Raw genomic sequence first — 72089 nt, 5'->3', positions numbered from 1 at the left:
ACCAACTGGCAAGTGACTATTTACAAAGGGTCATTATCGAAGCATTAAGTACAATGTCTTATAAACAAATGACTATTTTATGTAGCCCTGTTGTGACAACTTGATTACTTGATTTTTAAAAATAACCAAAATTCTTGTGAGGACGACCTTTACACATTACTACTTTAATTATAGATAAATATTAAAAAAAATAGTCCATATGGTTTCCAGAAAAATCAAGTTCGGTTTTGAATCTTTTTTTTGTGTGTGTTCAAGGATGATCCGTGTGGTTTTAATTTCTATCTTTGAACACAAAATAATAATAATAATAATAATAATTGAACTCGATTTTTTTGGAAATCAGGGTAACCGTTTTTGAAGATTTTCCTTTATTAGTATAAAATAACGTGGGACCAAATGAAAATTTATATCATGGATTGATGGAAATATGCAGTATGGAAGCTTTATCATTGTCGACGACATGGATATATTTTGCATGTAAAATATCTATCGTTTTTTGTTGAATTAGTGTTTATATCACGATAATTATTTAAATATTAATATGAAAATAGGCGGATCCCAAATAAAATCTTCTCTCATGAAAGTAAGAAGTATGATTCGTTATTGATGTTGTCGACGACTTAGATGGTTTCCACATGTAAAATATATATTGTGTTCTTTAATTTGTTTTTAAAACATGAAACTTAAGTTGTGCACTGCGGACGACGTATATTACCTTTAGAGAAATCAAGAATTTTCATCTATTAACCATGCAACCTATATATATTTCCTTATCTTCCACTCACAGCTCACAAATTCTATCTTCCAATCGAGTTTCTCATTTTTGATATTCAATCGAAGTTTTACAGTGCATTACATTGATCCTGACATCAAATGGCTTCACCTCATGATGTACTTGAATCTGAACAGAACAATGAGACACGATCTGACCCCGGTATTATTGTAAACATAATTAAAACGGTTACCAACACTCTAACCGGAAAAACTCATGAAGCCAATGAGAAGGCGTCAATGGTCTCTGACGATGTTGCAGATAGTGAAAAACAAAACATAGAAGAAACAACACCAAAGGTGGAGGAATACAAGGATCTCCTCGCTAAAAAAGAAAAAGAAGAGAGTGATGCTGACTTGGCGGAGGAGTGCAAGGATTCCGTCGCTCAGAAAGTGAAAGTAGAAGCTGACATAGTTAACCAGAAAGCCATAAAAGTCGCTGAATTAGTTAACCAGAAAGCAAAAGAAGCCGCTGTGTTGGCGGAGGAGCACAAAGATTCTGTCACTCAGAAAAATAAAGATGTTATTGACTTGGCGGGGGAGCACAAGGATTGCGTTGCTCAAAAAGGGAAAGAAGCTACTGATTTGGCGGAGGAGTACAAGGATTCCGTCGCTCATAAAGTGAACGTAGCAGCCAACTTGGCTAACCAGAAAGCAAAAGAAGTCGTTGACTTGGTTAAACAGAAAGCAAAAGAAGCCATCAATTTGTCGGAGGAGCACAAAGATTCCGTCGCTCAGAAAGCAAAAGAGGCCACTAACTTGGCGGAGGAGTACAAGGATTCCGTCGCCCAAAAAGCGAAAGAAGCAGCTGACATGGCTAACCAGAAAGCGAAAGAAGTTGTTGACTTGGTTAACCAGAAAGTAAAAGAATTTGGCGACTTGGCAGAGGAGCACAACAATTTCGTCGCTCGGAAAGCGAAAGAATCCATTGACTTGGCGGAGGAGTATAAGGACTCTGTTGCTCATAAAGCCAAAGAAGCGACTGACTTGGCTAACCAGAAAGCAAAAGAAGTCGCTGATTTGGTTAACCAGAAAGCAAAAGAAGCTGCAGACTTGGCACAGGAGGAGAAGAAGTCCGTCGCTCAGAGAGCGAAAGAAGCCATTGACTTGGCTGACCAAAAAGTGAAAGAAGCTAAGGAAACCGTTGATGCAACTGCACAAAATGTCATAGACACTAGTACAAAATTGACCTATGATGATGGTTTTTGAAAACAAGGTTTTCACGGTTTTGGTTAATTGCGTCATTAATCGAGTTCTAGTAATGTTTTAGTTATATATTAGCTAAAAATCATCATCATTACAAACTATGTTCACACATTTTCGTCATTTCCTTATATAACAAGTGTGACAATTATATATAATAGTCACAACCAATTTTTTAAAAACCGGTTCGAACCGGTCTATTGAACCGGTCGAACCGAGAACCGGAGGTGATGACGGTTCAATTTGGACCTGTTTTATAATGATTTCTTGACCGGAATGAACCATTCGGTTTTGGTAAAAAATCAATTCAACCGACTGAATTGAATTGGAATTGACCGGATTGAACCGGATAGTCTTGGATTTTTGTGTTTGTTTTGGGCTTATTTGTTTGATTTTGGATTCTATAATGATTGTTTTTGTATGTTGTGTTCTATTTACGTTTATAATACTAACAAGATGAGAAGTTTTGTAATCAATGTATGTAGGATAATTTAAAACATATAAAAATATAGAACCGATGAACCGAAAAACATCACCTGACCGGTTCAATTAAAAAACTAGTTTTTACAACATTAGTCACAATAGATGTTGAGACAAAATGTCATCGATTGTCCCATTTAATTAGTTATATGTCTAAATGTAAGAAATGCATGTTACAAATGCCGATTGCCAGCCCGACCTTTGAGGGGGCAGCCTGGGCGAGTACCCATGGCCCAAATGTAGTATATATAAGAAATATTTGTTTTAAAAGTAACCGGTACTATAGTTTTGTTGCTAATGGTTTGCCTGCGTATGTCTGATTCAGTCACCAAAGTTATAGGTCACTTTGTAGTATATATAAGAAATATTTCTGTGCAATAGGTCACTAAACTTGTTGATAACCTGTTAATTACACCATTTTACCTGATTTTATAGGTTGCCAAGTTTGATTTGCCATTTTACTCGGATCTACATCACCTCAAAGTCATTATCTCATTCTTTCCTTTCCTCTCTACACATCTAATTGCACTCTTCGTTCTTTTCTCTAATCACACACATTTGGGTTTGACTCTCATTTGAATTTGGAATTAACAATTAAAAATTAGGGATGATTTTATCATAAATGGTTTGACGATTCAGAGAAGCTTCAATGGTGGTGGTGAATTTATACAGAATAATTGCAATAATTCCAACAAACAAACCTCCCAGCAACGCCTGAAGAGGTAATGAAAGAGCATTTACCTCAACCGGCGTCATTACTTTCAAACTCTCAAGTGCCTCCTCCTTCAACGTCTATTTAGTTTCTCTTCTCTTAGACCTAAATTTCTAGTCCATAGACAAAATTCTCAACTCAATCATTTCTAATACTCGTATATAACGGCAATAGGTTCCGTTGCGAATCATAATTACGGTTTATACAAATCAAACCCATGTGATATATATATATATATATATATATATATATATATATATATATATATAGAAAGAGAGAGAGAGAGAGAGAGAGAGAGCATGAACCAGTTCTTTGGGACGCTTTGCACGACGACGAAGGGAGCGAAAGAGGAAGATGGAGACGGTGTCGGTGAGGAGAACGCTGGTGGTGACTTGGAGAGTGGTAGGGTCATCGTCGGTGGAGATAAATGAAGGTATAGAGAAACGGAGTTTGACGGTCCATCTTCAGGCAAGGCCGAATCGGGAGTTTAGCTAGCAACGGGGCAAAAGGACGGTTTCAGAAACCTTCCCGAAGTCAAAATTGAATTGTAATCGATTCTCGGTTTCACCTTCTCCGACAAAAGTTACATCGGATTTCTTCGCACTTACGATTAATCTTCTAGGTTTTTTGAGTGAAGCGAGACTGATGTGAGGTATAGTGGCAAGGAGAGAAATGAGTTAAAGGTGAGATCTGGAAATGTGTGTTGACTCTCTATCTTTGGCTCTTTTGTGTGGGATTTGGGGGTGTGATTGAATGCATTCCGTGTGTGAAAACCGCCATTAGAGGCATAAGGTGGTTTAAGGTGATGATGTTTGAATGTTCTATAAACAATATGTAATAGTACTTGGTTTCAAAATGAACATGACCAATGAAAGTTTCAAGAATAAAATAATAATAATAAACCAGGTGGGGTGTTTACATGGCAGTCAAATCCTTCCTGGCTTGTATATTACCGTTGAATCCGGTTGCAGGTAACAAAAGGGTATTTTAAAACATGGAAATGAGAGTTTATTACTTTAATGTGCAAGAAAAAAAAGTTTAGTAACATTGTAAAACAACCAAAAAAAGTTTGATGAGCTAATATGATATTTGCCCTTAAATTTATGTTGAAAGGTTCTTTATATATATATACTAGGTGTGAGACCCATGTATTACATGGGTTTAATTAAAAAAACAAATTAATAATTTGAAAAGTTTGAATTTTTAAGAAAAATGAGAAAAATTTGAATTATTAAAATTAATAAGACTTTAATATATTGAATACATTACATATATAAACTCTTTCTAATAAATATTTTACATATATATTACCTTACAAATTAAACGTGAAATTTTAATTTAATAAAATGAAAAATACAATAAAATGACAAGTGAAAAATAGAAAATTTAAAAAATCTAGAAAATATCATGTGTCAAAATGAATGAGAAGAGGGCATGTGGCAAAAAAACCTTCATTTATTATAGTATATATATATATATATATATATATATATATATATATATATATATATATATATATATATATATATATATTCTCCTTTTCAATCTAATATAGGTGATAACCCAATTGATTTGCACACTTTGTTTAGTTTTCGATGGATCCGTGTTTGACCCGGGTAGCTTGTGAAGTAGATCATTTAATTCATGAACTCTCAATAAATCTCATTTAAAATTGTATATTCTTTTTAAATATATAAAACAAATCTAGTAATAAATTAACAATTGTTATGAAATATTAGTTTGTGAATGACCATTGGATTCTCCATTTCTCCCATAACTCTCCATCATTATTTAGCATTAGTAACAACCATTTCAATGTGTTTTATGAATGTAATAATACACCATCATAATGTGCATTCATATTATAGTTCATCTTTCTTTTTATTTGGATAGTATAAATGGTGAGCCATATGTATTAGAAACAAGATGAATTCATCACAAGTATTGGAATAAAAGTTCTTTCTACTCTCATATCTTTCTTTACTCTATAATTTATATTGTTATTTGATCATATTTTATAACACGTTATCAGCACGAGGCTCTACCATAGAGTTCTAACTTCTTGCCGTTCTTGTCGTTGTCAGGTATATATATATATATAATTTTTGTTTTCAAAGTTCATATGTATAATGCTCACAAGTTATATAATGCTCACAAATAATCTTATGATACTTCTTAACTAACAATCCTCTAATATACAACTCTTTGTTTTGATTAGTACTTTCACTATGGCAAACATTAGCAAACTTGAGTTTATGGCTCTTGACATTAGTGGAAAAAATTATTTATCATGGATCCTTGATGCTGAAATCCACCTTGATGCTATGGGTCTTGGAAACACCATAAAGGATGTAAATCCTTTAAATGAAGCATCAAGCCAAGAAAAGGCTAAGGCGATGATTTTCCTTCGCCACCATCTCGATGAAGGATTAAAAGCTGAATACCTCACTGTCAAAGATCCAGCTGATCTTTGGAATAATCTGAAAGAGAGGTATGATCATCAAAAAACGGTGATACTTCCTAGAGCTCGTTTTGATTGGTTACACCTTCGGCTACAAGATTTTAAATCTGTGAGTGAGTATAATTCGGCCATGTTCAAAATTACTTCCCAACTAAAACTATGTGGTGAGACTATAACTGATGAAGACATGCTAGAGAAAACCTTCTCTACTTTTCATGCCACTAACATGCTCCTACAGCAGCAATATCGTGAGAAAGGTTTTAAAAAATATTGTGAATTAATCTCATGTCTTCTTGTGGCTGAACAAAATAATGAGCTCTTAATGAAAAATCACCAATCACGTCCGACCGGTTCTAGTCCATTCCCTGAAGTGAATGCGACATCATCTAATTATAACGGTCGTGGGTCTAACCGTGGTCGTAGCCGTGGTCGTGGTCGAGGTCGTGGACGTGGTGGAGGCCGTCATAATAATCGTCCCAACAATAATAATAATAATATAAGTAACCACCAGAAGTGGGAAAATAACAAAAACCCACATCCTAATGATAAAAGTGGTCAAGGCAAGAAGAAAGTTGAAAATGTTTGTCACCGATGTGGAATGACCGGTCATTGGTCACGTACATGTCGCACTCCAAAGCATTTTGTTGATCTTTATCAAGCTTCTCTAAAATATAAAGAAGGAAAAAAATGCGGAAACAAACTTTGTTCAAAATTATTTTTCCGAAGATCAACTAGAAATGAGACATTTGGATGTCGCCGATTATCTTGCCAACACGGAAGGGACAAACGGTGTTGTGAATGGTGATGGAAGTACCCAATTTTTCCCATAAAATGAGATGGATATGGCATATCATGAAATTGTTGGTTTTCTAGTATCATTTTATTTTTGCATTATGTTTGTTTAAAGTCATTGTCATGGTCAAGAATAATATGTAGTTTTGTTTAATGTCGTTTATGATTTTTATGTTATAGTCGTTTCATCAGAAGAGATCTTGATGATTCTTCTCAAAATAATAATATATGACTTTATTTATCTAAGTTGACTATTTCTTATTTCTTATTATTTTATTATATATTTTTATTTTGAAGAGAAATATGGATATTCGCAAAAGAAATGAGGAAGATATATATGTCTTGCAGATAGTGCAACAACACATAGCATTTTTAATAATAAAAAATATTTTGCTTACTTATCAATTGGAGAAGCAAATGTTAATACAATAACGGGTAGTGCAAAAATGATTGAAGGCTCCGGAAGAGTGAATATCATATTACCACAAGGGACAATAATTATAATTGGAGATGCATTATTTTCATCAAAATCACCAAGAAATTTATTAAGTTTTAAGGATATTCGGTCCAACGGATATCATGTTGAAACAACCAATGATGGTGATGAAGAGTATCTCAATATTACGAAAATGATATCGGGTAAGAAAAGTCTTTTGGAAAAATTACCCGTATTGTCCTCCGGATTGTATTATACAAATATTAGAATGATTGAATCTCATGCTATTGAAAATAAAAGGTATGATAACATCTACAAAGTTTGGCATGACCGGTTGGGCCATCCCGGATCAGTTATGATGCGCAAAATAATTGAAAGTTCAAGTGGACATTCCTTGAAAAACCAGAAGATTTTTCAAGCTAATGAATTGTCTTGTGTTGCATGTTCTCAAGGAAAATTAATTTCCCGTCCATCATTGAATAAAGTTGGGTATGAAAGTCCTAGTTTTTTAGAAAGAATTCAAGGGGATATATGTGGACCAATTCATCCACCATGTGGACCATTTAGATATTTTATGGTCTTAATTGACGCGTCAACTAGATGGTCACATGTATGCTTATTATCTAGCCGTAATCTCGCTTTCGCAAGATTACTAGCACAAATAATCCGCCTAAGGGCACATTTTCCCGATTACCCAATTAAGAAAATTCGACTTGACAATGCTGGGGAATTTACATCACAAGCTTTTAATGACTATTGCATGTCGATTGGGATAACTATTGAACATCCTGTTGCATATGTTCATACACAAAATGGTTTAGCTGAGTCGTTAATCAAACGCCTTCAATTAATTGCAAGATCATTACTAATGCATTCTAAACTTCCTACATCGACATGGGGACATGCAATTTTACATGCGGCATCACTTATACGCATCAGGCCAACTAGTTATCATAAGTTCTCCCCTATTCAACTGGTTTGCGGCCATGTACCAAATATTTCCCATCTAAGGACGTTCGGATGTGCAATTTATGTACCCATTTCTCCACCTCACCGCACGAAAATGGGTCCTCAAAGAAGAATGGGAATTTATGTTGGATACGAATCTCCATCTATAGTAAAATATTTAGAACCATCAACTGGAGATTTATTTACAGCTAGATTTGACGATTGTCATTTTGATGAATCAGTTTTTCCAACATTAGGGGGAGAAATAAAGAAGATGGAGAATAAAATCTCTTGGAATGAATTATCACTTTCAGTGTTAGATCCTCGTTCAAGTCAATGTGAACTTGAAGTGAAAAAGATAATTCATTTACAAAATATAGCAAATCAATTGCCAGATGCATTTACTGACCCTAAGAGAGTAACAAAGTCTCATTTACCAGCTGTAAATGCTCCAGTTAGAGTTGATATCCCAGAAGGAAAAAATACAACTACAAATGAATCAAAGGCATGCCTGAAGCGTGGAAGACCAACCGGTTCCAAAGATAAAAATCCTCGAAAACGAAAGGGAGCAAATATAATTGATGGTCCAAAAGAGAAAACATACTCTTTTGAAAAGAGTAATGAAGCTCCAGAAGAGCCCAATGACATAACAAAAGAAACTGAGGTACCTAAAAATTATGAAAATGAAGAGATCTCAATAAATTATGTCATGACAGGAATAAGATGGAACCGAAATAAGATAGACGTCGATGATAATTTTTCATATCATGTTGCGTGCGAGATTATGGAAGAAAATGAGGATGTTGAACCAAAATCTATAGATGAATGTAGAAATAGAAAAGATTGGCCAAAATGGAAAGATGCAATAAACAAAGAGCTTAATTCTCTTACTCAACGAAAAATTTTTGGACCTGTAGTTCGTACACCAAATGGAGTAAGACCAGTGGGATACAAATGGGTATTTGTGCGCAAAAGAAATGAGAAGAATGAAGTTGTGAGATATAAAGCAAGACTTGTTGCACAAGGTTTTACCCAAAGGCCCGAAATTGATTATGAAGAAACATACTCTCCTGTGGTTGATGCGATTACATTCCGTTATCTAATAAGCCTGGCAACACATGAAAAATTGGAGATGCGTCTGATGGATGTAGTTACCACCTATTTATATGGTTCACTTGAGAATGATATTTATATGAAAATCCCAGAAGGGTTTAAGGTGCCAGAAGCACAAACTCCTAATTCTCGTGAAGTATATTCGGTAAAATTAAATAAATCTTTGTATGGATTGAAACAATCTGGCCGGATGTGGTTCAATTGTTTAAGTACATTTCTTTTAAAAGAGGACTATAAAAATGATCCATTAAGCCCATGTGTATTCATAAAAAGATCCGGATCAGAATTTGTGATAATTGCTGTTTACGTAGATGATTTGAACATAATTGGAACTTCTGGAGAATTGGAAAATGCCACTTCTTGTTTGAAAGAAAAATTTGAAATGAAAGATCTTGGTAAAACGAAATTTTGTTTGGGTCTTCAAATTGAGCACACCAAAAATGGAGTTTTTGTAAATCAATCTAGTTATCTAGAAAAGGTGCTTAAAAAATTTTATATGGATAACTCACATCCATTGAGTACCCCGATGGTAGTAAGGCATTTAGATGCCAAAAAGGATCAGTTTCGGCCTTGTGAAAAACATGAAAAACTTCTTGGTCCCGAAGTACCATATCTTAGTGCTATTGGTGCACTGATGTATCTTGCTAATAATACGAGACCTGATATATCTTTTGCTGTAAATTTATTAGCAAGATATAGTTCTTGCCCAACAAGAAGACATTGGAATGGAGTCAAACATATTCTTCGATATCTTCGAGGTAGAATGGATATGGGCTTATATTATTCAAATTCATCAAATGCGGAGTTAATTGGTTATGCAGATGCTGGATATTTGTCTGATCCACACAAAGCTCGATCCTAAACAGGTTATTTATTCACTTGTGGAGGTACCGCAATCTCTTGGCGTTCTGTTAAACAAACTTTAGTTGCTTCTTCTTCTAACCATGCAGAGATTATAGCAATTCATGAGGCAAGCCGTGAATGTATTTGGTTAAGAAATTTAACTCATCACATTCGTGAGAGTTGTGGTATAACTTCTAACAGGGAAGCTCCAACCATACTATATGAAGATAATGCGGCTTGTATAGCCCAATTCAAGGAAGGTTTTATCAAAGGAGACAGAACCAAACATATTTCACCAAAGTTTTTTTTTACTCATGATCTTCAAAAAGAGCGTGGCATCAACATCCAGAAAATTCAATCAAGTAACAACTTGGCAGATTTGTTCACTAAAGCGCTCCCTACATCCAAATTTGAAAACATGGTACGAAATATTGGAATGCAACACTTTAAGGAAATCAAGTGATGTGATGATCAGGGGGAGTTGGAAACATATTGTACTCTTTTCCTTAGCTATGTTTTTCCCACTGGGTTTTCTTAGCAAGGTTTTTAACGAGGCAATTGTTCCAAATATCTATTATTAATCATGTACTCTTTTTCCTTAATAAATGGTTTTTCCCATGAGGTTTTACCTATTAAGGTTTTAACGAGGCATGATACAATCGTCATTCAAGGGGGAGTGTTATGAAATATTAGTTTGTGAATGACCATTGGATTCTCCATTTCTCCCATAACTCTCCATCATTATTTAGCATTAGTAACAACCATTTCAATGTGTTTTATGAATGTAATAATACACCATCATAATGTGCATTCATATTATAGTTCATCTTTCTTTTTATTTGGATAGTATAAATGGTGAACCATATGTATTAGAAACAAGATGAATTCATCACAAGTATTGGAATAAAAGTTCTTTCTACTCTCATATCTTTCTTTACTCTATAATTTATATTGTTATTTGATCATATTTTATAACAACAATGATATTAATATTATTTAAAAATTCGCAATATTCTATTCAAATCTAATTTTTTTATTTTAGTCCGGCCAAAAATATGTTTGAAGCGTCCCTGCCAAATACAATCGTGAACATTGACAAAATTAAGGATGTATTTATTTTGTTTTGTATATTCATGTTTTGTTTTATTTTATTTTATTTTATTGTTTTATGGTTTTATTTTGTTTTATACATCGAGGACACCATAAAACTTGAAGTTTTGGATGTTTGGTATATATTTTTGAGTTTTATGTAGAAAAATCTCATTACATTGAGAAATTTTATGAAAAAGTCTACAATTTTTTTTTGAAAGTTTTTTTGCCCAATTTAAAGAAAACTTTTTATTTTTAACAGAAAATGAGAGATTATATGTTTTTTCCAAAAATATATTTAGGAGTTTATCAAAAAAATTTCCAAAATAATAAGATTTTTTTTTTGATATAAAACCTTATATTTTAATGAGAAAAATCCAACAAACCAAATGTTGAAACATGTTTTGTTATAATCGGATCGAACAAGAAAAATCCATTTTCTCTTATTTTTTGAACATATAAAAGCTTCATCCACTACGAAACTAAAACGTGAAATAATCTTTTTATATCCATTTAACTTTTATCAGAAAATGGAAATATTCTAAAAAAAGAAGTGATAAAAATCTAAACGTGTTAGTATGTTTAGTGCTTTTACAAAATTTTCATGCTTAGATGGCCTTTCTTCCCTATTGAGATTTTAGATTTTTCTAGAAACATTATGTTTGCATAAAATTGTAGCATAAAACATGTAAAACATAAACATTGCTCACCGATTAGTATTACATGGTTAGATATAGAAACAACATTAGGATGTTTTAAAAGAATAAGAAAGTGGATCTTAATAGACCGACACATTTTATATAGTTTACCATCACCTTTATACAACTTGTTTTAATTATAGTGATAATGTCCTAATGTTTTAATTGAATAAGAAAGTAGATCTTAATAGACCGACACATTTTATATAGTATACCATCACCTTTATACAACTTGTTTTAATTATAGTGATAATGATTTAACAGAGTAACATTTATTTTTTTTTTTTTTTTTTTTTTTTTTTTTTTTTTTGTCCATATTTAACCATTCAACTTTTTTTATCCACATTTAGTTATTATAACCGGTTATTTCAAGTTAAACCGATAAAATGATTTAGTACAGTAATATAAATTTCCAATTTGTATATATGTATTCCTTGATGTTTTTGTATATATTTAGTCCGTTTGAGTGATTTATTCAGATTTTGATCACAACATTCTACGTGAGACAATTATTAATGATATGTTCTTATACGTGACTTGTTCATCACTTGTATTAGTAACCTTATTTATGAATCGGCCAAATAATATTGGTGCCTTATTTTTTTCTCCATGGAAAAGATGTTTTAAACTTCGGTTTCATCAATCTTCATAGTACAAACGAGATTGTTGGTCTCAAAACTATTATACATGATATGTTTTAATAGAAGGATAATTAAACACTTACTTTTACAAGGAAATGTTGTTATGGTATTTTACTTTCAAAGTACTAGTAATTTTTTCCCTTACTGTAGGTTCCTTGAACTAGATAACACTATTGTAGCATTGTAGTTTTTCAAAGTATAATGCTATATTTAGAAAGAAATGGAATAAAATGTATAACTTTTTCTTATTTGTATGTTTCTTAAATCGTGTAACACGGTTATGGCATTGTACTATCAAAATAATATGTGTTTGAAATAGTAACAATATTGTTGTTAGGCAAGTTTAATCTTAATCTTAATTAGTTATATTGTGTTTTTCCATTTCGTATCTTAATTGTCTTTTTAATTCCATTTAAATTAAAAAATGGACTTAAATTTTTAATATTATTTTTTGCGGGTAAAAAATGCCATTAAAATGAGGAAAATGTTATTTGTTTTAACCAGTATTGTAAAAATCTCGACTAGATACCAATTAGTGTTTGATTAGTCCATAGATGCTACCCGATCGACTAAAAGGTGCCTAGTGATTAATCTTTGCATACACAATGAGCAAAGAAGTAGCAAACAATAAAATTTGAATACCTTGAAGTTCTATCTCAATAGACACTATTTGATAAATGATTAGTGTTGTATTAATCATATTAACCTATTTTGTTATGATATTAGTGGTAATTACAAACTTATTTACGTTATTAGTCATAACTAATTTTTTAAAATTCAAATAATTAGCAATTTAGGGTGCCCGGTTAATTCCCGTATGATCGATTAATCCTATAACCCCAGTCGACTGACTAGCTAATGTCGATCATTTTTTACAATCTTGGTTTTAACAACTATATAGTGGCATAAAAAATGCCAATAAAATACTTAACGTCACAACTTTTATTACTTTATCATGAAAAATACTAATTATCAACCACATAGTTATAGTGTAACATCCCAAGTTCAGGTATATCTTGTAAACCTTGATTTTTTGAGCTCTTGTTTGTTTTGGCCCTTATTAGAGAAAAGGTGATAAACGAGTACGTGAGGCGTACTAGAGTGTATGCTAAGCGTACTCGAATGTGTGCATGTGACGCGGAGGCCACCTAGTACGTTGGGCGTACCAGTGGGTACGCTGGGCGTACTAGGCCCATAATGAAACCGTAATTATCATTGAGCTCCCTATTTAAAGGACATGATGGCCTCATTCCTGGCCACCATTTCTAGACACCAAACCCTCCTAACCCTAAATCTTCATCCTTATAGCTGGAGAGTGCATTTGGGAGCTTGTGAGTGTGATTTTGTGTTATTGAAGAAGAGAAGGAGCTTGGAGAAGAAGGATTGAGAGCCCCAAAAGTTTGGATCTGAGCTTAGATGTGTGGAAAGCTTCACAAAAAGGTATAAAGATTCAAGCTTTCTCATTCTATGGTTTGGTTCATTCTTATGGATTGTTTTAGGGTTTTGGTCCCAAAAAATGGAGACTTTATGAGATAATGAACTCCAGAGACCTTGATCTACCGCTTTTCAGTGTATTTGGTGTAGTAGTGTCATAAAAATCCAATCTTGGACGTTAGGAGTGAGCCATGCATGAGCTTTGAGCTTCTTGAGGAAAGGGGATGGGTGTTTTGAGTGTTTCTGACCTAATCAGTCATGCAAAGGCTTAAAGTCACCGACTTTATGGATTAAGAGACATTTGGGAGCCCAGATCTAAACTATGAGCCAATGTCTTAACTGTTTAAGAGAAAAAATGTGAGGAGGGTGAAAATGGGACGTACGCTGGGAGTAATCCCAATACACACAGTGTAGGAGTCGAGTATCCCCGATGCCTGCATGGCAGCCGAGTACGCCCAACGTAAGGAGTTGGTACGTGCAACGTACTCCCTGCCGTTGACTTTCAGTTGACTTTTAGGGTTTGGTCAACATGTGGTCTATTAAGCCCATGGAGGGGTAAAATGGTCTTTTACCATCCTGTGGGTGTATGGAAGGATTAGTCTAGCCTTGTGAGAGCCGTTAGTAATTAGGGATGATTATTGTGTGTGTATTAGGTGGAGGCTAGACCAATGATTTGAGTTCGAGAATATCCGAGTTCTTACTAGATGAGTCTTCTCACTATACTTTACCATGAGTGGGATTTTGTGTAATAGAGATGTCTTATGTGCTTATCTGTGTGTTGTGATATTCTACATTATTTCTTTGTGATTTATATTGTGTGTTACTCAAAGTTTATAGAGTTAGGACGAGAAGGTCCATCAGAGTTGTGGGACTGGACGGTCCCACTGAGACACATTGACCAGTGGGTCTTACAGAGCTATAGCCTCGAATGGCTAATTATATGTGTGTGGTATTTTGGGGAACTCACTAAGTTTCGTGCTTACTGTGTTTTGTGTTTTAGGTAACTCCGATGATCGCGGGAAGGCACCGACTTGATTGTACACACACCCACCTGAGCTGGAATTATGTTTTATTTTGGATCCTGGATTTGTAGAAAAAACTAATTTGAAATATGTTTGATATTGAGACTTAATGTTTTTGGAAAATATGATGTGTGATTTACCATGTTTTAAAAATGAAAAATTGATTGAAAAAATTTACGTCGTTACAAGTTGGTATTAGAGCCTTGGTTTGAGGGATTCGGATGCACCTTCGGGTATGTCTGGACTCAAACTGAGGATTTGAGAAATTTTTTCAAAAGAAACGATTCTTCTAAAAACGAGTAAGAGTTTCTAAAAGAAAACGAGAAGAGTGGTGTGTACAATCAGCTAGAGCCCGAACAATGATTTTCCCAAAATACCCTTACTTTCTGTGTTATGAGATATTTATGAGATATTATACGATATGTTATGCATGCTAGAGAGTAGGCTAGGTATTTCATAATTTAGGACTACAGTGGCCTGATTTGTGATGCCTTAGCCTAGGAGTTAATGCTACTAGTGAGTTGCTTGAGTGCGAGTATGCAACAAAAATGAGCTTCTGAGAGATCTTCTAAGAGAGTAGTCCATATTAGATGAGATATAGAGTACTTGTGGAGAAGGATCCTAGGAGGGAGACTTGGGATGAACACAAATGCAGTGTGGAAGGTAGTATTGGGCCCGTACTACTGGAAACACCAGATCGGGGAGCAGTCCAAGTAAGAATCCTTAGGATGTTAAGAAGCAAGTAGGGGTGGTGATCGAGTGTGAGTATTCTCGATCGCGTCTGATTATTTTGTGTTATGTTTCAAAGACATCATGGTGGGTACATGCCACACCCCAGGGACCAGTGGAGTTAGCGATGATGAGATTCGTCGGATGATTCATGACAAAGTGGTCGCAGCTATCCGAGAGGCCATCCTGGAGATGTTTGGGTCTATTAAGACCACTTTGATTGAGGCATTTGATGAGCGATATGTTGCTGTTATCGAGGCAGCTGCTGCTACAGCCACCGCAGCTGTCGCTGCTGCCAGGCCACAGGGAAGGGGTGACTCGTTGCTATACCGAGAGTTTAGCAACACGAAGCCACCAAAGTTTGATGGGACGCAGGATCCGATTGCTGTGATGGAGATGGATTTTGGATATTGAGGGGTGTTTCTACACTTTTTCATGTCCAGATCACTTGAGGGTACAATTCACGCTGAACCAGATTTGCCCCTGAGCGAAGATTGGTGGAAGTTTGTGACAGCTCATTTACTCCTGCAGAGTACACTGCCGTGACTTGGGAGATGTTAACTGCGATATTTTGAGAGAAGTATGTTCCTTCGGTGGAGTGGGAATGGTTGGCATAGGAGTTGCAATCCCTCAAGCAGAGGACACAGTCTATTACAGTGATTATGAGGACGTTTCATGAAAGGGCGATGTTCTGCCCAGAGCACGTTTCTACCTAACAGGCACATATGAGTCAATATTTGAGCATTATGAGGAGGGATATACATGAATTTGAGGCGAACTCTTCTTATCGGTCATTTTCTGAGCTTCAGGAAAATGCACGAAAGAGGGAGATTGAGCTGGAGACTCAGGACAGGGAGGAGGCGGAGTCTCAAGAGAGAGATCGGCAGCCGACACAATCTCAACCGACCGCCAAGCGGGCTAAGACCACAGATTTGAGATCAGGAGAAAAAAAGGGCCGTAGTTGTGGGAAGTGTGGCAAGGGTCATGAGGGGATATGTCCAGCGGGGTCTTGCTACATGTGTGGCAAGGAGGGGCACATGGCGCAGGATTTCCCCAAGGGGTTTGCAATATGCTTTCACTACAACCAGACCAACCGTTGAAAGGCAGAGTGCCCTTAGCTGATTCAGGGATCTGCACCTGCCATTGTACGAGATACCGAGAGTTAGCTCATAAAAGCCGAGGCACCGAAGGTTCATGGGAGAGCCTTACAGGCGACAACAGAGGAGGTCCGCACAACACCTGATGTTGTGGCCAGTATGTATTCCTTTGTTTATTCTATTCAGAGTTATTTATGCTTATATTGTGTTATAGGTAAGTACTTTTCTTGTGAATTTTGTATCTGTGCTGGTGTTATTTGACTCGGGTGCGAGTCGATCCTTCGTATCATTAGCATTTAGTCGTCACATCAGTATCCGATGAGAGGTGTTCAGTCAACCTATGAGAGTCTCCATAGCCGATGAGCATGTTGTATTCGCGACTGATGTGCTCAGGGGATGTGTGCTTGAGATTTTTGGAGTCGAGTTTCCGATAGATTTGGTACCGACCGCGGTGGGGGATGTCTGTGTCATCGTGGGCATGGACTGGTTGAGTCGATTTCGAGCTATGATCGGCTGTGAGTGTTAGTTGATGACTATATGAGACCCTAGTGGGGGAGTGCTTACAATATATGGCGAGGGTACCCGATCTGGGTCAACATTTTGCTCGACTGCTAGAGCAAGACACAGTCTCCAGCAGGGTTGCAGGGATTTTGTAGCGAATGTTACGGATACACAATTTTCTACGGAGAGACCAAGTTCTATCGCTGAGGTTCTGATAGTGACTGAGTTTCCGGATGATTTTCCTGAGGAGTTACCGGGTGTGCCTCTCGAGAGGTAGGTGGAGTTCCGAATTTATTTGGTTCCAGGGGCAGAACCTATTGCAAAGGCACCTTATCGCCTTGCATCTCCGGAGATGTAGGAGTTATCCTCACAGCTCCAGGAGCTGTTAGGGAAAGGCTTTATCCTACCGAGTAGCTCGCCGTGGGGAACGCCGATTCTTTTTGTCAAGAAAAAGGATGGTTCACACTGGATGTGCATCGATTACCGAGAGTTGAACAAGCTGATGATCACGAACCGTTGTCCGCTACCAACGATCGACGATCTGTTCGATCACTTACAGAGCGCGTCTTGGTTTTCCAAGATCGACTTGAGGTCTGGATATCATCAGATGAGGGTACGCAAGGTGGATATCCAGAAGAAAGCCTTTAGAACTCATTATGGGCATTACGAGTTTGTGGTGATTCCTTTTGGGCTCACCAATTCACCAGCAGCATTCATGGATCTAATGAATCGGGTGTGTAGGCCCATGTTGGATCGATCAGTTATCATGTTCATCGACAATATTTTGGTGTACTCGAGATCCATAGAGCAGCATGATGAGCACCTGATAGAGATTCTTGGGGTATTGAGATCGGAGAGGCTTTATGCCAAATTCTCCAAGTGTGATTTCTGGTTATGAGAGGTCTAGTTCTTAGGACACCAAATTAATCAGAATGGGATCCTGGTCAATCCGACAAAGATTGAGGCAGTGATGAGGTGGGAGGTGCCAAGATTGATGGGCTTTGAGCACTACATCAGTCCTATGGTTTACATGCAAACCCTAATGTTTTGGATCTAGTTTTTCTAATGAACATGCAATTGAACCATCCAAATACATAAACCCTAGATCTATCATACTTTGAACTAAATTAAGGGTTTAGAAATTACCTTTGATTATTATGTAGTAATAAAAATCTATTCCTCCTTGTAAGTGGCTTCAGAAAGCTTAGTGCCTCAAGTGTTGCACCTCTAACAAAGTCACAAACACCAAGAGCAATAAGGATGAAGAGGGAGAAGAGGAGAGGCATTAAAAAATGTCTAGTAACCCTAAGGAAACTCTTAGCCACGTTTTTGGGGATTAAGGGGTCCTTATATATAGTTAGGCTATTAGGGTTTACAACTGGGAAACCCTAATCTGACTGCTTAAACCCTAAGCAGCCCATGAACTCCCTCTTTAGAAGCCTTGGTCGAATTCTTATGGGCTTCCCCATACAATTCGTCCACTCCAACTTTTATGTAGTCCGTTAGCGTATTTATGTAATTATCTTATAATTACACAACCAATCCCCTATATTGAATTAATCTCTTTTAGCCACAAAATTAATTCTAAATTAATTCTTGACTAATATTAATTAAACAATATGATTTCTGCTTTAATAGATTATTCTCATAATATGTTAATAAATCATAATTAATCCTCCCTCTCTCTCTCTCTCCCTCTCTCTCTATAATTCATCCTACAAGTTGCTATGGTGAAGGAAACCCAAAAGGACCATGCTCATAATCGGGTCAAGTAGATCCCAAAATAGTTATGGACTTAGACACTAATCCAATAGTCTCCCACTTGGATAAGTCTAATAACTATTTTGCATGACTTTAAAACCTGATCAACAATCGTAGCTTTCAAAAGCCGCTGTCAACTCTGATCTTATCAGATAGCGTGTCCATTAGATAAGGGATCATATATTCCTCCATCCTGGATATCGTATAGACTGAGACATGCATTTAAATCATTCTCTCTGTCTATATATTGTTTCCCAACTTCCGATTTATGACGACTGACAACATACTACAATTGAACACATCAACTTTGTACCGACTTGGCCAAGCGCTTAGGGTATCATCATTAAATCATCGAGGGGCCCACAGATATCGCTTTTATCCCACTTTGGGTATAAGGAACAGATAAACTTCTACTCAATGCTCGCTTGTACTCACTTATCGAATGACACACAATAATACGTTTTATAACACCAAGTTACTGGTGCGTTTACATATTATCAATGTGTAACCGACTTGTAAGATACAACTCACACACCTCGGTTTGAAGAATATAACATATTATCGTCTCACCAATCACTCATGATAAAATCCATAAAGCGATCCAAGTAAACGTGGGTTTAATCCAATACTCTAATCTTATAGGAGCACTCATGAACCCTGCAACAAACTTTTGCTATGTCTAAAATGCTTTAGACAATCTACAATCAGACTCATGTCAGTCTTCTTTCATACCTACTTCCAAAGTATGAACGATTGTGGAGGGTTCGAATAATCTTATTATTCGGAAAGTCAAAACACGCAAAGTGAAATTCAAGAATAATACTAATCCCATATGGCCCCAAAATTTGGGTATAAATTCAACATTTTATTTAATCACCATATTGATTACTCATTATTTGTTGTTTCGGGTAATCAACTTCTTACTTGAATTATAACTACAATTGTCCCATGCTCTTAGCATGCACACTATGTTTACCTGTGGTCCTTACTTTGTGAAATAGTATAATTGAATAACATTTTTAATCACACTCATTTCAAAATTCCTAATCTTTACCATAAGTGTGAGAATACCAAATTCTTGCCACTTATAGATCATGTTAGATTCTAACATTTTATGCAACGGTCCTTTCGTAATATCACAACGCCAAAGCCACCAAGACTTTTCCATTGAAATAACAAAGTGCTCTATTGGAGATTGTTACAAAACAATCCCATAGATGTGAAGTCTCACATTCAAAGTACATTCCTTTGAACATCCTCTTGCATAATTTTTTTTGATCTAGACATAGATTCTTAACGTCCAATTCCTAATAAGGAAACATTTCCATATTTTCCATATGACAACTCATTATAAATAGAATCTTATCTATTCATAATAATGCCAATATGGTCCATCCATGACTATACTTCCAGCTGTCCATAAGCGATCAATCCTTGGCGAACCTTAGATTGTCCTTGATAGTTGTTTAATTATTTTAGTCAAATCCGATTCTATTCCCTTTTTGCCTCTAAATGCCCTAGGCATTTGGAAAATTTTAGAACGAATGAATATTACACCATATGACCATATGCAATTGATCCTATTCCTGAAGCGTATGGGACATAACTCATATTGAAAAACGTGACACTTTACCAGTTTCTTACTATAATATCGTCATAATATTTCTATTTGTTGTGTTCTCAAAATTCGAACTATGAAGAGCGATGCTGTAATCATAATCGAACTTTGAGAATTAAAATAATAAATATACCCTTGACTAAATTCAATCAAAATTTATCGATCTAAGCTTTTAGATTTGAAATGAAGTATATCATTCTCTCCCTTAATTATAGCAAAAATAACTTTTCAACCCCTGCAACTTTAAAAAGTGAAACTTTTGTTTTTCTATAATTAATATTTCCAAATTGCAATACTTAAAATAATAATCATTCTCCCACTAACATGATGATTATATCCATTCTAGCATAACATTTATGCTCCCACTAGCTTTGACACGTATTCATAAATCAGCTAAACTTCTAGAAAACAATACTTATTGACTTCCAAAGTTCATCTTTTCTAATACGATATGCTTCGATAAGACTTTATCTAAGCTTCTCAAACTTATACACATTCCTTTAGATAGCTCACATATGTGTATAAACTATTTTAGAACTTATATTACTAAGTCCCAAATGTTCAGACTAATTGCCAAATTTCACAATTCGAACTATGAAGAGGGATGTTGTAATCATAATTGAATTTGAGAATGCAATTTACATAATCGCTATCTTCTTAAAATCTTTCTTAGTGAAAGCGTTTCCTCATAATCATTTTTTATGAAGGAGAGAAACCTTATGACGCTTAGAGTTTTATAGTGTATGTGTTCCTATCCATGTGAATTTGTCATAACCATAATCATCAGATAATGTTCGTGACAAATTCAAACTTTTATGGAAAAAACTTGTTCATTCTTAATTTCTTGCCATCAAGGGTTCCACCATTGCTTCTAAGTAATCTAGCAGCTCACCTATGCCAGTCAATGTACTTCAGGTGTTTGCCCTTATGCAACTTACTGAGAACTCGTAGAACTCATATGCATAATCACTCAACTAGATTGGCACATAAATAAAACTTTGTCAACATGATAGGTTACATTCCTCAGGTCATGTGCTAGTATTTAGTCGGTTTACTTCTTGATTTGCTCTTGAAACTTTTCAAGATCTTTGGACTCCCATTGACCTATTGACATATTATATTCTCTTATCAAGAAACATTTCTTGACAAAGAAAATATCCAAGAGTTAGTGTGTCTATATCAAGACAAAACCTACATGCAATTTGGTACTAGTTGGTCTTTGTCTTATTCAAGACATCACAACTTACCAATATGTGCAAGTGTAAGAACATTCCTACTTAAGATTACATCACTCAAGTCACAATCTTGGAGTATGACTCTAAGACTTGATTTTGTAACGAAGTATGACTCATCCTTTTGATTTAACCATTTCAACAATTTCCGATTCCTCTTCTTAGCCATACTAGTTCACTAAGATGTCCTTAAAGGATCAATTACCATATGGTTCTTAATCATTAAGATGATCATAAAACCCGATACAAAAGTACTCTCCATTCTTCTTAGATTGGAGAAACTTTTATCTTTCTGCCTAATTGATTCTTCTCATTCATTCTGCCATTCATTGAAACCTTTCAATGAATTAGAATTACACTTAATCTAGTAAGTATAACCATATTTACTATACTTTTAGTAAATTATGAAGAATAGTCTTATTGTTATTTGTGGTGTATTTGACTATTTCACAACATTGTGTTATAGTCCTTTAGTCCTTCACTTAAATCACATACTTGTGTGATCAAGGAATTAGTCTTAATTTCCTAAGTACCAATATTCCCTTACATCACACAATACAAGTTGTATGATTCCAAGTTTTTGTCCAGTTGAAACTTGGGCGATGCGAATCTTTCATTACTTAGAAAAATTATGACACTACCCTAAATAACATAACTAAGAATCACATCCATTTATAGAAATACACAAACATCAAATTTTCACAACGATTTCATTGCAAAGATAAATATAAATAAGACAAACCAAAAATTTATTTTATTCATAAAGCAGCGGAAAAGACGTCCTTATAATGCAAAATAAACTGAAAAACTATGTAATAAAATATTCCTAACAAATGTATCATAACTTTCTAAGCTTAAAATTTGATCTTCGAATCCATGCGATCATGATCCATTTCTTCGTGATCAGACTCATCTTGCTATTTCAATAAGCCTCCTCTCTTTTATCTGATCCTGCAAAACATTCAAATGTAATCTTATCACATTATGTACTAAGAATCTATGAATAGGAACTTAATGGAGTTAGATAGTGGAATTTATCTAAAGTAGAGCCATACTTCTTGACTCTCCCATCTCTTAGATTCTTCAGGTCCTTTAGGCAGCTTCGTAGCCAAGGCCCCTTCTCTTGGAAGCATAAATAGGTGGCTTCTCCTAGAGCGACCACGGAATCATGGTTGGTTGAATTACCAGACAGATATGCTCCATTACTTTGCCAAATCATTTCTGATTCAGCAGCAATAAGCATGTAAGTTAGGTGAATGTGGGTCGAATTAAGATCCATCATATAATACTCTCTTATGAAGGACCATGAAATGGTTTGGGCTAGGCTTTGTGTGTGAATTGTTTTGGTTATGTGTCTGTATTTGAATTTCTGATGTTTTTGGTGTTTAGGGTATTTACGGCCGTAAACGTGTTGATGGCCGTAAACACGTTTACGGCAGTAAACCCTGTTTACGGTCCAGTTTTGTATAAATAGTGTCAGTGTTAGTCTTTTGGGGTTGGGTTGTCACTTTATTTATAGTCTCTATTGAGTTGTACCTGAAGATTTTGATATTCAATCGTGTGCAAGCTCTTTTGGTTTATCTTATTGTGTTGTTTTAATCATATGTTTGTTTGATTACTAGTTTTAGATCCGTATTTGGACCTAACAATTGGTATCAGAGCAGTAAACTGGTATCAAACACATCTGATCGAGATTTTGGACATTCAAGGAATTTACTGTTGACCGTAAACTCCATTTGAGAAACCGTAAACTGTTAAAACACCATCACCGTAAACATTTTCGAAGAACAACAAACATTGACCGTAAACATCAAAACAGCAAACATTGACCGTAAACATCAAAATAGAAAACATTGACCGTAAACATCAAAACAGAAAACACTCACCGTAAACTCCGTTTACGGCCGCAAACATAGTTTACGACCGCAAACTCTTGTCTTTTCATACCAACCGTAAACTCTTTTGGAATTGTTAAAACACTTTATTTTTAAAATGGATTCTCAAACTCACTTTCATGAACTTGACACTGTTATGGGAACTACTACTCGCATTCCGGGGTTGATGTCTGCTGAAGGATTTCCCGATGGAAATACAAAATTGAGAAGTACATCAAGATGAAAATTTTCAAAATCTGGAGAAGCATACTTAGAGGTCCAGTTAGGGTGACCATGACTGTTGGAGGTCAGTTGATTGACAAGGCCATTGAAGACTACACTGGATTACCTACATCATCGCCAATGGAAAGAGATCTCTCCACCACCCATGCAACCTCTCCTCCAAAACATCGAAGACTTGTTCTGAGATTCGCATCCAAAAGCTCTACAACACAAGATGCTATAGCTTCCCCAACAATCACACCTACCCTAGTTTCAACTGAACCTATAAGTGAAGGTCCCAGCACAGTATTTGTTGCTGGTGGTTCTTCAAGTCATGCAATTCTCTCTCCCCCAAGAGTAAGCAAAGAAGATGCCTCAGTCAGACTAGCTCATCTGTTGGCTGAGGAACAATTCTCGACACCATCTTCCCGTGGCAAGGGAATTCACATTGGAGATGAAAGTCAATGAGATTTTTCTCCTTCATTCCAAAGCCAGATTGATGCTATCAATCAAAAGAACATTGAACTAGACCAGAGGAACATAGAGCTAGAACACCGAGCTCAACATCCAACTATCTGAACTTAAAGAAGAAGATGATCTGAAAACAAAGCAAATCTCTAAACTTCAAACTCAATATGGAAGTTTAGCTGCAAATTTTCTTGAATTGCAAAAGAAACTTGAGAATAGGTTTGGTGATGATTTCAAATCAACTGTTGATGTATCTCACATCGATTCCCCAGCTCCAGGTTCTCCAATAATTGATACCACCACAGATGATGCTCCCGTAGCTGATGTTGCCGCCCCTTGTCAACCAATCCGATCTTCCATCATTGTTGATCGCTTTGATGTGGATCCTGAACTGGCATCACGGGCTGCAAAGGCCAAAGGTACCAAAAGAAAGAAATCTGCTGCTCCTGAGTCAACTGAGAAAAGTAAATGGCTGTTTAAAAGAAATGTAAACTTCAAGTCTCCATGGGATAGACCTCACGTCACATTCACTGACCTAAGCACTCAAACCTTCAGAGACGTTTATGGTGATCGGTCAGGGATCGTGTCTTGGGGCTTTCACGATATTCAGAAGATGTTCATTGTGAGAAGAAAGAGCGGAAACAAAGAACTATACAAGGACGCTCATGACTTCAACTCTTTCACTAAGGTTAACCTTATTGAGCTATCCAAATCTCCTTTTTCAAATCCTTCAAGAAATCCAACTGCCAGCCAATTCAAATCATTTCTGGAAGATCAAGTGGCCAAAGGCTTTCCTTCAATGAAGACTGTTGAATCCTTCGTTGAAGTGCATAAACGTGTTTTTGATCTTGCCACAAGTGAACCCATTCGTGCAGTGATGTGGCCTGCCACTGCTCAAGTCAAACACATTTCGGTCCCTCAAAACTGTCCTGATGGAACTCTACATTCGATGCTTTATTGGGTGTATGATGATTCATCAGATGCTGCTGTTATCAAGCTGAAAGAAGATTGTATTTGCTTGTATGACAAGAGGGACCTTCTTCAGTTCGGTGAAAGGGATATTCATCAGCTCTCAACACATCAAATTGTCGTTGCTGATGATCTTTTTGAGCCCGCGGCAAAAGAATACACAAAGATGGTGGCCACCATTATCGATAAGAGAATATAGAACGGAGCGATGGGGAGATGTTATGTAATGATGGTTGACAAGGATTGATCCCAAGCCTGCTCCAAACCAAGGGGGAGATTGAAGGACCATGAAATGGTTTAGGCTAGGCTTTGTGTGTGAATTGTTTTGGTTATGTGTCTGTATCTGAATTTTTGATGTTTTTGGTGTTTAGGGTATTTACAGCCGTAAACACGTTTACGGCAGTAAACCCTGTTTACGGTCCAGTTTTGTATAAATAGTGTCAATGTTAGTCTTTTGGGGGTGGGTTGTCACTTTGTTTACGGTCTCTATTGAGTTGTACCTGACGATTTTGATATTCAATTGTGTGCAAGATCTTTTGGTTTATCTTATTGTGTTGTTTTAATCATATGTTTGTTTGATTACTAGTTTTAGATCCATATTTGGACCTAACATCTTATGAACTTATCATATGCTTTAGGGAGTGACTGAAGAACCCAGTCTACAACCAACTTCTTTGGAAAAGATGCACCCAACATTTTCAACCTATCGATGTGTGATTTCATCCCTAGGACGTGAGACCACACGAATTTTCCATCTTCATGTTTCATTGCCAACAACGCTTGAGTGATTTTGTTGGGAGGACAACAGGAGGGGGTCGAGGAAGTGAAACCAAGCTATTCCACAATGCAGGGATTGATCTTTCACCTACATTGTGGAACAAACTTCAACTTTGACCTGGAAAACCTTTTCCATGGGATTTGGGAAGACCACGGTTAGATTCAGACATCTACAAAACATGGAAAATTCAAGTTAGTTGATTGATTGATTGAGTCCTTAATAAGTCACCTAAATGAGATATTAAGGCTAGGACCTAACAAAATACTATACAACTTGGGAGAGGGATGCTGTAACACAAATTGCAGAACATTTGAAGGTAAGTGAATGACGATTCACTAATTTTCCACCATGAAAAACGAAAAAGAGATTAAGTTTTAAATGTATTGAAAACTCCTAGATCCTTTGAGATACATTGAACTATTCAATAGCATGTTTAAATCTCGATATACCCCTCGATTTGTGACTAGGATGCCGAGGATCAGGGTGTGAATAACCATGCAAACTTACATGGTGCCCCCAATGTTATAGTCACCTATTCGATGTGCCGGTTAACCACACACGTTCCACCGAACTATGACAAACATCGAGTCACCCTTTGCTACCTTTGATTAGAACCCATTTAGTGTGCCGGTTAACCACACACATTCTACTAACGTCTTCGCAAGGGTACAAAGTGTAATTTCATGGAATTGCATCAAATTCAATCTTGCCTAAAGTAACTAAGATTGGGAATTTTGTAAAACATTTAGTTACATCATGATTTATTAAACTTTTGATGGAAAGGGTTTGCCCTATCCTATCCGTTCGGCTAACGACCCTCCACCAATCAAGGAAGCGGTGGGTGAGAGTGGACACCCATTAAACGTCCATTTATACCCCCTTATAGATTGACTTCGTGAATGAGGCCTACTAACGGTAAGACTAACATTTTTAATCATAAGTATATATAATATTAGACTTTTAATTTTATATATAGTATAAGGGTGTATTATACAATTTTGAAATACTAGGTGGTCTAATTTAATAAATTATACTTTTAATTTAATTAAATGTAAACCAAATTATTATGGATTTATTAAGTCTCTTTTAATTATACTATTTAATTAATTAATAAAACCATAGGGGTGTAATTTCAACTTTTCAAAGTACTTGGATTTTAGAATTTAAATATCACATAATTAAACTATTAGTCAAAAATTTAAATTCCAAAACTTGAGGACAAATTTTGAACTTTTCAAATCATTATGGTTTAACAATTTAAATTTCAAAACCTAAAACTATTAAGTTGAAATTTAAAACTATGAAACCTAAAGGGTGTAAATTGAAACTTTTTCAAACTTTATCAAGAACATTCTATATCAACAATTCCAATAAGCCAATTAACAATTAATTTGTGGTTATCTAATTTTGACCTAGTCCAATTACTTGCAAGATAATTCATCAAATAACTTAAATAATTTAACATTATCTTATAAGGCAACAATTGTTTGATTAATTGGTAATTGTCAACTATTCTTGCAAGGATATTCACCCAAAATCAATAAAAATCCGATTTTACTAATTAAATATGTTTATGGTAAGTATCCCAAGTCAAAACAACAAGATAATTGCGAAAATACGCTGCCAGATTAATTGACTCGTCGAGTCGGGCCTGGACTGGTTGAATTTAGTCGACTCGGTGCGTTCACCATTTGACTCGGTGAGTCAAACCCCTAAAAGTCAAATATTTCAATTTTTAGTCATGATTTGATCAAGTATGCATCAAATTTATCAACAACAGCCCTAGGCACTGATACCACTGATGGGTTTTGAGCACTACTGTAACGACCCAAAATTCAAGACCAAAAATTTCTTTTAATAAAACATTACTTTAAGAAAAGTCATTATTCCAAAACATAATCAGAGTAATAATTTTCAAAAAACATGTTCATTATCAGAGTAAACATTCCCAGGTTGTCTAATCTATGGTGTGTGCCATGCGATCACCCCGAGCTATTCCCTCCGCTACTGGAAGTACCTGAAACCAAAACTGAAAACCGTAAGCACGAAGCTTAGTGAGTTCCCCACCCTACCACATACCATGCATAACCACATACTACACATACTGGGCCACGCCTGCTATCTTGGGCCGCGCCCCCTGCCTTGAGCCTCGCCCGCTATAATGGCCCTGCCACTTCAGGCCCCGCCTGGCTTCGAGCCCCGCTTGGGTACATATCTGTTTCACTTAGGCCTCGCCTATCACAGGGCCTTGCATGAAATCAATTAATAACACACAAACATATCACAACACATAAACTAAACTCATACGACTGATCCTGTCCTAAGGCCTCACCTATTCTGGGCCTCGCCCTTGTCCTGCTACTGATGAGTCATGGAACCCCATCCACACTCCTACTGGTAGTGAGATATGGGCCTAGCCCACTCTCACTCTTTCCCTAACTTGGGCCTCACCCCTATTCTGCTACTAATGAGATGTGGAACCCCATCCACACTCTGCTATTGGTGAGATACGGGACCTCGCCAACACTCACCTCCCTACCAGGCACATACATCTATCACACAGACAACAAGTATAAACTATCATATAAACAAATCCTTGGGCACCCGCCCGCTATTAATGGACCTTGTCCTGAATATCATACTAGCATACTATGCCTAGGGCTAACCCCCGGGCCTTCTACTCATAACTACATAGGCCGACATTGTGGCCTTAGACCCATTCACACAAAGGGAAACTCACCTGCGCTATCTGAACTTGCTGATGATCTCAATAGTTGCTACCATGCAACTCTCTGAACTCCTGCTCCCCTTGCTCCCCGAACTACCAATATCAAAGCAACACTGAGTCCAACTGACCCGCCAGAGCCAACCAAGTCAACTCTAGTCAAAGTCAAAGTCCTGGTCAAGGTCAACCTCCTAGGTCAACCCTACTCGCCGAGTCAACCTACTGACTCGCCGAGTTCATATATTCAGAGTCCTTCCTTTCGTGACTCGACTCGCCGAGTCAGTCCATGACTCGCCGAGTCTACCAATTTCTGAGTCCTGACCTGTCCAACTCACTGAGTCTCCACTCGACTCACTGATTCGAGTCTCAACTTGAAGGGTTTGGGGTTTCGCGACCTGAGTCGCCGAGTTCAAGAACACACTTGTCGAGTACAAGGCAATATTCATATGACTCGACGAGCTGTTTATCCCACGCGTCGAGTTGCTCCTACTCTTCATGCTACTCGCCGAGTCCACTCAAAGGACTCGTCGAGTCCATTCAGATCTCCTTACATGCAGAGGACTTTTGAGTCATGCATGGACTCCAAACTGTAGCTCTACCCATCCCAAGCCTATTCCTCACGTAAAGTTGAAAACTTTACGTGTAAAGAAGGAGATCTAGGCAAAATACACCATAAACTAGGGTTTAAGGCAAAGAGGCTCCATAATCAACTCAAGGGCTGATACTTTATGCTTCTCAAGACCATAATGTACTTAGATCCGAAGTAGAAACTTCAGATCTGACTTCTAACTCAAAAGGGGTAGCTAATCATGGCTCTAAAACCCCTAAAACTCACAACCATACTAGATCTAATGGAGAGAACGACTTAATACCTTCAATAACTTAAAAGGTTTCCCCAAATCTTTAGATCTAAGGCCAATCCTTGAAGCTTCAATGATTCCCCTTCTTCTTCTTCCTTCAAATCACCCAAAAATGGCTTGGAAGCTTGAATGAGCAACAATGGGGCTTAGGGTTCGATGTTCTGGGTGAAAGAGGCAGTAAAGGAACCCTAGGGGAGAGAATGAGATGTTTAAATAGGCTCCAAGTCCTGATTTTAGGGTTTTCCTCGTACATACCAGACTCGCCGAGTCCCCTTGGCCGACTCGCCGAGTCGGTCACTTATTCCTCGACCCGGATCCCGCTCGGACTCGCCGAGTTCGTCTTTGGACTCGCCAAGTCGTCCTTTAAAATTAGGGTTTTCTTTCCTTTCTTGGCCTTACAGACTTTGGGTGTTACAACTCTCCCCCACTGAAACTAAACTTCGTGCTCGAAGTTTACTATGATCCACCGCCTGCGATCTGCCTCCAATACCCCACCAATTTTTCTAACACCAGCTGCCTACCTTCGCTGGCCTTCCGCCCGGTCGTTCCGACTAACATCAATCCTTGCGGATAATAATCACGGGTCAACCCTGACCCTGAACATCCTGGAAACCCAAATTACTCAACCGGCAATCCTTCTAGTACTCTCCGAGTACTACAATTGAACCCATAGCGGTTCACCCCCTTCTTTCCTTGCACGATTTCCTTGCCTTCCCAAGGCAATGCTCCATAACCAACTATTTCCTCTGTCACTGTGAAGATCCTATCTTCAGCAAATCCGTTACTCCTGCTACTTCCAGTACGGGTCATCATCGTCAGTATCCACTGTGCATTCTTTCTACTATCATTTGGTGTCGAGCACCCCACGATCAACTAACTGAATTCCACCATACGCTGCATACTCACACTGCTACTGACTGGAAATTCTGCTATTCCTTATCTGGCTTCTGGATGAACTGAGACCACCCTGGTCCCTACCAACCTATCAATATCTGGATTACCGGCTCCCACCTATCGCTGACCCAACACAACTACTAGTCGCTCCCAGTGACTTTTGAAGAAACTTCGACCACCTAAAATTGCTCAATCTATCCTGCCATGCAAGCACTACAATTTCCTGGAATCCCCGATCCCCTATCTTGACTCTAAGGTCCCTACCAGGTCCCAATTGTGCTGCTAAAACTCACGGGCCTCACCCACGGGTCTCACTCGCCCCTATCCTTCTAATCTTGCTTGTCTAACTACTCTCGGACGGGCCTTGCCCACGAGTCTCACCCAACCATACTACTGAGCAACCCTGCTCTCAAGTCTCACCTACACTGCTACTCTCATACGGGCCTCACCCGCGGATCTTAGCCAATTATATCCTGGAACGGCCTCTCCCCAACTCCGCCAACGAAGCTACTATGGAATGCTACGCCTTACCTGCATTCTTACATCACCTTCTATCGCCGTCTGCTAATGAATGCTACGACTGCCCCGTAGTCTGACAACACTTCCCACCACTGACTGCTAGTGAATGCTACGACTACCCCGTAGTCTTACAACACTTTCCACCACTGATCGCTAGTGAATGCTACGGCTGCCCCGTAGTCTTACAACACTTTCACCACTAACTGCTAGTGTATGCTATGGCTGCCCCGTAGTCTTACAACACTTTCCACCACTAACTGCTAGTGTGTGCTACGGCTACCCCGTAGTCTTACAACACTTTCCACCACTTATCGCTAGTGAAGAAGGCTGAGGCTCTCCCGCCGCTCTTCCATGCTCTACATGCTGTCTCTGCCACGGTCTAGTAACACGAAAGCATCCCATGCTATCTGACCTCAAGATCTTCATTCCAACTCACACGAGTCCTACAGGAGATCCTTCAACCTGAATTCCGAACCACATACTCACCATTACCATTACACACACGAACTGATGGGGAGTTTCTCAAACTCCCAACCCTGAACTACTCAATCCATCAAACTCTGAACTACCCCTTTTCCTTCTCAGAAATCGCGTATTCATTCTGGATTTGCGTGCTCTTACCCTTGTACACTCGGAGGATTATCCCCCACTTCGATCTTGCTTACACCTTGATACTCCATGAATAGAAATCCCAATCCTTGCTACCATTCCATAATCAATCTACTGAGGAATCCTAAGCTTACCATAGCTAGGGATCTAACCAGTCCATTTCTAAAACTTATACGGCTCCGAACTAGCGAGACATATCGGGTCCCTCCAAGGCATGCTACAGTTACTACACCCTAAGTAACCTTCTCCAATAGAACCCATCCCTTAACTACTATCCAAATATCCAAGGTATGCAGATGGCATATAACTCGATCACAATCAATCCGCACAAGAAAAATAAAATTCTCACACTGATAACGATGCAGAACCATAACAATATAATCATGCACAAATAAAAGAACTGAAAATGGAAGTCGCATACCTGCAACGTCCGGCGCTGCTCGCATCTCCAAGGTAGCCATCTGAAAAGCCCTGCCTCCAACTGTAGGCGCCTCTGCACGGCCCTGACGGCCGTCTGTGATCCTCAAAGTTGCAGGGGCAGGTGCCATCACCCGTTCTGTTGAAAACAAACTGGGGCACTGGGCCTTCTTGTGGTCCTGCTACTTGCAGTGAAAACATATGAAGTCTGATCCCTAAGTGGTGGTAACAGTACAATCCATGCTAAAATGACCAGTCTGACCGCACTTGAAACAGCCCGACTCACCACCGCAACCACTCCTGCACGCGCCCCCGTGTGCCCTGCCACACTTCCCGCATCGGCCGCGATCCTGATAACCCTTGATCTCGAATCCGATCCCTTGGGCCTTATGCCCGAACTTGCGGCTACCTGAACCTCATCCGGCTTCCTCTTCCGGATTTGCTTCAAATCAATTTCCCTCTCCCTGGCCCGAGAAATCATATCTTCGAGCGTCTTACAACCGGACCTGCTCACGAACTCCCTGATGTCAGCCCTTAACATCTCGTGATATCGGGTCTTCTTCATCTCCTCATCTGCGACATACTGCGGTACAAGAAGATCCCTCTCCCTGAACTTGGCGGTGATCTCCGCCACAGTCTCAGTGGTCTGCCTCAAATCCTGAAACTCCCTGTGACAACCCGAAGTTTTTCCATCGTTGCAACCCATTTCATCCGTAAAACTTGTTTTAAGCGCATTGTTCCGATTTTGTTTCTGGATTAGGTCAATCAAGTTAAGACTTTTATTTGACCTTGTAAGTATCCAAACATGTTGGAAACATGTGAAAACGTCCCAAACTAGTAATTAGAAAAATTTTAGTTTCGACCATATCGGGTAACGACAACTAAATCAGGTGCGACCAAAAGCCTCGGTTAACATCAGTATCGGGTAGAATACCACCTTGTATCAAATTCAAACCATATTTAAAGTGAATTAAGACTCATTTGGAGCCTTTTCACTCTCTCTCTAACCTCTCTCCTCAATTCAAGAATTTGATCCAAAAATCATCCATTTCAAGCTTCAAAACACCAAGGTAATCATCCTAGCTTCTTGTACAACATACTTAGCCTTCAAATTCGAGTTGAATTTATGATTTAGGACCTCAAACATGTGTTTATAGCCCTAGAACACTATTGGGCCGTGAACACATATAAATGGTGTTTTTGAGCCTCAAAACCCTTCCAAATCACCATTGGAGCTTAAATATGGCTTAAGGACTAATTGGATTGGACTTAGGACACCTTAAACTCAACATTTGGGGACTAAAAATGAGTTTACTGCCCAAGAATAATCTTCGGCCGTAAACACCATTTCATGGGTTGTAAACTCCTTTTTGGGTGTTAAAATGCAACTTACACACCTCATAAGCCCTGGAATAAAGTCTAGATGCAACCACAAACAAGTTAGGGACCTTGAACTTAATTAAAACAACTCCATAAGGAGTTCACGGCCGTAAACCCTCCAAGAATGGGTTCATGGGCCGTAAACTCCTATAAATGGGTTGTTTGATCCCCTAAACTCACCCCTTAGCTTGTAAAATTGAGTAGAATCACTTATGATAAATCAATGACCTTCAAAACACTTAAGAATGAGGTGGGTGAGAGTTTGTGGCCGTAAACACTTAGTTTACTGCCATAAACTCATCATTTAGTCCATATGGTTGAGTTAATTCCTTGATAATGCCCTAGAACAAACCTAGCCACACCTCTCATTTGATTTAAGGCCATTTAGCACATAAGAACACCCCACCATGAGTTTACGGCCGCAAACTCATGGGGATGTGGTGTTTAGGGCCGTGAACACTCCTTTGAGTTCACTCTTGGAGATTAAACTCCATATCCAAGCGATTCATGTCCATAAACATCACCCGGGTCACTCCAAACACTTAATTTGAAGTGTTTTCGCGTCATGGAGTGTATAATCGTATCTGATTAGTGTTTTAAAGTCTAATTAGATACATTTGTGTATCATTTAACATTATATAGGAACCTCGCACATTTTCAAGCCTTGATCCGATGTTTAGCATCCTCGTTGACACATTTCTCGCCCGGTGAGTTCATACCCCTACCCTTTTTCAATGTTTTTCACTGTTTACAGGGGGGCGGGGGGGGGGGGGGGATACAAGAAAAGTACCAGTAGTACTTGTACTCACAACTTATTTTATATAAGTTGTGTTTCATACTACTTATGTTTTTAACACTGTTAATCATAACAAATAACCATTTGAATTTGCAGATTTCATTATCATAGTATTTGTGAAAAACGTTATAAATTGTCGTATTTTATATTTTCACAAATGATTTTCCTCATTACAATAGTTAAAAACATAACCTTTAAACTTTCAACAGGAAACTTAATAAGTTGTTTTGTCCTCGGTAACACCCCACGGAGATATGCGAGTGGGGGATAGTAGATAGAACTTTTGTATTGTCCTTAAAATAAACACCTCTAGACACGAGTGTGAAGGATAGGTATCATTAGAACTTAGTCAGGTCCTAGTTAGTACTCCCCCTAGACACGAGAGTAAAGCACCAATAGAACATGATTTCTGTGTCGATAATTTTAGTTTTAAATTCATGAATCTTATGATTGGAGACACGTCCTTTGCAACACTTCCTAGGCACGAAAGTGGAGGACCGCCCCCGTAACCAGAATCTCCGAAAAGGGTAGAGCGTGACTTGAGTGTATAGAATTATACGGGACTGACTATCCCGCACCTGGCTACTAGCTACAGCCGAACCGAAAGGTTCAAGGGTGACAAAAGTCATAAGAAGATATTGGCCTCAACTCGAGTCAAATCTAGTCTGTAGTATGGTTATGGAACTCGCAATGAAGATTAAGAAAACTTTATGCTTATTTATTAGTTTCATATACGTCTTAAAACTAATGTACACTTAAAGGTAACCAAACTGTCAGGAAACTTCGCACACACACACTTTAAGTATGGTAGATACTTGTATGTTACTTTCAGATTCGACAACACCACACATCTTTCACATTAGGAAAATATAGGATTTTCCTGGGGTAATCACAATTTCTAACCAGAATAGTGTAATATAACAGAACAACTAAACTTTACTTTTAAGAAAATATGGGATTTTCTTGGGTCGTATCATTTTCAGAAACTAAAAGGAATCTTGTATATTTTCATAAAAACAAACCGCTTATGAACTCACCAGCTTTATGCTGATTTTTAAAATGCTTTTATTCTCAGGTTCTACTTAGACAAGTACCTCGCGTTCTTTTGTAGAAGACGGAGCGAATGGAAGTCACGTCTTTCTTTTGTTTAAACTTATGTATCTATGAAAACTTGTAACACTTTACTTTTCAACTGATGTAATGAAATCTATGTAATGTAATGTTTTGTGTTTTACTTCGCTTACTATGTACATTGGTTATGATATTCTCATGAAGTCACCTCTGCCCCGAGACATTTCCGCCATCGGTTTCGGGGTGTGAAAGATTTGTATCATAGCCCTTGTTTATAGTGAAATGAGTATACCAAACCTTACATGGTATAAACTATAAATATTAAGGGCCTAAGTGCTTTGAACTAAAAGTATACTTCGAAATATAAGTATTTTCAAAAACATACAAGTATACCTAACCGTCGAGATCCGTAACTACAAGTAGAACAAAACATAAGTAAATGGGTGTTGTATGCTGCAGTTAAACCTGGGCAGTTATGTAGTGATGTCTAGGGTCAATATAGCTTGATCAACTATATTCATTCGAGACACGGCCAACATGTGCCTGGGAGTGACTGTGGTGTTCAGCATGCGTAAAACTTACCCGAATACCCAAACAACGAGCCGTCATTGCAGCAAATCATGAAATACTATGGGAGTATTTCTAGATCCAACTTTGTTGTAGAAAATTCTCATTCAAGCGTTGCCCCTCGATCATTCCTCTAGCGATAGTTTATCCACCTTGATAATTCATACCTGCTTTATCGCTTAATAGAATTATATATGACTGTCATAAAGAGACATCCCTTGTTTCATATCACTTGATTTAATGCATGGGACTTACCATCCTCTTTTTCCTAATCACTTTAGATCAAAATGCCTTCAAAGAAAGGATCTAGTTCAAGTAACAACAGCCCTCCGTCGCCACCTCCTTCTCAATTCGATCCAATGATGATCCAGTTGGCTGTTTCTGCCGCAGTGACTGCCATAGTGACATAATTGTTCTCTAACAGGGTCAGTGGACCAAGAAGTATCATCAACCCCCCAAAACCATGAAAATGTTCAAGAGCATCAGAACGATCGTGATAAGAGTATGAAAGTTTTCTGGAAAAAGCGAAAGGGCCAGAGTTCCCAAGGACCCTCCAAGAGACGTGAAACTGTGGCAGTTCAAGCTATCACTACTCCTGTTGTTGTGTCTACAATTCAAGCTACCACTACTCCAGTCGTTGCGCCTACAACTCTAGCACCTATCACTTGGTATGCTGGCAATCACCCTTGGTGCAACAGGTGCAGTTATCACCATCGTATCCCTGGACCATGTCGCAAATAACTCTGTAACAACTGTGGCAAGAAAGGCCACCTTACTCGAACCTGCAGAAAACCAGCCCCACTAATCAATCAAGGTTTCGGATCGAGTACTGTACGAGCCTGATATGGTTATGGAGAGATCGGGCATTTCAAGCGAAACTTTCCAAAAGCAACAACCACCAACAACGTCAACAACGCCGAGATGGTTTTAGCTATAAGGCAAGAGAAGGCAACCGCTGATCCCTCCACCGCTGTGGTTATATTTCTTCTCGACAATTCTCATGCTCGTATTCTTTTCGAATCTAGTACCAAGAAAGTTTTATTAGTCATTCATTTAAATATCTTCTTAAACATAGTCCTCGTCTAATAACCGAAACATTTGCTGTCAAGATGGTTACCGGTGAGAATGAGTGCACTAACGACTTATCTCTGAACTGTATCCTTATCTTGAGTAATCATTCTTTCCTCATTGACCTGATGTCAGTTTCAATAAAGAGCTTTGATGTTATCTTTGGCATGTGTCAGTTAAGTCCTGATCATACTGATACGCTTTGTTATGAAAAAGTTATTCATCTCAATTTCCTCTCTGACCGGACCCTCATGATATATGGTGTTAAGCTTGGCCAAAATCTTCGCATCATTTCCTGTATCAAAGCTCGAAAACTTCTGCAAAGGAGTGTTAAGTATTCCTAGTCCATGTAATCAGTGAGAAGCAAGAAGTTAAAGACCTCTAGAGCGTCCTTAAAAACAGTAGTATTCTTGGTATCTTCCCGAAGAGCTCCCGAAAATTCCTTCTGAACGTCAAGTCGAGTCTCGTATCGACTTAATCCCTGGAACTACCTTTGCAGCCAAATCTCCGTACCATTTTGCCTCAACAGAAATGCAGGAGTTATCCAGTCGACTTAATAAGTTAACCATCAAAACCGATATCCTCTTTCCCGAGTAGATGACTTCTTCGATAAAATTCAGGAGCTAGCTACTCCTCGAAGATAAACCCTAAGTCGAGACATCATCAACTACGAGTTCGCGAGGATAATGTTTCCAAGACAGTATTCAGGACTCGATAAGATCACTAAGAGTTCATATTGATACCCTTTGGTCAAACCATTTTTCCTTGGTTATGTAGTGAGCAATGAAGACATACACGTGGATCCTCATAAGGTCAAAGAAATAGAGAATTGGTCGGCACCGAAGACACCCATAGAAAACTGTCAATTCTTAGGTTTCGTTGGCTATTATTGCAGACCTATTCAGAAAATTCTTCCAGAATCACCAAACCCTTAACCACTCAGACACAGAAAGGTGTACCCTTTTATTGGAGTAAAAAGTGCAGATTCTAGGTTGGAGATCATGTCCAGTTAATGGTCTCACCATGGAAAGACATGACACACTATGGAAAGCACGGAAAGCTTAACTAGTGGTACATTAGACCCTTCGAAATCCTCATTAGGATCCACCCCATAGCCTTCGAACTCCGAGTACCTTCAGAACTTAGAAACGTCCATCCTGTCTCCCACGTTCCGAATCCTTAGATGTACTTGTCCGATGAAACCCTAGTAATCCTTCTTGAACAAATTGAGACCATAGACCGAGATATCAAATGTACGAAACAAAGCCACATCCCGTTAGTGAAGGTTCGCTGGACTTCCAAGCGAGAACCTGAATTCACTTGGGAGCACGAAGACCCGATACAGTAGACACATCCACATCCTTCTCCATAAATTGTATCTTAATCTTTGAATTTCGGGACGAAATTCCCTCTAACGGGGGGATAATGTGACAACCCGAAGTTTTTCCATTGCCGCAACCCATTTCATCCGTAAAACTCGTTTTAAGCGAATTGTTCCGATTTCGTTTTTGGATTAGGTCAATCAAGTTAAGACTTTTATTTGACCTTGTAGGTATCCAAACATGTTGGAAACATGTTAAAACCTCCCAAACTAGTAATTAGAAAAATTTTAGTTTCGACCATATCGGGTAACGACAACTGAATCGGGTGCGACCAAAAGCCTTAGTTAACATCAGTATCGGGTAGAATGCACCGTGTATCAAATTCAAACCATATTTAAAGTGAATTAAGACTCATTTGGAGCCTTTTCACTATCTCTATAACCTCTCTCCTCAATTCAAGAATTTGATCCAAAAATCATCCATTTTAAGCTTCAAAACACCAAGGTAATCATCCTAGCTTCTTGTACCACAAACTTAGCCTTCAAATTCGAGTTCAATTTATGATTTAGGACCTTAAACATGTGTTTACGGCCCTAGAACACTATTGGGCCGTGAACACATATAAATGGTGTTTTTGAGCCTCAAAACCCTTCCAAATCACCATTGGAGCTTAAATATGGCTTAAGGACTTATTGGATTGGACTTAGGACACCTTAAACTCAACATTTGGGGAGTAAACATGAGTTTACTACCCAAGAAAAATCTTGGGCCATAAACACCATTTCATGGGGAGTAAACTCCTTTTTGGGTGTTAAAATGCAACTTACACACCTCATAAGCCCTGGAATAAAGTCTAGATGCAACCACAAACAAGTTAGGGACCTTGAACTTAATTAAAACAACTCCATAAGGAGGTCACGGCCGTAAACCCTCCAAGAATGGGTTCATGGGCTGTAAACTCCTATAAATGGGTTGTTTGATGCCCTAAACTCACCCTTTGGCTTGTAAAATTGAGTAGAATCACTTGTGATAAATCAATGACCTTCAAAACACTTAAGAATGAGGTGGGTGAGAGTTTACGACCGTAAACACTTAGTTTACTGCCGTAAACTCATCATTTAGTCCATATGGTTGAGTTAATTCCTTGATAATGCCCTAGAACAAAACCTAGCAACACCTCTCATTTGATTTAAGGCCATTTAGCACATAAGAACACCCCACCATGAGTTTACGGCTGTAAACTCATGGGGATGTGGTGTTTTTGGCCATGAACACTACTTAGAGTTTACTCTTGGAGAGTAAACTCCATATCCAAGCCATTCACGTCCATAAACGTCACCCGAGTCACTCCAAACACTTAATTTGAAGTGTCTTCGCGTCATGGAGTGTATAATCGTATCTGATTAGTGTTTTAAAGTCTAATTAGATACATTTGTGTATCATTTAGCATTACATAGGAACCTCGCACGTTTTCAAGCCTTGATCCAATGTTTAGCATCCTCATTGAGACATTTCTCGCCCGGTGAGTTCATACCCCTACCCTTTTTCAATGGTTTTCACTGTTTTCATTGGGGGAATAGAAGCAAAGTACAAGTAATACTTGTACTCAAAACTTATTTTATATATGTTGTGATTCATACTACTTATGTTTTTAACACTGTTAATCATATCAGATAACCGTTTGAACTTGCAGATTTCATTATCATAGTATTTGTGAAAAACGTTATAAATTGTTGTATTTTAGATTTTCACAAATGATTTTCCTCATTACAATGGTTAAAAACATAACCTTTAAACTTTGAACAGGAAACTTAATAAGTTGTTTTGTCCTCGGTAACACCCCACGGAGATACGCGAGTGGAGGATAGTAGATAGAACTTTTGTATTGTCCTTAAAATAAACACCCCTAGACACGAGTGTGAAGGACATGTATCATTGGAACTTAGTCAGGTCCTAGTTAGTACTCCCTCTAGACACGAGAGTAAAGCACCAATAGAACAGGATTTCGGTATCGATAATTTCAGTTTTAAATTCATGAATCTTATGATTGGAGACACGTCCTTTGCAACACCTTTCTAGGCACGAAAGTGGTGGACCGCCCCCGTAACCAGAATCTCTGAAAAGGGGTGAGCGTGACTTGATTGTATAGATCTATACGGGACTGACTATCCTGCACCTGGCTGCTAGCTACAGCCGAACCAAAAGGTTCAAGGGTGACAAAAGTCATAAGAAGATATTGGCCCCGGCTCGAGTCAAATCTAGTCTGTAGTATGGTTATGGAACTCGCAATCAAAATTAAGAAAACTTTATACTTATTTATTAGTTTTATATACGTCTTAAAACTAATGTAAACTTAAAGGTAACCAAACTATCAGGAAACTTCGCACACACACACTTTAAGTATGGTAGATACTTGTACGTTACTTTCAGATTTGAAAACACCACACATCTTTCACATTAAGAAAATATAGGATTTTCTTGGGGTAATCACAATTGGTAACTAGAACAGTGTAACATAACAGAACAACTAAACTTTACTTTCAAGAAATATGGGATTTTCTTGGGTCGTAACATTTTCAGAAACCAAAAAGAATCTTGTATATTTTCATAAAAACAAACCGCTTATGAACTCACCAGCTTTATGTTGATTTTTAAAATGCTTATATTCTGAGGTTCTACTTAGACAGGTACCCCGCGTTCATTTGCAGAAGACGGAGCGAATGGAAGTCACGTCTTTCTTTTGTTTAAACTTATGTATCTATGAAAACTTGTAACACTTTACTTTTCAACTGACATAATGAAATCTATGTAATGTAATGTTTTGTGTTTTACTTCGCTTACTATGTACATTGGTTATAATATTCACATGATGTCACCTCCGCCCTGAGACATTTCCGCCATCGGTTTCGAGGTGTGACAGATTGGTATCATAGCCCTTGTTTATAGTGAACTGAGTATACCAAACCTTACATGGTATAAGACTATAAACATTAAGGGTCCTAAGTGCTCTGAACTAAAGGTATACTTCGAAATATAAGTATTTTCAAAAACATACAAGTATACCTAACCGCCAAGATCCGTAACTACAAGTAGAACAAAACATAAGTAAATGGGTGTTGTATGCTGCGGTTAAACCTGGGCAGTTATGTAGTCGTGTCTAGGGTCAATATAGCCCGATCAACTATATTCATTCAAGACACGGCCAACATGTGCCTGGGAGTGAATGTGGTGTTCAACATGCCTAAAACTTACCCGAATACCCAAACAACGAGCCGTCGTTGCAGCATTACTATGGGAGTATTTCTAGATCCATGTTTGTTGTAGAAAATTCTCATTCAAGCGTTGCCCCTCGATCATTCCTCTAGCGATAGTTTATCCGCCTTGATAATTCATACTTGCTTTATCGCTTAATAGAATTATATATCTGTCATAAAGAGATATCTCTTGTTTCATATCTCTTGATTTAATGCAGGGGACTTACCATCCTCTTTTTCCTAATCACTTTAGATTGAAATGTCTTCAAAAAAAGGATCTAGTTCAACTAACAACAGCCCTCCGTTGCCACCTCCTTCTCAATTCGATCCAATGATGATCCAGTTGGCTGTTTCTGCCGCAGTGACTGCCATAGTGACATATTTGTGCTCTAACAGGTTCAGTGGACCAGGAAGTATCACCAACCCCCAAAACCATGAAAATGTTCAAGAGAATCAGAACCATCGTAATAAGAGTAAGAAAGTTTTCTGGAAAAAGAGAAAGGGTCAGAGTTCCCAAGGACCCTGCAAGAGACGTGAAACAGTGGTAGTTCAAGCTGTCACTACTACTGTTGCTGTGTCTACAGTTCAAGCTACCACTACTCCAGTCGTTGCGCCTACAGCTCAAGCACCTATCAATGGGTATGCCGGAAATCACCCTTGGTGCAAAAGGTGCAGTTATCACCATCGTATCTTTGGACCATGTTGCGAAAAACTATGTAACAACTGTGGTAAGAAGGGCCACCTTACTCGAACCTGCAGAAAACCAGCCCCACTAATCAATCAAGCTTCCAGATCGAGTACTGTTCGAGCCTGCTATGGTTGTGGAGAGATCTGGCATTTCAAGCGAAACTGCCCAAAAGTAACAACCACCAACAACGTCAACAACGCCGAGATTGTTTTAGCTATAAGGCAAGAGGAGGCAACCGCTGACCCCTCCACCGCCGCGGGTATATTTCTTCGCGATAATTCTCATGCCCGTATTCTTTTCGAATCTAGTACCAAGAAAGTTTTATTAGTCATTCATTCAAATATCTTCGTAAACATAGTCCTCATCTAATAACCGAAACATTTGCCGTCAAGATGGTTACCGGTGAGAATGAGTGCACTAACGAAATGTCAAGGTAGGTGCTCCCATCAATGCCATCATCTCAGTATGGAAGGCTCCCAGCCTCTCATCCAAAATCTCCAACCGTGCCAAAGATCACAGGAGTCTGACCTAGAATACTGAACGTAACCTCAGCTGATATCAACTCCCTCATCCGCTCCTCGAGCTGCTCGGCCCCTGAACCCGAGCCTGACTCCTCTCCGGCGCCTGATCCGCCCACTGGTCTCTCTCGCAACGTCACCATGCTGAAACATATAACATAACCACTATGAGAATAATCCTCACTGTTAGGAGACCAAACATACGCACTACCAGGCTCCCTGTCTTGTCTCGGCCTTTCCCGAATCGAGTACGGATCCTCTGCTTTCAGTAGTACGGGCCCATACTACCTTCCACATCTATCCGTACTTTGCTCAAGAACTGATTCGACTCCACCAGGTCTCTTTTCTACTACTATTGCTCCCAATAATATCTCATCCTAGGCTTGCCCTAGGGAAACCTCTATCTCAAACCAAAACCAGTCCTCAGCTGCTGAAGGTCCCCTTGTGATGCCAATTAGCCATCACTTGGGTACCATCACATGTGACGAGGCTCATATAATCCTTCAAGTAAAAGACTCGTCCCTATAACGGTTGGACTCAAACAAGAGCTGCACAATAGGACCAAATCCAACACTCTGAGGTTATTCAACCCTGGTCACATGTGACGTGACGTATCCACCTAATGGCTAACTCCCATCACTCAGAATCCCACAATGCACAAAGCAAGCAACATTCAGACAAAGGGAAAATCTAACCACCATACTCAAGCAATCATAATATCATACCAAGAATCTGAACTAGCATGCAACACAAACTCATAAACTCAGGCATAACCTAAACAGGCTATCCTACTACTATCTAGTCAGCACTATTATGCAACTCAGAGCACATATAACAGGCACATAAGGCATCCTACCTAGATCCTTAGTGCTAATCTAGCATGCTGTTCTATTAACTGATAATGAAAACATAGACTTGTATGGGTATTTTGGGGTACTTACTTGAGCTCGGTTGATTGCATGCACCACACCTCTTTTCTCTTTTCAAAGTTCTTTTCTTTCTGAATTCTTTTTGCTTTTGTAAAACTGTTTTCTTTCTCAAAACTCTCCTTTTACAAAATTGTCTTTTCATTTTGAAAACTTCTCTACCAATTCCTCAGTTTGAGTTCAGACACACCGAGAGCATGTCCGAATCCATCAAACCAAGGCTCTGATACCAACTTGTAACAACCCAAAATTCAAGACCAAAAATTTCTTTTAATAAAACATTACTTTAAGCAAAGTCATCATTCCAAAACATAATTAGAGTATTAATTTTCAAAACACATGTTCATTAAAAGAGTAAACATTCCCAGGCTGTCTAATCTATGGTGTGTGCCATGCGATCACCCCGAGCTCTTCCCTCCGCTATTGGAAGTACCTAAAACCAAACCTGAAAACCATAAGCATGAAGCTTAGTGAGTTCCCCACCCTACCACATACCATGCATAACCACATACTACACATACTGGGCCACGCCCGCTATCTTGGGCCTCGTCCCCTGCCTCGGGCCTCGCCCGCTATAACGGCCCCGCCGCTCCAGGCCCCGCCTGGCTTCGAGCCCTGCTCGGATACAGATCTATTTCACTTAGGCGTCACCTATCACAGGGCCTCGCCCGCAATCAATTAATAACACACAAACATATCACAACACATAAACTAAACTCATTCAACTGATCCTGTCCTAAGGCCTCGCCCTTGTCCTGCTACTGATGAGTCATGGAACCCCGTCCATGCTCCTACTCGTAGTGAGATACGGGCCTAGCCCACTCTCACTCCTTCCCTAACTTGGGCCTCGCCCATGTTATGCTACTAATGAGATGTGGAACCCCATCCACACTCTGCTATTGGTGAGATACGAGACCTCGCCCACACTCACCTCCCTACCAGACACATACATGTACCACACACAAAACAAGTATAAACTATCATATAAACAAATCCTTGGGCACCCGCCCGCTATTAATGGACCTCGTCCTGAATATCATACTAGCATACTATGCCTAGGGCTAACCCCCGGGCCTTTTACTCATAACTACATGGGATGACATTGTGGCCTTAGACCCATTCACACAAAGGGAAACTCACCTGCACCGAATGAACTTGCTAATGATCTCACTAGCTGCTACCCGGAAACTCTCTGAACTCGTGCTCCCCTTGCTCCCCGAACTACCAATATCAAAGAAACACTGAGTGTAACTGACCCCTGAGAGATAACCAAGTCAACTCTGGTCAAAGTCCAAGTCCTTGTTAAGGTCAACCCTACTCACCGAGTCAATCTACTGACTCGCCGAGTTCATATATTCAGAGTCCTTCCTTTTGCGACTCAACTCATCGAGTCAGTCAATGACTAGCCGAGTCTACTGATTTATAAGTCCTGACCTGTCCAACTCACCGAGTCTCCACTCGACTCATTGATTCGAGTCTTAACTTGAAGGGTTTGGGGTATTGCGACCTGACTCGTCGAGTTCAAGAACAAACTCACCGAGTACAAGGCAATCTTCATCTGACTCAACGAGCTGCTCATCCCACTCGTCGAGTTGCTCCTACTCTTCATGCTACTCGCCGAGTCCACTCAAAGGACTCGCCGAGTCCATTCAGATCTCCTTACATGCAGAGGACTTTTGAGTCATGCATGGACCCCAAACTGTAGATCTACCCTTCCCAAGCCTATTCCTCACGTAAAGTTGTAAACTTTACGTGTAGAGAAGCAGATCTAGGCAAAATACACCATAAACTAGGGTTTAAGGCAAATAGGCTCCATAATTAACTCAAGGGAAGATACTTTATGCTTCTCGAGAACATAATATACTTAGATCCGAAGTAGCAACTTCATATATGGCTTCTAACTCAAAAGGGGTAGCTAATCATGGTTAGAAAACCCCCAAAACTCACAACCATACTAGATTTAAAGGAGAGAACGACTTAATACCTTCAATAACTCAGAAAGTTTCCCCAAATCTTCATATCTAAGGCCAATCCTTGAAGCTTCAATGATTCCCCTTCTTCTTCTTCCTTCAAATCACCCAAAAGTGGCTTGGAAGCTTGAATGAGCAACAATAGGGCTTAGGGGTCGATGTTCTGGGTGAAAGAGGCAGTAAAAGAACCCTAGGGGAGAGAATGAGACATTTAAATAGGCTCCAAGTCCTGATTTTCGGGTTTTCCCTATATAGACCAGATTCGCCGAGTCTCCTTGGCCGACTCGTCGAGTCGGTCACTTACTCCTCGACCCAGGATCCCACTCGGACTCGCCGAGTTCCTCCTTGGATTCATCGAGTCTTCTCTTAAAATTAGGGTTTTGTTTCCTTTCTTGGCCTTCTAGACTTTGGGTGTTACAACTACATCAGTCCTACGGTATACATGCAAACCCTAATGCTTTGGATCTAGTTTTTCTATTGATCATGAAATTGTATCATCCAAAGCCATAAACCCTAGATCTATCATACTATGACCTGAATTAAGGGTTTAGAAATTACCTTTGATTGTTATGTAGTAATAACAATCTATTCCTCCTTATAATTAGCTTTATAAAGCTTAGTGCCTCAAGTGTTGCACCTCTAATGGAGTCATAAACACCATTAGCAATAAGGATAAAGAGGGAGAAGAGGAGAGGCACCCAAAAACGTCTAAAACCCTAAGGAAACTCTTAGCCACATTTTTGGGTCTTAAGGAGTCCTTATATATAGTTAGGCTATTAGGTTTTACAACTGGGAAACCCTAATATGACGGCTTAAGCTCTAAGCAGCCCATGGACTCCCTCTTTAGAAGCCTTGGACGAATTCTTATGGGCTTCCCCATACAATTCGTCCACTCCAACTTCTATGGAGTCCATTAGCCCATTTATGTAATTATCTTATAATTACACAATCAATCCCCTATATTTAATTAATCTCTTTTAGCTACAAAGTTAATTCTTAATTATTTCTTGACTAATATTAATTACACAATATGATTTCTCGTTTAATATATTATTGTCATAATATATTAATAAATCATAATTAATCCTCTATCTCCATAATTCATCCTACAAGTTGCTATTGTGAAGGGAACCCAAAAGGACGATGCTCATAATCGTGTCAAGTACATCCCAAAATAGTTATGGACTTAGACACTAATCCAAAAAAGATCCCCCACCGAGATCAGGAGCTTCCAAGGGTTACTCGGCTACTATTGTAGATTTATCAGGGATTTCTCTAAGATTGTCGTCCCCCTCACCAGGTTGACCTGGATGGGCGTTATTTTTACTTGGGGTCCTGAGAAGCAGACCTTATTTGAGACTCGTCACCAATGATTCTGCGAATCCCTAGTGTTAGCCCTTCCCGAGGGAGTGGAGGACTTTGTGGTTTTATGTGATGCATCCGTATATAGGTTGGGAGTGGTGCTGATGCAGAGAGGGCACATGATAGCATACACATCGAGGCAGTTAAAGCCTCATGAGACGAGATATCTCACCCACGATCTAAAGCTAGGGGTGGTAGTGTTCGCCCTCAAGATCTGGTGCCACTACTTATATGGGGTTCGGTGTATTATATACACGGACCACAAGAGTCTGAAGTACCTAATGGACCAGCCCAACCTAAATCTGCGACATAGGAGATAGTTAGATGTGGTGAAAGACTATAACTGCTAGATCATGTATCATCCGGGCAAGGCTAATGTGGTCGCCGACGCCCTGAACCATCGAGTAGAGAGTGCCCAGATTCGAGAAATATGTATGAGGATGACAGTGATAACTCCAGTCCTGGATACCATTTGAGAGACCCAGGCAGAGGCAGTGAAACCAGAGAACCGCAAGAGGGAGCAGGTGGTTGGTTAGGTTTCACAGTTTGTGACGGATAGTCAAGGGCTTATGACTTTCCGAGGGCGGATTTGGGCGCTCTATATGGGCGGAGCTCGAGGCATACTGATGGATGAAGCCCATAGATCAAGATTTTCGATCCACCCCAGGGCCACTAAGATTTCTTTGGACCTGAAGAGAGATTATTGGTGGCCCTGTATGAAGAAGGATGTTGCATGAGTAGTCGAGAGGTGCTTGACCTACCGTCGGGTCAAGGCAGAGCACTAGCAACCGCATGGTCCATTGCAGCCTTTAGATATTCCCCAGTGGAAGTGGGAGTAGATTACCATGTATTTTATCACCAAATTACCGAAAACGGCGCGTGGAGTTGACGCGATTTGGGTGATTGTGGATAGGCTGATGAAGAGTGCTCACTTTCTTGCAATTAGTGAGAGTTATTCTGCAGAGTGATTGGACGAGATCTATGTGAAAGAGGTGGTAGCTCAGCATGGGGTATCGATCTTGATAGTGTCAGATCGTGAAGTGCATTTCACCTCCTGGTTTTAGAAGAAATTTCATGAGGAGTTGGGCACGCGCTTCCATTTCAGCACTACAAATAACCCACAGACGGACGGGCAGAGCGAGCGGATGATTCAAACGCTCGAGGACATGCTGCATGCATGTTTCATGGACTTCGTAGGAAGTTGGGATACCTACCCGCCACTGGTTGATTTTTCTTACAACAACAACTATCATTCTAGCATTGGTATGCCTCAGTTTGAGCTTCTGTATGGAGGAGGTGTCAGACTCCCATTTGTTAGGGAGAGGTAGGAAAAAGAGTGATGGCTAAGATGGAGATAGTGCTAAAGATGACCTAGCAGATTCAGCAGGTCAGAAATAGGTTACTGATGGCCCAGAGTCATCAGATGAGTTATGTAGACAGGAAATGTTCTGAGCTAGAATTTCAGGTCGGAGATGTTGTGCTTCTGAGGGTATCCCCATGGAAAGGGGTGAACCGATTTAGGAAGCGGGGTATGCTGGGACCCTGACATATCGGTTCTTTTCAGATTGACCACCAAAGTGGGTAGAGTAGCATACCAGTTGGAGCTACCTGCGAAATTGAGTCAGATCCATAATACCTTCTAGGTATCCCAGTTGAGGAAGTGTGTATCCGATGAGACAACAGTGGCACCACTAGAGGACATTCAGATGGAATAGAGCCTCAATTACATCGAGAGGCCGATCATGATTTTGGATCGAAAGGTTAAGGTTTTGAGGAATAATGAAGTTCCTCTGGTTCAGGTCGAGTGGCAACATTGGAGGGGGTCCGAGCTGACTTGGGAGACGGAGTCGGTGATGAGGGAGCAACATCCAGAGTTATTTGCGGAGCATGACTTCGAGGGTGAAGTCTGATTCTATTGGAGGATAATTGTAACATCCCAAGTCTAGGTATATTTTGTAAGCATTGATCATTTAAGCTCTTGTCTATTTTGGCCCTTATTAGAGCAAAGGTGGTAAACGAGTACGAGGGGCGTACTAGAGTGTATGGTCAGCATACTCGAATGCGTGCACGTGACGCGGAGGTCACCTAGTATGTTGGGCGTACTAGGCCCATAATGAAACCCTAATTGTCATTGAGCTCCCTATTGAAAGGACATGATGGCCTCATTCATGGCCACCATTCCCAGACACCAAACCCTCGTAACCCTAAATCTTCGTCCTTATCGTTGGAGAGTGCATTTGGGAGCTTTTGAGTGTGATTTTGTGTTATTAAAGAAGAAAAGGAGCTTCGAGAAGAAGGAGTGAGAGCCCCAGGTGTTTGGATCCGAGCTTAGCTATGCAGAAAGCTTCACAAAAAGGTATAAAGCTTCAAGCTTTCTCATTCTATGGTTTGGTTCATTCTTATGCATTGTTTTAGGATTTTGGTCCCAAAAGATGGAGGCTTTATGAGATAATGAGCTCTAGAGACCTTGATCTACCCCTTTTAATTGTATTTGGTGTACTAGAGTCATACAAATCCAATCTTGGACATTAGGAGTGAGCCATGCATGAGTTATGAGCTTCTTAAGGAAAGAGGATGGGTGTTTTGAGTGTTTGTGACCTAATCAACCATGCAAAGGCTTAAAATCACCAACTTTATGGATTAAGAGACATTAGGGAAGGATTTTAGTATCCCCAATGCCTGCATGGTAACCAAGTACGCCGAATGTAAGGAGTTGATACGTGCAACGTACTCCCTACCGTTGACTTTCAGTTGACTTTGGGGTTTGGTCAACATGTGGTCTATTAAGCTCAAAGAGGGGTAAAATGGTATTTTACCCTCCGTTGAGTGTATGGAAGGATTTGTATTGCCTTTTGAGAGACGTTATTAATTAGGGATGATTATTGTGTGTGTATTAGGCGGAGGCTAGACCGGTGATTTGAGTTCGTGAATATCCGAGTTCTTACGAGGTGAGTCTTCTCACTATACTTTACCATGAGTGGTGTTTTGTGTGATAGAGATGTCTTATGTGCTTATCTGTGTATTGTGATATTATGCATTATTTCTTTGTGATTTATCTTTTGTATTACCCAAAGTTTATAGAGTTAGGAACAGAGGGTCCATCAGATTTGTAGGACTAAAGGGTCCCACTGAGACACAATTACCAGAGGTTCTTACAGAGTTATAGCCTCGAGTGGCTAGTTATATGTGCGTCGTATTTTGGGGAACTCACTAACGTTCGTGCTTTCCGTATTATGTGCTTTGTGTTTCAGGTACCTCCGAGTATCCTGGGAAGGCACTAACTTGATTTTATACACACTCACCTGAGTTGGAATTATGTTTTATAGTCGATCCTGGATTGGTAGAACAAACTAATTTGAAATATTGTCACACCCCAAAACCGGAATGGCGGAAACGCTCTGGGGTGGAGGACGTCATGTACAGTATCATAACAATGTAAAGTAGTAAACAAGCAACAACATCATCCATTTCATTAATAGTATAAATTCATACATGTGTGTTCTTTCAAAATAATAAGACACCAAAACATAATTCAAAATAAAATACGAGTCTTGAATGCTCCGTCTTCTCAAAACCTGGTCATCGTACCAGTCTACTGGGACGTAAGAATACAAGTTATTTTGAAAGCGTAGATTAGCATTTAAGTTGTTGAGTTCGTAAGTATTTAATGTCATTATTTGTATAAGTATCAATGAAAATGTTTGTAAGTATTTGAAAACGTTTGAACTTCCTAGAAAATCCCATATTTTCTACTAGTATAAAAGGAGTCTTCTACCGAGACCCGAATGAAAATAAGTAAGTAATCTTCTAAAGAGACCCGCTGAAAGTAAGTAAGTAGTCTTCTAACGTGACCCACTGAAAGTAAGTAAGTAGTCTTCTCACGAGACCCACTGAAAGTAAGTAAGTAGTCTTCTAACGAGACCCGCTGAAAGTAAGTAAGTATTCTTCTCACTAGACACGCTAAAAGTAAGTAATAATGTGATTGATAGTCTCCATACTAAACGTTCTCCATATAAGAGATTCTGGGAACTAAAGGTGACTTCCGCAACGAATTTCTAGGTCGAATAATCCACATTAATGTTATCAAATCATATATATACCCAAAACTATAACTATAATAGCTTACTAGGAATTTATATGTATATATATATATATATATATATATATATATATATATATATATATATAAGAATATATGAACGTATACCTTTGCTACCCAAAGGTACTGAACTGATTGATTAGAACTGTTATATCTATATATGTATACATAATATATATCTAAGATTTAGACAGCCTTCGGACAACTAACCGATACCTTAAGTACACATCCAAACAAGGAAAAGGAAATAAAGCGAGTTAGCAGTCCTAAGTGCTTTAAACATTATTTATACAACTATACATATTTAGACATGCTTTTAACAATTGTACTAGGAATAGTAAATAGAATCTCCTAAACTATACCTATTATAGTTTACTTGTAATATATGTATAAGAATGAATGAAAGTATTCCTTTTCTACCTAAAGGTACTGAACTGACTGATAGAACTTTCTTGTCTACATATGTATTCATAATACATAACTAATATTTAGACATGCAATTGACAATATATATATATATATATATATATATATATATATATATATATATATGCATGTATATGTATATATATTTAAGAAGAAGTTTGGTAAAATTTTGAAGAGTTTAATAACAAATATCTATGACTTGATGTAGGTTTATAAAACGATTTAAAAGTAGTTTGTTTCATAAGACAGTTTGATGTATATGAAATCCATAGTTTGAAACACAGTTAATACAAAGTTTTGAAAGGAAAGGTTTCGTATATAAAACAAGTTTGATAAAGAGCTTCACAAGTAAAAACGTTTGAGAAAACATTTTGAAGTAGTTTGCTTGGTGAAACAACTAGATGTAGTAAATCCATAGTTTGATAGTTATTAATCACACGTGATTGATATAATAACTATACTGATTTAACTTGTATCCCCCCATTAGAGTATTTAAAAATAATTAAAGGTTGATTAAGGGGTTCTGAACTCGCCTGTAGTGAGTGGATCGTATGGAAGTGTCGCACAAGTGTTAGGTGTCAAGTGAAGACTTGAACACACACAATGATCCTAATAACATATAAAGACATATATATATATATATATATATATATATATATATATATATATATGCATATAATTAGTGATTATATCACTAATTAGAAAAGTATAAACACCCTAAAGCGTGGAAAACACTTTGGTTGAAGTGTTAGGAGGCCATTGGGTTTCAACAAAGGAGTGTAAGGCATTGCTATTGAGTTTAAGGCCCAAGGACCACAATCAATGGAGTTTACGGCCCATGGGAGTTTACTTTTAGCTGTAAACTCTCTAAAGGGTCATATTTAGAGGCTTAAAGGTGTGGAGTCTCAAGTGGTTAAGTGTCCAAAGGTTAAATAAGAGGCTATATGAGTTTAAGGTCCAAGAATTAACCTTAACATGAGTTTACGGCCTTGGGAGATCCTTGGCTGTAAACTCTCATCCAATCCTCAAATATCGATGTTTCTAAGGCCTAAACATGTTTAATCTAGTGTATAACAAGTTAGAACAGGAGTACTGACGATATAGGAGCTTGAACTAGTCGGTTTTGGCCACGAACACTAGTGTGTGTTCTTGGTGAAACTTGATGATCTATGAAAACATGATTTTTATGGATGAAAGCATGTAAGGATACTAGATTAAGAGATGTATCAACAAGTCACAGAAGAATACTTATTAGTTTTGAAGATATAAGGTGAAGATCAGGACGATAGTTGAGAGGATTTGAAGTAAAATCAGCCAAGGAAAGGAAAGAATGAGAAAAATGCCCAAGGACCATATATATACTCATGGTCTTGTGGCCGTGAGCTCATTTTGAGTGGGTTATGGCATGATTTTCTAAAACTCATGGTCTTGTGTACGTTACTGAGTTGTGGGGTAAGTTGATTAATGGATGCTTCTTTGCTCTTTCTTACTACGTGAGTAGATAAGTAGGTCGTTTATAAGGAAGATGATGAACTGATCCAAGTAAAGATGACATACCCTATTCATTAAGTCCATGAATGTTGCGGCACATTTGTCTTATTTGAGGGGTATCACTACAGACTCGTAGCGTCCGAATCGAGTTCGGAAGATCATCCTCGGGACATCCTTCTCTAACACTCGTAACTAGTGATATTCAGATCTTAGGTCCATCTCTGAAAGTTAAATCGTTCCTTGCGGTTGGTCAACCAATTCATCTATGTGAGGCAGAGGATAATGATTTCTAATGGAAATCTTATTGAGGTCTCCGTTAGTCGATGCAGCTACGAAAAAATCTTTCTTTCTTCTTGAAGAATAAGATTGGAGCTCTCCAGGGTGAGGAGCTTGGTCTTTCAATTCCATTGCCGAGTAGTTCATTAAGTTGCCGGACGGTTCTTGCATCTCCGTAGGTGTTAGACTATAGGGCAATTTGGTTACATGAGTATCCTTTGATTGGATTCTAAGTTTATACGCATGATGGCACGATCACTCATAGTCTTGAGCAATCTTCGTCCTGAAGTTCATATTAGAAGTCATACATGGTTAATCAATCACATCTCGTGTATACGAGTCGTATATAATCAAGGTTGAAAAGGTAGTCGAATAAATGATTCATCTTTAAGGTCACATCCAAACAAGGAAAAGAAGTTAAAGTGGAATAATCAATTCTAAACCTATAGAACCTTGATTCTATACCACCCTTGTGTATACATTCTTCAGCGATAGATCAACCATAAGGGTCTTTAGATTGAACTTGACATACTGTACGAGTGGTACTCCGAGGAGGTTTGTTGTGGTTTCTTCGGAAAGGATACGAAACATGAGGTACTCTATGCATGAGTACCTTGGAGTTTTAGAATGAAGGCTTTGATAGAAAGACGTTTACAAAGAAAGAGATTTACATACGAAACTGGTATTGTGAGGATTGAATTGACCCAAGTTGTATGATAATATCAGAATCACTAGGAAATAGTGGCATTAGACTTGATCATAAAAGCGTTACAGACAAAACACAACAGTGCAACTTTTAACAGAGTTCCAGTACTTTAGATTAACTACAAGACTACTGCTGCGAACAAGGTATACTACAAAAGCCAAGTATACGTAGCACGAGGGTCCATTTGACTGATGGGATCTCGCAAAATATAAGACTCGAGTTGTACTAGTTTTAAACAGTTATGAATTTGTTACAATGAAATGCCTTAATTACTTCAACATGGGTCCGGAGTAGTTTCTCCTGAGGCAGTGATCCTTAGTATCTTCTCGTCTGCGCCAGAGTTCTTTGTTACTGGACATCCCTTCTTGAGGTGCCATATCTCACCGCATTGGTGACATATCTAGCTAGTACCAGCATTGGTGGTGGAGGTGATGTGTCGAGTCAGAGTTATGTGGACACGAGTATTTTCTTTGCTCTTTCCCCTTGGACAGTTCCTTTTACAGTGTCCGGTTTCACCACCACCATAGTATGCCGGGCTGACCCCGATGTCAGGGACTTGAGTGATGTGTCGTGCCGGTGCTCCACAACTACGAGCTTGGTGCCCTATTTAGTGGCAATTGTAGCATTGCATTTCATGGCAAGCCCCATTAAGATGAAAGCTACACTTGTTACACTTCGTAAGTTTTCCCTCATATGGTCTGATCGGTGGTGAAATTGCAGGGGTTGCCACTTGTTCCTGTTGTATGTCAAGTCTTTGGGATTGCTTGCGCTCCTTTTGGGATTGGCGCTTTCATTTATTCTTCTCGGATTTACGGCTTTGCAAGTCCGTGACTATTGTCATTTGTTGATTTCTGGGATTGGTACAACGATTGGAATTATCAACTCCTTTGCTAGTCTTGTTTGCATTGCCAGAGCTGAGGTTTGCAAGGATAGCTGTCACAGCAGTTGTTACCGCGATATGGAATGTAGCGGCATCAATATGAAGGATGGAGGTTTCGTTGTTCGGTTGACTATTTCTGGTTGACGACATGATTCTGTTATATGAAAGAAAAGGAGTTCGTGAGTGATTATGGTTGAACCTAGATGTATTTTGATCATTCATGTAAAGAGTAGAAGTATGTTCTCGAGGGTTTAACCTACATCCATATGATGCAGTCCTAGTAAGGAGTAGAAGTAAGTTCATAGAATGGCCACTAGATGTTTTGTCGTTTAAACTAGGGTATTATTGGTTGGTGGATAAGGTGATCCAACCTTTGAAAGAGAATTGGAACTGATCCTGGAGCTAAATTACCATAGTCCAATAACTTGACTTAGAGTGAGTTTCAGATAGATTCCAACGATAGTATGATGAAAGTATTTGAACAAAGAGTGACACAAAAATTAGCCGACTATCAATATCATTGATATTCATGATGTAATAAGTTTGGGAAAATTAACCTTGTAGTAGGTCTTACATCATATCCAGAGTAGAAAAGTTTTTGACAATAGAAAGGCCTAACCAAAAGTACTTACCGTACAAGATAGTTACATAGAAAAGTGCTACATATGATATGGATAAGAAAACGGTTCCTTAAAACAAGGAACAAAAATAAAGCATCTCTTACTGGTGACAGTCATTCCTCTGGTGAACTCTCAATTCAGCCAGTTTTCGTTCCATATCAAGCAGGTATCTTTCATACACCCTCTGGCGTACTCGGAGTTGTATGATTTCGACTCGAGTTTCAACTAGTGCTTGCAGAAGGGTCTCATGGTCTCTCTCAGATCTCTCACGATTATTTTCAAGGTGATTGGTGTGGATGGTATGCATTCTTGCATTGGCATCAACCTCTACGATACGATGGAGAGCCATCCTGCCCCGAATTTTGCTTCGGGCAACTCTACGTACTAGGATTGGCAAAACTCTATCTCCTGAGCCCCCTTCGCTTAAGTTATAGAATCTTCGGTCTCCATTAAACGACATAGGTTGATCTTGCTCTTCGCTACATGTTTCCAAGCATTCTACCCAAGGAGGCATCGGGCCATGAAAAGCCGGTCGAGGGTTAGGATTTGGAATGGGAGCTATCGAGGGTAGGTTCTCAACCTCAGGCTCGGGGTTAGCACCATCCAAAAAGTCTTCAGCATGGTGATCATCCAAAGGGATTGGATGATCACTCTATGGTTCTTCTCCAAATCATCCAACATTGCCTTAGTTTGAAAGGTACGGGTTGCCATGGGGACGGAGTCCATCCATGTTATCTACGCGAGAATTAGGGTTAGGAAATAATTAGTAGATGAACTAACTAGATAATTATTAGATAATCTTCATTAGTTACATCACTATTTGTAAAGTGCATACTAGTTATATGCAAGGTTGTAGAAAACGCTATGCGTTAGCTAGTTGGTGGACTGGGGATTACGGATTAATCGGCTAGACGGGGATTAATCGGGGACCATTAATTATTAAGAAAAATATTCAAAATTTTATAAATCTAACTTAATACTAAGAATATAGGTAAATAGGCATAAAATTTTAATAATAACTAAATAAGTTTAACAAACACAACAAATCATCCTCCAAAATAAGCATAAAAGTTTAATAATAAGTTATAACAAACACACAAAATCATCATCCAACAAGTCCACCATAAGTTTAAATAGCTCAAAACTAAACACACATTTTCTTCTAAACACAACAAAGAGTTCAAACGTGGTTAATATTATAATTTTATAAAATTTAAATTTAATGCTTTATATTACTAACCCCTTCAAACGTGCTCCACTTCCTTTCACAACCCGATGAACTACTAGTTAAAGAAAGAATGCTCATTGCAACCTTTGTTAAATTAGGAGTTGCGCCACCAAATAGTCCCCACCAACTAGCTACGGTTTTGAAAAAAAAAATCACATTATTAATCAATAAATATCAAAAATTTATAAAATAGATAAGTAGATAACTAAAAGGAAAACGAATTACCCGGATCAAAGTCGGCATTGTTCACCTTACAATGCTTAATCGCAAGATCACAACCAAATCTATCATCTTTTTTCTTGTACTTTGGCAAGTCACTAGTTTCGACTTGCCTTTGCTTCTCTAAATCTCCACAAAATAATGTATCGAAAAACTCAAGAACGGCATCCATTACATCGGGGTAATATTGGAGTTGTGAATCATTATAATGATAATACGGATTCAAAAGATAAGATGTCAAATATAAAGTTGAATCTAGCCGACCTTTCATCTTTGTGTTTATGATATCTATAATAGGTTTGTAATGTTTCTCGTTACCACCCAAAGATTTGATAATTTCTTCTTTTGCAATTTTAATCTCCCCGTAAACAAAACCCATTGAGGGCTTCCAATCCGCATTAACCATTTTAAAGACTTTCACCAAAGGGGAGAACACCTTTAAACATTGTGTCACACCGGACCAAAATTGGACACTTGTCACTGTTTTATATGAGGCAATCCCTTTAGGCTTATCAGAAAATTTACATTCCTTCCATTCATTGTTAGAGAACATATGTCTTAGTTGCTCCTTTTTTTCGGACAAACTTTGTAATGTGAGAAAGGCGGAAGCAAATCTTGTGACTTCCGGTAGGATAATTTCCCTTTTGTTGGTGTAACTTCTCATCATCACCAATGTTTTGTGGTGAGCGTAAATGAATATGGTTAGTTTCTTTGCTTGATCTAGGATTTTATTAAACCTTGGGAGTTCTACGATACCTTGAAAAAATAAACACGATCAAATAACAAATTTTAGTATACAATTAAACATTTTAAAACTAACTAAAGTAATAAAAATAAAATAATAAATACAATAAATAAACAAAATAATGTAAATACCTTCAAGCATAAGGTTAATGGTATGTGTCGCACATGATGTCCAAAAAATAGATGGTCTTTTCTCTTTTAGCAACTTCGCTGCCCCCGTGTTATTCGTGGCATTATCTGTCACAACTTGAACAACAGTCTCGGGACCAACTTGTTGAATACAAGATTCCACATACTCATATATGTGTTGGCTTGTATGTGCTTCACTAGAACATTCTTTTGAAGATAAAAAGCGGTACCCATCTTTGAATTAACACATAAATTCATAATGCTTCTTCTCTTTCGATCGGACCAAGCATCGGTCATAATCGAGCATCCATCCTCTTTCCATTCCTTTTTGTTTTTTTTCAACAATTTTTTTGTCCTTTCAACCTCATGCTTTAGAAGTGGGTCAATCAAAGCATATCTAGTAGGGCATGGAAGCCCGATTCCAAATTGGCCAATAACCTCCAACATCATTTTGAAGCTATCCCTTTCAAAGGCATGAAAAGGAATCGCACTCTCATATGCCCACCTACTAATGTATTTATGGACCGTTAATATTCTTTTTTTTCGAACAATGTTGTTAAGATCAACATTTTTTCCCTTTCCCTCCTTCAAACCTTCTTCTGGGTTTATTATGTTTGCATAGTTATCCATGGGGCATATAACATTGGGTGCCTTTGTCCCCAAACAATTTTCTGCTTCATGAAATTCTTGTCTTGCCTCCACCCTTAAGCCTTCATTATGCACTTGTTTAGCTTTCTTTTTTAGCTTCCCTTCATTAAGAAAATTTTTACATTTCAACTGATCATCTTTTGTAGACTTTGGACATGAGGATACATTACCCGTCACATGAGCAATATGTTGTTTCATTGTAGAAATCCCCCTGCTAAATGTTTTTCTACACAAGATACATTGCAATCTCTCCATGTTGCTTTTATCTGGAATAAAACCATATTCCCAACCAACGTCATCTGAATTACGTTTATGTGCACCCGTGATGGTGGGGGTTGATGCGACAGATGGTGTAGTGGAAGAATTTGATGTCATTAATCGTCACCTGCTATCAAAACTATCACATTAACACAATAAAAAGTTAAAAACCAATTTACAACTAAACAACTTAACAGAAAAAATCCAGCTTAACAGCTTAACAACAAAAGTTACAAAACAGTGAACAACAAAAATACAGCTTAATAGCTTAACCACTTGACAGGTTGATAGCTTCACAGCTTAACAACTTCACAACAAAAATACAGCTTAATAGCTTAACAGCTTGACAGGTTAATAGCTTAATAGCTTAACAATTTCACAACAAAAATACAACTTAATAGCTTAATAGCTTGACAGGTAAATAGCTTAATACTTTCATAGTAACAGATTAATTGGAAAAAATTTAGGCTTAACAGGTAAACAACTTAGGCTTAAGAGTTGAACCAAAAAACTTCTATTTTTATGATTATTGTTATAAAAGTTAACATACTTATCACTCAGATTTCTTACGAAATCTGATTAGAAGTTTTGAGATGGTCCAGCAAGCAATAATCGACACTAGAGAAAAACTGAAAAAGAGAAGAGCACATGCTTCGATCAAAAAGTGTACAACAGTGACAAGAATTAAGCTTCAATTTGCTGAACATTTAAAAAACAATTCCAACCGAGAATACAGGGAAAATACAAACGAGAATAAGGGAATCGACTTTATCTAAAAAATTAATAAGCAGTAACATTCTTTGGGTTCTTCACAAGTACAAAAAAAAGTCAAAATAAACTTACCTGAGTCGGATTTGGAAGTATATGATGTTCGACCCACTAACTCTGAGGCGAGAATGAAGTATGAGATGCTCGATAAAAAAGGCAGGCGTTGGAAGGCAACTGTAGAAGTGTATGGCGTCGGAGGTGAACTTGGAAGTCGACAATGTTGACAATGTAGTGAACGATCTTAGGAGGCGTCGAGGTGAGTACGAAGTCGGTGTTTCAAAATATCCATAGAGAGAAAACACAGTGGATTGAATACGATGGAATGTGGGAGTGGGAACGAACCCTAGAAAAATAATTTTAGATTGCCATTTTTGCCTTTAAATTTTTTGAATTTTCTTTGACCGATTAACTCCGACTAGCGCCGATTAGCTCCGATTAGGACCGCATTTGACCGAATTTGACCAAGCCCGATTTAAGTAACCGATTAGCAATAAACCTCATCGGTCGATGGCCGATTAGCGAATAGGCGCTGATTAATCGGCCGATTTAACCGATTTCTGCAACACTGGTTATATGTAATCAAAATAGGACAAGCCTTCGAATAAGTGACCTTAACTCCAAATTCACCAGGAACAGGGGTAAAGCAAAAATTCACAGATTCTAAGTCTATGTCATCCTAGTTACATATAACCTTAGTGTATCCACTTAGCAACTATTGACCTCCTAATGAAGATCCTTTTGGTTCTCAAATAAGTAATTATAGTAACACAGTACACTCCTAATGTCTTCATTTTAGTAGTGTTGGTAAGTTTTTAGACTTATTGCCATATCAGAGCCATTCCAAGGCATATGCTAATCACTCATCGGACCAACATAGTTGATCAGGCTATGCCACTCCCAGGACTGACCATACATCCCCGACCTTACTTGTGATATTCAACTATCGTAATACTTTTGTTCTTGTCAATGTGACACTGATTTTAGTACAAATCCAAGTATGTATACTAAGTTAAATATTTTATTATTTAAAAGTATAAAATCTTGGTCAAAGTATTTTAATCCCATTGTATTTATAGTCTGTATATCTTTTATGGGGTGATATACTCAATTCACTATAAACAATGCTCTGATACCAATCTGTCACACCCCAAAACCGGAACAACGGAAATGCTTTGGGGTGGAGGACTTCATATACAGTATCATAAGAATGCAAAGTAGTAAACAAGCAACAACTTCATCCATTTCATTAATAGTATAAATTCATACATGTGTGTTCTTTCAAAAAAATAAGGCACCAAAACATGAGTCAAAATAAAAGACGAGTCTTGAACGCTCCCTCTTCTCAAAACCTGGTCATCGTACCTGTCTACTGGGACCTGAGAATACAAGTTATTTTGAAAGCGTAGATCAGCATTTAAGCTGGTGAGTTCATAAGTATTTAATGTCATTGTTTGTATAAGTATCAATGAAAATGTTTGTAAGTATTTGAAAACGTTTGAACTTCCTACAAAATCCTATATTTTCTACTAGTATAAAAGGAGTCTTCTACCGAGACCCGAATGAAAGTAAGTAAGTAGTCTTCTAACGAGACCCATTGAAAGTAAGTAAGTAGTCTTCTAACGAGACCCGCTGAAAGTAAGTAAGTAGTCTTCTAACGAGACCTGCTGAAAGTACGTAAGTAGTCTTCTCACGAGACCCACTGAAAGTAAGTAAGTAGTCTTCTAACGAGAACCGCAGAAAGTAAGTAAGTAGTGTGGCAACCCGAAAAACTTCTCGCATGCACTCTTTAATTCTTTCCAATATTAGACTTATTTTACTATATAGTAGTACCCTTTAGAGTCTAATGAAGCATTCTAAATGTGATATAATCAAGGTAGGAGTGTTAAAAAGGGTTAACTCGAAGCGTAGGAATCAAAACCGGGCCAAACACTCCAACACATGGAGTGTGCGGCCACACACTTGAGTGTGTGACCACACACTCTTGTTTGCGGCCTCACACCTTTCCCAACCGCACACTCCACCTATATATGCCACACTTAAATCATTTTTGAACACTTCCTTCATTTCTTCAAGCATCGAACACGAGATCCTCTCAAGTATCATCCATTCTCCATGAAGATCTTCATAAAAAGATACCAAGAACACCAAGAACACCATCTGGCCGCACACATGGCAGCACACACCATCTGGCAGCACACATGGCTGCACACAAGTGTTGGGAGCACACTAGGCCGCACACCTGGCCACACACACACTTATAATGTGTATTTTGGCCATACACCCTCTTGTATAGCCTTATAAACCCTCATACAAACATATATGACTATAACACTTCATTATAAGTGTTTACTAGTCCCTATGATGCTCCCAAAATCATCAATTAGTTGTTCATAACACTAATTATATTCATACATGTGCCAATATATGCTAAATAGGCTTCGCGTGTGTACTTAAGTCACCACTTGACACCTAGCAGCAAATCCAACTTTGTCATCAGAACCACTCACTACAGGTGACTTTATACCCCTTTAATTAACCTTTTAAATACTTTTGAATGTTTTAAATACTTTTATGGGGGGGGACACAAGTTGAATACTTATAGTTATTGCATCAATCACATGTGTTTAATATCCTACAAAACCAATGATTTCATCACTGTTTCAAAATGTTTATCAAACTGTTTTACTTCAAAATGTTTTACAAACTCTTTTACTTATCAAATACTTTTATTTAAACTTTATTATACTTCTTATAAATTGCATGTCCATATATGCATAGATATATAAGAAATGTTTAAAAGGCTTAGGAAGGCCATCCGCCCTATTTCCTTTTCCTCGATTTGGATGTGGTCTGGTGGGATGCCGGGTAGCCATCCGAGGGTCGTTTCAATATTAATTATATATCATAGGTGCATATATAGACATAAAAGTACTTCCATATTCATGCTTATCTGTTGCATCATTAGTAAGTTACCATCGGGATAACACAGGATTACACTTATACTATTGCTAGATCAATGAGTCAGTTCATTCATGAGTCAATACTTATCACTATGAGAACATATACATTACATTACTATGAGTACATATATGACTATACTAGAAACACAACATATACAACTATACTAGGAAGAGAACATATACAACGATACTAGAACAGGAACAATACATTACATATACATACATATACTTATATAAATGTGATCCACTGTATCGGAGCATGCCTTAAATTTCATGGCCCAAGTTGTAACCAGAATCTATTGGAAAGAGAGCGTGATTTTGCGTATAGATCTATACTAGATTGACTATCCTACACTTTGCTGCTAGCTACAGCCAGACCTGTAGGTTTGCGAGTGCCAAACGTCACACCTTTTTACGACCTACATTTGTCGTTGTTACCCAGTCGATAGTATGCTACAATTAATCACATGATACCTTAATATAAATCTGGTTTAAGGTACTTAGTACAACAGTAGCTCTTATAATACAATACTACAGTACTACACTAATTTATCCTTTATATATATTTAGTGACTATTTCACTTAAACAATAATGTATAAACTATATTTTGATAATGATAGTTACACATGGAAAATTACACACTCTTACGATAAACAAACATACAAAACAGTTACGCCTTGGTAGAAGGCTACTTTTAATAGAAAATATAGGTTTTTTTGAGAGATTCAAACTTTTACAAACATCTATATACATTTTAAAAACTTACACTTGAGACATGTTCAAACGTTTTAATAACAAACACCGACACTAAAATACTTATGAACTCACCAGATTAAATGCTGATAAGCTCTTTCAAAATAATTTGTATTCTCAGGTCATCAGTAGACAGGTACCGAGACCAGCTTTTGAGAAGATGGAGCACGTTCAGGACTCATCTCTTTATTTTGATTTACATTATTTTTGGTGTCTATAACTGTACAGAATACACTTGTATTTCAAATTATATATTTACTGTAATGGATGATGTTGTTTGCTTGTTTACTATTACTGTGTTGTGATACTTGACATGATGTCCTCTGCCCCAGAACATTTCCGCCGTTCTCGGTTTTGGGGTGTGACAGATTGGTATCAGAGCATTGTTTATAGTGAATTAAGTATATCAACCCATAAAAGATATACTAAACTATAAACCTATTTGGGATTAAAACACCATGACCAAGAGTCTATACATTGAATACCAAAATATTTAATTAAGTATACTAGGCTACATTCAGACTAAAATGAATGTCACAATGAGAAGAACAAAAGTATTACGATTGTTAAATATCACAGGTAATCTCGGGGATGTATGGTCAGTCTTGGGAATGGCATAGCCTGATCAACTATGCTGGTCCGAGGAGTGATTAGCTTATGCCCTAGAATGGTTGTGATATGTTAACAAGTCTAAAAACTTACCAACACTACTATGATAAGAACATTAGAATAGAACATAAGTCTAATATACTATAGGAGTATTTTGGGTTACTATAACTACATACCTGAGAACTAAAAAGGGTCTTTATCAAGTAGGTCAATAATTGCCTCACTTCCTGTTCCTTGTTTAGTTGTGGATTTGGGGTTAGGGCCACTTATTCGAATGGCTATCCTACTCTAATTTCATATAACTGGTATACACTACACAAGTATTGACATAACTGATGAAGATCATCTTATAATTATCTTAGTTTAGTACGCCTATTTATTAAAGATTCTTATATCCCTTTTCTTGCGTAGATATCATGGCTAGATTTCATCACGGCGACGCGTACTTCCCACATGAAGACAACGTAGGATGGCTCAAAGCAGAGTCCGATGATGAGCACCAAATCCTGTTGGATGATCATCAAGCAGAAGGCTTCTTAGATGGATCTGACTCTGAGCCGGAAGTCAACAATCTACCTCCCGTAGGTCAAGCCCCGAACAATGATTCCCGACCAACATTTCCAGGTCCCACTCCCTTGTGGGTAAACAACTTGAATCACTGGAGTGACGAACAGGGGCAACCCTTACCTTACTTTGGGGACCGAAGCTTTTACAATGTTAGCGAAGGTGGTTCTGCGGATAGAGCTCTGCCCGTCATGGTCCGTAGAATTTCTTGAAACGTCGAGCAAGGTCGAGCAGCCATCGACAGAGTCATGGAAATTGATGCCAACTCAGGCGTTAATACCGTCCGCATTCGACATCTAGAAGAAGCGCTCGAAGGGACGAGGAGAACCAATAACACACTACGACATCAATTAACCACCGAAATCGCAGAACTTCGAGTTCTCCAAAGAGCTCACGAACGACACCTCCGAGAAGTGGTTCGTCAATTGGCAGATATGAGGATTCACCCTAGGAATTCCCATCGTCGTTAGAAGATGTCTAGTACATCTTGTCTTTTGAATTAAGAAATAGCCTTTAGTATCTGGGCTTGTGGTAACGCTTGTTTGTACAATATTCCTAACTTTCAGTACGCTAACTAGGAATCTAGTAACTGTCAAACTCTTCCGTATGTTATGATGTAAGCCCTACTGTTAGGTCAAATTTTCCCTGAACCCATTACATAAATAATACTAGTAATTTTGATAGCTAAATAATCTATGACAAAATCCTTGAACTTGCGTTTTCCTACTATTCTTCCCTATTGTGAATTCAATTCGTACACTCATTCAACTGTTGGACTATGGCTATTTAGTCCATGAGTCACTCTCACCTTGCTTACAATTGATTCTTACCATTGTATCTGTCTTTATAAACTTATAGCTAAAGGATGCCTCCTCGTAAGTCAACAAGACGTAACCCTGCACCTCCACCACCTCCTCCTCCTGTCATCGATACCACGGCTCTAAATGTTGTAGTAGTTGCGGCAGTGGCAACTGCCATGGCTCAATATCAGTCAACTAACAACAGCCAAGGTGGAACCCCTGTTGAATCTACTCATGCTGAGATCCATGTGCGCACGAGAGAATGCTCCTACAAGGATTTCACCAACTGTAAGCATAAGTCCTTTTATGGGACCGACGGAGTCATTTCCCTCTCGCAATGGTTCGAAAAGACTGAATCGGTATTCGAAATTTGAAGGAAAAGCTCTGACGTGGTGGAACAGCCACGTTAAAGCCCTAACCCTCATTGTAGCCAACGACATGGGCTGGGAAACAATGAGAGGCCTCATGATTGAGGAGTACTGCCCGAGGTGCGAAATCCAGAAATTGGAGCAAGAACTGTGGGGCCTAACCATGAAGGGTTCCAACATAGTCGCTTATGCCGCCAGGTTCAGTGAACTGGTGGCTCTCTGCCCCAATATGGTTCCCACTGAAGGGAAAAAGATCGAAAGATACATCTGGGTGCTAGTGCCTCCGTACCAAGTAAATGTTCTATCATCAAACCCCACTACTTTCGACAGTGCCAAGGCACTGGCATAGTGACTCATCGACCATGGAACCTAATCCCCAACAGCGACAACAACTCAAGCCATCTCAGAACCCTCCAAACCCGATGACTCTAAGCGGAAGTTATGGGATGACAAGAAGAAGCAGCGAGCTGCCAAAAAGCAGCAAATTGTGGCTATGCATGCTGCAATAACCCCTACTGCTGCTACTGCTCCGGTGAAGCAGTATGTAGGAAGTTTGCCTAAGTGCAACAAATGCAACTTCCACCACAGCGGCCCCTGCTGTGAAATGCAGTGTTCTAACTGCGACAAGAAAGGTTACACTGTCCGTTTCTGTAGGTATCCGGCAAGACCGATCACTCAAGTCCCGGGCTCTTGCGCGAGCCCAACCTGCTATGGATGTGGTGAAGTAGGCCACTACAAGAAGGACTGCCCCAAAGCAAAGAATGCAGGTGGATCGGGGAGAGTACTGGCAATAAGCCATGGGGAAGCGGTTGCTGACCCGACGGTGGTGACTGGTACGTTCCTTCTCGATAACGCCTATACATGCATTCTATTCGATAGTGGAGTGGAGCGAAGCTTCGTGAACCCTAAATTTGCTCACATACTTAAACATCAACCACACGCACTTAAAGAACAATTCACGGTAGAAATGGCTAATGGGAAAACTGAAAGCACCAAGAGCATATACTTAGGTTGTACCTTAATTCTAGGTAACCATTCATTTCCAATCGACCTCATGCCGGTTTCAATTAAAAGTTTTAACGTAATCATCAACATGGATTGGTTGAGTCTTCATCGCGCCGACATCATGTGCTTTGAGAAAGCAATCCATCTAAACCTTCCGTCTAACGAAACTCTTATAGTCTACGGTGACAAACCTAGTACAAGTCTTCGTATTATCTCCAGTATCCAAGAACATAAATATCTACGTAAGGAATGTCGCGCATTCCTTGCTCTTTTTGTTGATACAAGCCTTGAAACGAAGGAACTAAAGAACATCCCAGTAGTGAGCGATTTCCCCGACATTTTTCCAGAAGAGCTACCAGGATTACCTCCGCAACGAGAGGTCGAGTTCAGAATCGACTTAATTCCAGGAGCTACCCCAATAGCTAAGTCGCCATACCGATTAGCACTAGCTGAGATGCAGGAATTATCTGGTCAACTTAACGAACTGCTCAGCAAGGGCTTCATAAGACCAAGCTTCTCGCCTTGGGGAGCACCAGTCTTGTTTGTTAGGAAGAAAGACGGATCATTCCATATATGTATCGACTACAGGGAACTCAACAAACTGACGGTCGAAAATTGTTACCCTCTGCCTCGCATCGACGATTTATTCGACTAACTCCAAGGGGCGAATTATTTTTCCAAAATTGATCTGAGATCCGGATATCACCAATTACGAGTGCTAGAGGAGGATGTTCAAAAGACAGCCTTCCGGACTCGTTACGGACACTACGAGTTCGTGGTGATGCCATTCGGACTGACCAATACGCCCGCAGTTTTCATGGATCTGATGAAGCGAGTATGCCGACCTTACTTGGATCAGTTCGTAATTGTTTTCATCCATGACATTCTGATCTACTCCCGGAGTAAGGAAGAGCATGGCAATCACCTACGACAAGTTTTAAGAACTTTACAAACGGAGAAGCTCTATGCGAAGTTCTCGAAATGTGAATTTTGGATCCGAAGAGTCGAATTCCTAGGACATGTGGTAAGCGAAGAGGGAATCCACGTGGATCCATCCAAAATTAAGGCTATTGAGAACTGGTCAGCACCAAAGACGCCTACTGAAATTCTTCAATTTCTAGGTCTTGTTGGCTACTACCGCAGATTCATACAGAACTTTTCCAGTATTGCGAAACCTCTTACAACACTGACCTAGAAGGGCGTGGCCTACGATTGGGAAGAGAAACAAGAGAGAGCATTTCAAACGCTCAAACAAGCCTTGTGCACCGCACCAATACTATCCCTACCCGAAGGGATAGAAGACTTTGTGGTCTATTGCGATGCGTCAAACCAAGGGCTCGGTTGTGTCCTGATGCAACGGGGTAAGGTCATCACCTACGCCTTGAGACAGTTGAAGACACACGAAGTCAACTACGCCATACATGATCTTGAGCTGGGAGCAGTTGTGTTTGCCCTGAAGATCTGGAGACATTACTTGTATGGCACAAAAAGCACTATTTTTACTGACCACAAGAGTTTACAACACATATTCGATCAGAAGGAACTCAACATGCGTCAACGACGGTGGGTCGAGCTACTCAATGACTACGAATGCAACATTCGTTATCATCCGGGTAAATCCAACATAGTAGCGGACGCCCTAAGTCGGAAGGAATATTCTGGTCGAAGAGTCAAGTCGTTGACAATGACTATCCGTTCGCACTTGTCTAAACAAATTCAGGCAGCTCAACTTGAAGCTATGAAACCTGAACATGTGGCGAATGAATCCCTCAGAGGAATGGATAAGAACTTAGAAGCCAAGAGTGGCGGAGCCCTATATTTCATGAACCCGATCTGGACCCCGAAGGATGGTGGTTTCCGAGATTTGGTCATGACCGAGGCGCACAACACTCGGTATTCCGTCCACCCAGGTTCAGATAAGATGTATCTGGATCTTAAAAAGCTATACTGCTGGCCTAATATGAAAGCAGATATTGCTACCTTCGTAAGTAAATGCCTTACTTGCGCAAAGGTCAAGGTCCAGTACCAGAAACCCTCTGGTTTACTGCAACAACCAGAGATCCTAGAATGGAAGTGGGAGCGGATCACTATGGATTTCATAACCAAGTTTCCCAAGGCAACGGGTGGACTTGATACCATATGGGTCATCGTCGATAGATTAACCAAGTCTGCACACTTCCTGCCTATCAAAGAAACTGACAAGATGGTGAAACTTACGAGAACATACATTAGGGAAATCGTGCGACTACATGGTGTTCCTATATCCATTATCTACGATAGAGATAGTAGGTTCACCTCAAGACTCTGGCAATCACTACAACGTTCCCTGGGAACAAGGCTGGACATGAGCACAACCTACCATCCACAGACCGACGAACAAAGTGAGAGGACCATCCAAACACTGGAAGATATGTTGAGAGCCTGTGTGATTGACTTTGGAAAGGCATGGGATACTCATTTACCTCTTGTCAAATTTTCCTACAATAACAGTTATCATACGAGCATCAAGGCTGCCCCATTTGAAGCCCTCTACGGACGGAAGTGCAGATCCCCTCTGTGCTGGGATGAAGTGGGTAACACCCAGTTGGCTAAGGGGAAAACTTCTGACAGTACTCTCATAGGCCCTGAAATCATTCGGGAAATGACGGAGAAGATCGTTCAAATCCGAGAAGGATTGAAAGCCTCTAGAGACCGATAGAAAAGGTACGCCGATAAACATAGAAAACCGTTGGAATTCCAGGTGGGCGACCGCGTTTTATTTAAGGTCTCACCCTGGAAGGGCTTGATACGCTTCGGAAAGCATGGAAAGCTAAATCCAAGGTACATTGTGCCTTTCGAGATTCTCGCAAGAATCGGCCTAGTGGCTTACAAACTCAATCTACCGAACGAACTTCGTAACGTACATTCTACCTTCCACGTTTCCAACTTGAAAAAGTGTCTATCCGACGAGACTCTTGTAATCCCAGTCGACGAGATCGAGATCAACGAGAGCCTGAACTTCATGGAAGAACCCGTAGACGTCATGGACCGTGAGGTCAAGCAGACGAAGCAAAGTCGTATCCTGAATGTGAAGGTTCGCTGGAACGCCAAGTGCGGGCCGGAATTCACTTGGGAACGTGAGGATCAGATGAAACTGAAATATCCTCATCTTTTTACTTAGTTATTTGTAATAATCTAGTAACTTAAACTCAAATTTCGGGATGAAATTCCCTTAATAGGGGGATGATGTGGCAACTCGAAAAACTTCTCGCATGCACTCTTCAATTCTTTCCAATATTACACTTATTTTACTATATTTTAGTACCCTTTAGAGTCTAATGAAGCATTCTAAATGTGATCTAATCAAGGTAGGAGTGTTAAAAAGGGTTAACTCGAAGCCTAGGAATCAAAACCGGGCCAAACACTCCAACACATGGAGTGTGCGACCACACACTTGAGTGTGCGGCCACACACTCTTGTTTGCGGCCTCACACCTTTCCCAACCGCACACTCCACCTATATATGCCAGACTTAAATCATTTTTGAAAACTTCCTTCATTGCTTCAAGCATAGAACACGAGATCCTCTCAAGTATCATCCATTCTCCTTAAAGATCTTCATAAAAAGGTACCAAGAACACCATCTGGCCGCACACATGGTAGCACACACCATCTGGAAGCACACATGGCCACACACAAGTGCTGGCAGCACACTAGGCCGCACACCTGGCCGCACACACACATATAGTGTGTATTTTGGCCATACACCCTCTTGTATAGCCTTATAAACCCTCATACAATAATATATATGATTATAACACTTCATTATAAGTGTTTAGTAGTCCCTATGATGGTCCCAAAATATCAATTAGTTGTTCATAACACTAATTATATCCATACATGTGCCAATATATGCTAAATAGGCTTTGCGTGTGAACTCAAGTCACCACTTGACACCTAGCATCAAATCCAACTTTGTCATCAGAACCACTCACTATAGGTGAGTTTATACCCCTTTAATTAACCTTTTAAATACTTTTAAATGTTTTAAATACTTTTATGGGGGGAATACAAGTTGAATACTTATAGTTATTACATCAATCACATGTGATTAATAACCTACAAAACCAATGATTTCATCACTGTTTCAAAATGTTTATCAAACTGTTTTACTTCAAAATGTTTTACCAACTCTTTTACTTATCAAATACTTTTATTTAAACTTTATTATACTTCTTATAAATTGCATGTCCATATATGCATATATATATATAAGAAATGTTTAAAAGGCTTAGGAAGGCCATCCGCCCTATTTCCTTTTCCTCGATTTGGATGTGGTCTGGTGGGATGTCGGGTAGCCGTCTGAGGGTCGTTTCAATATTAATTATATATTATAGGTGCATATATAGACATAAAAGTACTTCCATATTCATGCTTATTAGTTACATCAGTAGTAAGTTACCATCGGGGTAACACAGGATTACACTTATACTATTGCTAGATCAATGGGATAGTTCATTCATGAGTCAATACTTATCACTATGAGAACATCTACATTACATTACTCTGAGTACATATACGACTATACTAGAAAGACAACATATAAAACTATACTAGGAAGAGAACATATACAACGATACTAGAACAGGAACAACACATTACATATACATACATACACTTACATAAATGTGATCCACTGTATCGGAGCATGCCTTAAATGTCATGGCCCGAGTTGTAACCAGAGTCTCTTGGAGGGAGAGCGTGAGTTTGCGTATAGATCTATACTGGATTGACTATCTTAAACCTTGCTGCTAGCTATAGCCGAACCTGTAGGTCTGCGGGTGCCAAACGTCATACTATTTTACGACCTACATTTGTCGTTGTTACTAAGTCGATAGTATGTTACAATTAATCACCTGATACCTTAAAATAAATCCGGTTTAAGGTAGTTAGTACAACAGTAGTTCTTATAATACAATACTATAGTACTACAGTAATTTATCCTTTATATACATTTAGTGACTATTTCACTTAAACAATAATGTATAAACTATATTTTGATAATGATAGTTACACTTGGAAAATTACACACTCTTACGATAAACAAACATACAAAACAGTTACGCCTTGGTAGAAGGCTACTTTTAATAGAAAATATAGGTTTTTCTGAGAGATTCATACTTTTACAAACATCTATATACATTTTACAAACTTACACTTGAGACATGTTCAAACGTTTTAATAACAAACATCGACACTAAAATACTTATGAACTCACCAGCTTAAATGCTGATAAACTCTTTCAAAATAACTTGTATTCTCAGGTCATCAGTAGATAGGTACCGAGACCAGCTTTTGAGAAGATGGAGCGCGTTCAGGACTCATCTGTTTATTTTGATTTACATTATTTTTGGTGTCTATAACTGTACAGAATACACTTGTATTCAAATTATATATTTAATGCAATGGATGATGTTGTTTGCTTTTTTACTATTACTGTGTTGTGATACTTTACATGACGTCCTCCACCCCAGAACGTTTCCACCGTTCTCGGTTTTGGGGTGTGACAAGTAGTCTTCTCATGAGACCCGCTATAAGTAAGTAATAATGTGATTGATAGTCTTCATAGTAAACGTTCTCCGTATAAGAGATTTCGGGAACTAAAGGTGACTTCCGCAACGAACTACTAGGTCGAATAATCCAAATTAATGTTATAAAATC

At 38.7% G+C, this 72089-nt stretch overlaps 2 protein-coding genes across 2 annotated transcripts; one reads left to right on the top strand and one right to left on the bottom strand.

The window, feature by feature from the left end:
* Positions 1-5394: 5394 nt before the first annotated feature.
* LOC145029658 (uncharacterized) lies at positions 5395-6457 on the top strand. Its single transcript, XM_078978151.1, has 2 exons — positions 5395-6067; positions 6354-6457. Exons 1-2 carry the CDS (start codon positions 5395-5397, stop codon positions 6455-6457), a joined length of 777 nt encoding a protein of 258 aa, XP_078834277.1.
* A 50098-nt stretch (positions 6458-56555) lies between these two features.
* On the bottom strand, positions 56556-58679 carry LOC145029657 (uncharacterized). Its single transcript, XM_078978150.1, has 4 exons — positions 57887-58679; positions 57660-57797; positions 56790-57539; positions 56556-56695 (listed from the first exon to the last, which is right to left on the bottom strand). The coding sequence occupies exons 1-4, from the start codon at positions 58677-58679 to the stop codon at positions 56556-56558; spliced, it is 1821 nt and encodes a 606-aa protein (XP_078834276.1).
* Positions 58680-72089: the final 13410 nt, after the last annotated feature.

This window comes from Lactuca saligna, chromosome 2, assembly GCF_052625555.1.
Source record: "Lactuca saligna cultivar CGN05327 chromosome 2, ASM5262555v1, whole genome shotgun sequence".
Classification (NCBI taxonomy): domain Eukaryota; kingdom Viridiplantae; phylum Streptophyta; class Magnoliopsida; order Asterales; family Asteraceae; genus Lactuca; species Lactuca saligna.
The sequence above is the reverse complement of the archived record's forward strand: the minus strand, read 5'-3'. Positions and strand labels throughout refer to the sequence as shown.

Coding starts and splice junctions, on each gene's coding strand:
- LOC145029658 (XM_078978151.1), top strand. CDS start 5,395: ATGGCAAACATTAGCAAACTTGAGTTTATGGCTCTTGACATTAGTGGA. Junction 6,068..6,353: donor TAGCCGTGGTCGTGGTCGAG/GTCGTGGACGTG, acceptor ATTTTTCCGAAG/ATCAACTAGAAATGAGACAT.
- LOC145029657 (XM_078978150.1), bottom strand. CDS start 58,679: ATGACATCAAATTCTTCCACTACACCATCTGTCGCATCAACCCCCACC. Junction 57,540..57,659: donor CATTAACCTTATGCTTGAAG/GTATTTACATTA, acceptor TATTTTTTCAAG/GTATCGTAGAACTCCCAAGG. Junction 56,696..56,789: donor CAATGCCGACTTTGATCCGG/GTAATTCGTTTT, acceptor TCAAAACCGTAG/CTAGTTGGTGGGGACTATTT.